The sequence below is a fragment of the Triticum urartu genome, chromosome 7A (genome assembly GCF_056163025.1).
Source record: "Triticum urartu cultivar PI428250 chromosome 7A, HENAU_Tu73, whole genome shotgun sequence".
NCBI classification, from domain to species: domain Eukaryota; kingdom Viridiplantae; phylum Streptophyta; class Magnoliopsida; order Poales; family Poaceae; genus Triticum; species Triticum urartu.
This window is the reverse complement of record NC_141879.1, coordinates 136,176,305-136,248,393: the sequence shown is the minus strand read 5'-3', so window position 1 is coordinate 136,248,393 and position 72,089 is coordinate 136,176,305.

Genomic DNA, 72,089 nt, shown 5'->3' with positions numbered 1-72,089 from the left:
GACGTTGCTCTCGATCTCTTCTAACCTTTTAAGGTGAAGATCACCAAATATAGGTAGAGCCATCGTGACGAAGAAGCAATCCAACACACAAGCAAACGAGAAACATGCAAAAAGAGGCAAATAGAGAAAGAGAGGGAGGATAGAGAGAGAGGGCGAATAAAACGGCAAGGGTGAAGTGGGGGAGAGGAAAACGAGAGGCAAATGGCAAATAATGTAATGCAGGAGATAAGGGTTTGTGATGGGTACTTGGTATGTTGACTTTTGCGTAGACCTCCCCGGCAACGGCGCCAGAAATCCTTCTTGCTACCTCTTGAGCACTGCATTGGTTTTCCCTCGAAGAGGAAAGGGTGATGCAGCAAAGTAGCATAAGTATTTCCCTCAGTTTTTGAGAACCAAGGTATCAATCTAGTAGGAGGCTTTGCGCGAGTCCCTCGTACCAACACAAAACAAATAGATCCTCGCAACCAACGCGATAAGGGGTTGTCAATCCCTACACGGTCACTTACGAGAGTGAGATCTGATAGATATGATAAGATAATATTTTTGGTATTTTTATGATAAATATGCAAAGTAAAATAAAAGGCAATGAAAATAACTAAGTGTTGGAAGATTAATATGATGAAGATAGACCCGGGGCCATAGGTTTCACTAGTGGCTTCTCAAGAGCATAAGTATTTTATGGCGGGTGAACAAATTACAGTTGAGCAATTGATAGAATTGAGCATAGTTATGAGAATATCTAGGTATGATCATGTATATAGGCATCACGTCCGAGACAAGTAGACCGACTCCTGCCTGCATCTACTACTATTAGTCCACACATCGACCGCTATCCAGCATGCATCTAGAGTATTAAGTTCATAAGAACAGAGTAACACCTTAAGCAAGATGACATGATGTAGAGGGATAAATTCATGCAATATGATAAAACCCCATCTTGTTATCCTCGATGTCAACAATACAATACGTGCCTTGCTGCCCCTACTGTCACTGGGAAAGGACACCGCAAGATTGAACCCAAAGCTAAGAACTTCTCCCATTGCAAGAAAGATCAATCTAGTAGGCCAAACCAAACTGATAATTCGAAGAGACTTGCAAATATAACCAATCATACATAAAAGAATTCAGAGAAGATTCAAATATTGTTCATAGATAAACTTGATCATAAACCCACAATTCATCGGTCTCAACAAACACACCGCAAAAGAAGATTACATCGAATAGATCTCCACAAGAGAGGGACAGAACTTTGTATTGAGATCCAAAAAGAGAGAAGAAGCCATCTAGCTAATAACTATGGACCCGAAGGTGTGAGGTAAACTACTCACACTTCATCGGAAGGGCTATGGTGTTGATGTAGAAGCCCTCCGTGATCGATGCCCCCTCCGGCGGAGCTCCAGAACAGGCCCCAAGATGGGATCTCATGGATAAAGAAAGTTACAGCGGTGGAATTAGGGTTTTGGCTCCGTATCTGATCATTTGGGGGTACTTAGGTATATATAGGAGGACGGAGTACGTCGGTGGAGCAACAGGGGGCCCACGAGGGTGGAGGGCGCGCCTGGGGGGGGGGTAGATGCGCCCCCTACCTCGTGGCTTCCCTGTTGGTTGCTTGACGTAGGGTCCAAGTCTCCTGGATCATGTTCGTTCCGAAAATCACGTTCCCAAAGGTTTCATTCCGTTTGGACTCCGTTTGATATTCTTTTTCTGCGAAACTCTGAAATAGGCAAAAAAACAACAATTCTGGTTGGGCCTTCGGTTAATAGGTTAGTCCCAAAAATAATATAAAAGTGAATAATAAAGCCCAATAATTTCCAAAACAGAAGATAATATAGCATGGAGCAATCAAAAATTATAGATACGTTGGAGACGTATCAGTGACTAGATGAAATTCCCGTGTACCCTCAAGAATGCTTTGCTTATCATAAGAGACCGTTTTGGCCTGTCCTTTGCCTCAAAAGGATTGGGCTACCTTGCTGCACTTTTGTTACTACTATCGTTACTTGCTCGTTGCAAATTATCTTGCTATCAAACTACTCTGCTACTTGTCATTTCCTTCTGCTCCTGGTAGCACTTGCAGACATTACCTTACTAAAAACTACTTGTCATTTCCTTTTGCTCCTCGTTGGGTTCGACACTCTTACTTATAGAAAAGAGCTACAATTGATCCCCTGTACTTGTGGGTCATCAAGGCTATTTTCTGGCGCCGTTGACGGGGAATGAAGCGCCTTTGGTAAGTGGAATTTGGTAAGGAAACATTTAAATAGTGTGCTGAAATTTATTGTCACTTGTTACTATGGAGAACAATCCTTTGAGGGGTTTGTTCAGGGTATCTTCACCTCGTCCGGAACCACAATTATCTACCCCTCAACATACTGCACCTACTGAAAATATTGAATATGAAATTCCTTAGGGTATGATATAACAACTGCTAGTTAATCCTTATGCAAGAGATGGAACCGAACATCCTGATATGCACTTGATATATGTAGAACAAATTTGTGGATTGTTTAAGCTTGCAGGTTTACCCAGAGATGAAGTTATGAGAAAGGTTTTCCATTTATCTTTGAAGGGAAAAGCATTGGCATGGTATAGGCTATGCGATGATATTGAATCATGGAATTGGAATCGTTTGAAATTGGAGTTCCACCAAAAATTTCATCCTATGCATCTAGTTCATCATGATCGGAATTATATATATAATTTTTGGCCTCGTGAAGGAGAAAGTATCCCTCTAGCATGGGGGAGGCTTAAGTCAATGTTATATTCATGCCCCAATCATGAGCTCTCAAGAGAAATTATTATCCAGAATTTCTATGCCCGGCTTTCTCGTAATGATCAAACCATGCTTGATACTTCTTGTGTTGGTTCTTTTATGAAGAAGACTATTGAATTCCGGTGGGATATTTTGGATAGAATTAAACGTAACTCTGAAGATTGGGAACTCGATGAAGGTAAATAGTCAGGTATTAAACTTAAGTATGATTGTGTTAATCTTTTATGGATACCGATGCTTTTCAAAAGTTTAGCACTAAATATGGACTTAACTCTGAGATAGTAGCCTCCTTTTGTGAATCATTTGCTACTCGTGTTGAACTCCCTAAAGAGAAGTGGTTTAAATATCACCCACCTATTAGAGAAGAAATTAAAGAACCGGTACCAGTTAAAGAAGAAACTATACTTTATAATGTTGATCCAGTTGTTCCTTCTGCTTATATTGAGAAACCACCTTTCCCAGTTAGGATAAAGGAACATGCCAAAGTTTCAACTGTGGTTAACAAAAGCTATATTAAAACACCTAAACCCAATGAACAAATTAAAGTAGAACCTAGTATTTCTATGGTTAAAGATATCTTAGAAGAAGATATGGATGGGCATGTTATTTACTTCTGTGAAGAAGCTTCTAGAATTGCCAAACCTGATAAAAAAGATAAACATAGACCTACTGTTTGCATGCATGTCATCTTAGTTAAAATAGGAGATCACTGTTATCATGGTTTATGTGACATAGGTGCTAGTATGAGTGCTATTCCTTACACATTATATCAACAAATTATGAATGACATAGCACCCGCAGAGATAGAAGAAATAGATGTTACTATTAAACTTGCTAATAGAGACACTATATCACCAATTGGGATTGTTAGAGATGTTGAAGTCTTGTGTGAGGAAATAAAATATCCTACTGATTTTCTTGTTCTTGGTTCCCCACAAGATGACTTTTGTACCATTATCTTTGGTAGACCTTTCTTGAACACCATTAATGCTAGAATAGATTGTGAGAAACAAACTATCGATGTTAGTTTTGGTAATGAGTCTCATGAGTTTATTTTTTTCAAGTTTAGTAGATATCTTCATGAAAAAGAATTGCCTAGTAATTAAGGATGAATTAATTGGTCTTGCTTCTATTGCTTTACCACCTACTGATCCTTTAGAACAATATTCGTTAGACCATGAGAATGATTTCCATATGCATGAAAGAAATGAAATAGGTAAAATTTTCTTTGAACAACGTCCTCTGCTTAAACACAATTTGCCTATTGAAACTCTAGGAGGTCCTCCTCCACCTAAGGGTGATCCTGTGTTTGAATTAAAACAATTGACAGACACTTTGAAATATGCTTATCATGATGAAAAGAAGATATATCCTGTTATTATTAGTGTTAACCTTTCAGAACATGAAGAAGAAAGATTATTGAAAGTTCTGAGGAAGGACCGAGCTGCTATTGGATATACTCTTGATGATTTAATAAAGGGCATTAGTCCCACTCTATGTCAGCACAAAATTAATATGGAACCTGATGCTAAACCCGTTGTTGATTACCAACATCGGTTAAATCCGAAGAAGACAGAAGTGGTAAGAACATAAATATTAAAACTTCTAGAAGCACGTATAATCTATCCCATAGCTGATAGTAGATGGGCAAGTCTTGTTCATTGTGTTCCTAAGAAAGGAGATATAACTGTTGTTCCTAATGATAAGAATGAACTTATTCCACAAAGAATAGTAATAGATTTTAGAAAATTAAACAAAGAAACTAGAAAAGATCATTACCCTTTGCCTTTTATTGATCAAATGCTTGAAAGATTATCTAAGCACACACACTTTTGCTTCCTTGATGGATATTCTGGTTTTTCACAAATACCCGTTTCTAACCTGATCAAGAAATGACCACTTTTACTTGTCCCTTTGGAACCTATTCTTATAGACATATACCTTTTGGTTTATGTAATGCACCTGCTACCTTTCAAAGAATTATTACTGTTATATTCTCTGACTTTTGTGAAAAGATTGTTGAGGTTTTCATGGATGACTTTTCTGTTTATGGGAAGTCTTTTGATGATTGTTTAAGCAATCTTGATCGAGTTTTGCAGAGATGTGAACAAACAAATCTTATCTTAAATTGGGAGAAGTGCCACTTTATGGTTAATGAAGGCATTGTCTTGGGTCCTAAAATTTCTGAAAGAGGTATTGAAGTGGACAAAGCTAAGGTTGATGCAATTGAGAAAATGCCATGTCCTAATGATATAAAAGGTATTCGTAGTTTCTTAGGTCATGCTGGTTTCTATAGGAGATTTATCAAAGACTTTTCAAAAATGTCTAGGCCTCTTACTAGTCTCTTGCAAAAGGATATTCCTTTTGTTTTTGATGATGATTGTTTAGAATCCTTTGAAACACTCAAGAAAGCTTTAGTTTCTGCACCTATTGTTCAACCACCTGATTGGAACTTGCCTTTTGAAATTATGTGTGAAGCTAGTGATTATGCTGTTGGTGCTGTTCTAGGACAAAGAGTTGATAAAAAACTTAATGTTATTCATTATGCTAGTAAAACTCTAGACATTGCTCAAAGAAATTATGCTACTACTGAAAAAGAATTCTTAGAAGTTGTGTTTGCTTGTGATAAGTTTATACCTTATATTGTTGATTCCAAAGTAACTGTTCACACAGACAATGCTGCTATTAAATATATTATGGAAAATAAAGATGCTAAACCTAGAATTATTCAATGGGTTCTCCTGTTACAAGAATTTGATTTACATATCATTGATAGAAAAGGAGCTGAGAACCCAGTAGCTGATAATTTATCTAGGCTTGAAAATGTGCTTGATGACCCACTACATATTGATGATAGTTTTCCTGATGAGCAGTTAGCTGCAATAAATGTTTCTCATAGTACTCCTTGGTATGCTGACTATGCTAATTACATTGTTGCTAAATATTTACCACCTAGCTTCACATACCGACAAATGAAAAAAATTCTTCTATGGTTTAAGACATTACTTTTGGGATGACCCACATCTTTATAAAGGAGTAGATGGTATTATGAGACGTTGTGTACCTGAGCATGAACAGGGACAAATCCTACAGAAATGTCACTCCTAAGCTTATGGAGGGCATCATGCTGGAGATAGAACTGCTCAATCATAAGGTGTTGCAGTCTGGATTTTATTGGCCTACTCTCTTCAAGGATGCATGTAAGTTAATCTTATCTTGTGATCAATCTCAAAGAATAGGTAATATCGGTAAGCATCAAGAAATGCCTATGAATTACTCACTTGCTGTTGAACCATTTGATTTTTGGGGATTTGGTTACATGGGACCTTTTCCTTCCTCTAATGGGTATACACATATTTTGGTTACTGTTGATTATGTTACTAAATGGGTAGAAGCTATTCCAACCAGTAGTGCTGATCACAACATCTCTATTAAAATGCTTAAGGAAGTTATTTTCCCAAGGTTTGGAGTCCCTAGATATTTAATGACTGATGGTGGTTCACACTTTATTCATGGTGCTTTTCGTAAAATGCTTGCCAAGTATGATGTTAACCATAGAAATGCATCACCATATCACCCTCAGTCTAGTGGTCAAGTTGAACTTAGCAATAGAGGAATACAATTAATTTTGCAAAAGACTTTCAATAGGTCCAGGAAGAATTGGTCTAAGAAATTAGACGATGCACTTTGGGCTTGTAGAACAACATATAAAAATCTTATGGGTATATGCAAGGGGGAGGCCGAATTGGGAGGCGCCCAAGTAGGATTCCTCCTACTTGGGGCGCCCCCTTGGATGCCTCTCCTCCCCTCCAACCTATATATATGAGGGGGGCACCACTAGTACACACAACAACGATTCTTAGCCGTGTGCGGCGCCCCCCTCCATAGTTTATGCCTCCAGTCATATTGTCGTAGTGCTTAGGCGAAGCCCTGCGCGGATCACTTCACCATCACCGTCACCATGCCGTCGTGCTAATGAAAATCTCCCTTGACACTTTGCTGCATTTCGAGTTCGAGGGACGTCATCAAGCTTAATGTGTGCAGAACTCATAGGTGTCGTACGTTCGATGCTTGATCGGTCGGAACGAGAAGAAGTTCGACTACATCAACCGCATTGTCAAACACTTTCGCTTTCGGTCCAGAGGGTACGTGGACACACTCTCCCCCTCTCATTTCTATGCATCTCCTAGATAGATCTTGCGTGAGCGTTGGATTTTTTTTAAATTGCATGCCGCGTTCCCCAACAGTGGCATCCGAGCCAGGTCTATGCGTAGATGATATGCACGAGTAGAACACAAAGAGTTGTGGGTGGTGATCATCATACTGCTTACCACCAATGTCTTATTTTGATTCGGCGGTATTGTTGGATGAAGCGGCCCAGACCAACCTTACATGACCATGTTCATGAGACCGGTTCCACCGGTAGACATGCAACTAGTTTTGCATAAAGGTGGCTGGCGGGTGTCTGTTTCTCAAACTTTAGTTGAATCAAATTTGAATGCAGCCTGTCCTTGTTGAAGCTTAAAACAGCAAACTTGATAAATCACTGTTGTGGTTTTGATGCGTAGGTAAGAACAGTTCTTACTAGAAGCCTGTAGCAGCCACGTAAAACTTGCAACAACAAAGTAGAGGACGTCTAACTTGTTTTTGCATGGCATGTTGTGATGTGATATGGTCAAGACATGATGTTATATACGTTATTGTATGAGATGATCATTTCTTATAAAATTTATCGGCAACTGGCAGGAGCCTTATGGTTGTCGCTTTATTGTATGAAATGCAAACACCATGTAATTTCTTTACTTTATCACTATGCGTTTGCGATAGTTGTAGAAGCAATAGTTGGCGAGACGACCACGACACTACAATGGAGATCAAGGTGTCAAGCCGGTGATGATGGAGATCATGACAGTGCTTTGGAGATGGAGATCAAAGGCACAAGATTATGATGGCCATATCATGTCACATATTTTGATTGCATTATATTTTATGCATCTTATTTTGCTTAGTATGGCGGTAGCATTATAAGGTGATCCCTTACTAAAATTTCAAGGTATAAGTGTTCTCCCTTAGTATGCACCGTTGCGACAGTTCGTCATGCTGAGACACCATGTGATGATCGGGTGTAATAAGCTCTACGCTCACATACAACGGGTGCAAGACAGTTTTGCACATGCGGAATACTCGGGTTAAATTTGACGAGACTGGCATGTACAGATATGGCCTCGGAACAATGGAGACCGAAAGGTCAAACGTGAATCATATAGTAGATATGATCAACATAGAGATGTTCACCATTGAAAACTACTCCATCTCACGTGATGATCGGACATGGTTTAGTTGATATGGATCACGTGATCATTCAGATGACTCGAGGGATGTCTATCTAAGTGGGAGTTCTTAAGTAATATGATTAATTGAACTTGATTTATCATGAACTTAGTCCTGATAGTATTTGCATATCTATGTTGTAGATCAATAGCTTGCGATATAGCTCCTATTTTTTGATATGTTCCTTTAGAAAAGTTGAAAGATGATAGTAGCAATGATGTAGACTGGGTCCGTGATCTGAGGATTCTCCTCATTGATGCATAGAAGAATTATGTCCTTGATGCACCGCTAGGTGACCGACCTATTACAGGGGCAGATGCAGACGTTATGATCGTTTGACAAAGCTCGGTATGATGACTACTTGATAGTTTAGTGCACGATGCTTTATGGCTTAGACCCGGGACTTAAAAAATGTTTTGAACGCCACGGAGCATATGAGATGTTCCAAGAGTTGAAATTGGTATTTCAGACTCATGCCCATGTTGAGAGGTATGAGACCTCTAACAAGTACTCTGCCTACAAGATGGAGGAGAATAGCTCAGCCAGTGAGCATGTACTCAGAATGTCTGGGTACTACAATCGCTTGAATCAAGTGGGTGTTAATCTTCCAGATAAAATAGTGAATGACAGAGTTCTTTAGTCTATATCACCAAGCTACTAGAACTTCATGATGAACTATAATATGCAAGGGATAACGAAAACAATTCCCGAGCTTTTCGAGGTGCTGAAATTGGTGAAGGTAGAAATCAAGAAAGAGCATCAAGTGTTGATGGTTAACAAGACCACTAGTTTCGAGAAAAAAGGCAAAGGGAAGAAAAGGGAACTTCAAGAAGAATGGAAAGCAAGTTTCCACTCCCATGAAGAAGCCCAAAGCTAGACCCAAGCCTGAAACTGACTGCTTCTACTGCAAAGGGAATGGTCACTTGAAGTGGAATTGCCCTAGATACTTGGCGGATAAGAAGGATGGCAAAGTTAACAAAGGTATATTTGATATACATATTATTGATGTGTAATTTACTAGTGTTTATAGCAACCCCTCGGTATTTGATACTGGTTCAGTTGCTAAGAGTAGTAACTCGAAACAGGAGTTGCAAAATAAACAGAGACTAGCTAAGGACGAGGTGACGATGTGTGTTGGAAGTAATTCCAAGGTTGATACGATCACCATCGCACACTCCTTCTACCTTCGGGGTTAGAATTGAACCTAAATAAATGTTATTTGGTGTTTGCATCGAGCATGAATATGATTGTATTATGTTTATTGCGATACGATTATTCATTTAAGTGAGAGAATAATTGTTGTTCTATTTACATGAATAAAACCTTCTATGGTCATACACCCAATGTAAATGGTTTATTAAATCTCGATCGTAGTAATACACATATTCATAATATTGATGCGAAAAGATGCAAAGTTGATAATGATAGTGCAACATACTTGTGGCACTGCCGTTTAGGTCATATTGGTGTAAAGCGCATGAAGAAACTCCATGCAGATGGGCTTTTCGAATCACTTGATTATGAATCATTTGATACTTGCGAACCATGCCTCATGGGGAAGATGACCGAAACTCCATTCTCTGGAACAATGGAGCGAACCACTGACTTCACTACAAAAGAAAGACACATCCATGACATTTTGGGCTGAACGAAATGTTTTTCTATCATGCTTATGACACTTCTATGACGATAATTGTGACAAAACCCGGTATCATCATAGATGTGGTGGGCTCCTACTTCTATGACAAAAAATCATGATAGAAAATGGGCTCTTCGTCCTGGGCGGGCTAGAAACGCAGCTGCATGACATTCTTTGGGCCATCCATGACAGAAAAAAACCCGTGGTAGAAGCGAGGGCAAGGAAAATATCGGCGTGTTCCCGGTTACGATGGGTGGTCGGGGCCGAGCGATGCACCTGAGCGATTGCACTAGCTATGTTACTCAACCCCGATTGATCCCTTGCTGTTAACTGAACCCGAGTGATTCCTTCGCTATTGCTGCTAACTGAAGCAGATCGATGCTTCCTCTTGATGAACAGTGAGCGTTGTTGGGGGGGGGGGTGGATGAACAGGACCCTGTGGTAGTAGAGGCCATTGTCGCTGGATGAACAGGACCCCGATCGATCGAGCCGGTTGGGGGTGGATGAACAGGACCCCGTGGAGGGCTGGTTGAACAGTAGTTAGTGGAGGGATGGATGAACAGTAGCCCGTGGAGGGGTGGTTGAATAGGACCCCGTGTAGAGGGCTGGTTGAACAGTAGCCGGTGGAGGAGCGGTGGAGGCTGGATGAACAGGATCCCGTGGATGAACAGTCACAGGTGGAGGCTGGAGGAGGTCGACGGTGGATGAACAGTAGCACGTGGAGGCAGTCGACGGTGAAGATGAACAGTATCCCGTGGAGTCCCGTTTTTCGGTACGCCACACCCCTCCTGATGAACATGACCCCCGTTTCGACCGTAGAGCTCCAATACAAGTCCGTTTCCTTCGTTTTGCGGTACGCCACACCCCTCCCGATCAACAGGACCCTGTTTCGACCATAGGAGGTCCAAGAGAAGTCCGTTTCCTCCATTTTGCGGTACGCCAGACCCCTCTCGATGAACAGGATCCCGTTTCGACCGTGACCGGTCGAACACAAGGCCGTTTCCTCCGTTTTGCGGTATGCCAGGCCTCATTTCGATCGGCTGTTCTATCGAAGCCAGTTGACTCCTGATGAACATGACGACGACGAAGTTTCTCCATTCTGACCCTGCCATGTACACGAGCCCTAGCCATACGTATGCACGAGTAAGCGTTCGAGACCCCACCCGTATGTACGTACATGGTCGTATTTACTTTCTTGCACCCTGGCCGTTGTACGTACATGTACACGATATTAACAGGACTGCATGACATGCTACGTGTGTGCCTCTACTACGACACGTGCGCGCCTCTACTACAACACGTGCCTTTCCTTAAACGGCCACTATTCATCGCTGTAGCCTGCAAACAGACCGATCGACCAGTATGTACGTACATGTTCATGATCAGAATGACAACGCTACATACGCTTCGACCAGGTGGGCCCCAACTATCAGGAACTTCCTTGCATACAAAGATGTAGCTGGTGGCTCCCAGCAGTCAGGGGGCGAATCATTTTTTTGCACGTAATATGGACGCACTTCCTTGCGTGCGACGATGTAGCTGGTGGGTCCCAACAGTCAGGCGGGAAACTTTTTTTTTCGCAAAATACGGTGGCCAGTCCGGTGGGTCCCTACTGTCAGGTGGAGGAATCATTATTTTGCGCGTAATAAGGAGGCACTTTCTTGCTGCGGCCATGGACCCAGCTGTCAGCCTCTTCACGTACAGTACTCTTCCGATGGAAGTCGCTCCTTGACCATGTTGACCACGCCGTGCCGAGAGCACCAGGGCGATGGACGACGGCGAGGCCTAGGAAGGGGACGACGCAGAGCCGGGGAAGACGCGGCAGTGGATGCCCACGTGGAGAGGAGTACGATGGTTCACTGGTTCGGCTGCGGTGTGAGGCTGCCGTCGCCGCAGAATAACAGGAGGTGTGGGTGAGTAGAGGGATGGCCTGGCCAGCTGCGGGAGTAGTAGGGGGCGGTGAGGCCTCCGTGGCAGCATAGCCGGCCATGGGAGCCCGGAGCAGGCGGCACGACCGGTGCTGGTTTGGGCGGCTGGAGCAAGAAGAACATAGGTTGAAGAAGCACTACAACCGTTGGATGGACAGCGTACGGTCACTGGAGCTAAAATCCTTCATATTGACTAAGTTGACAAAGCCCTCCATCCCCGTCAACTTAGTAGGCCCACAAGTCAGCCTCCCACGATGGCAGGTCCCAGCTAGCAGGAGGAGTATTTTTTTTGTGCGTAATAAGGAGGCACTTCCTTGCATGCGAAGATATAGCTGGTGGGTCCGAGCTGACAGTGGGGGGAACATTTTTTCGCGAAATACAGAGACCCTTCTGGTGGGTCCTAGCTGTCAGGTGGAGGAATCATTATTTTGCGCGTAATAAGGAGGCATTTCCTTGTGTGGGTCCCTACTGTCAGCCTCTTCCGATGGTTGTTGTTTGTTGACCATGTTGACCTCGCCGCGTCGAGAGCACAAATGCGGTGGACGAGGGCGAGGCCCAGGAAGGGAACGGCCCGGAGCCGGTGAAGCTACTGTAGTGGATGCCCATGCTGAGGGGAGTACGAGCGCTGACTAGTCGGCTGTGGGGTGAGGCTGACGTCGCCGGAAAATAACAGGATGTGTAGGTGGATAAAGAAATGGCCTGGCGGCAGCACAGCCAGCCACAGGAGGAGGGAGCAGGCAGTCCCGCCGGTGCTGGTTTGGGCGGCTGGAACAGGAAGACCAGAGATTGAAGAAGCACAACGGCCGTTGGATAGACATCCAACAATCACTGCTCTGTGTTGACTAAGTTGACAAAGCCTTGCGTACGCGTCAATTTTTTTTAGGACAGCGTCATCGTCAACCTAGTAGGCCCAGAAGTCAGCCTCCAAATCTATGGAAAACATCATACAACCCATTAGCCATTATGTTCAATAATTTACAGCCCATTTGCTAATTCTTAAGGATATTTGAAGCCCACATTATTTTATTAGCATTACGGACCATATATTCTGGGCACTGCTAAAAAATTCAACAAAATTTTGCATATTTTGGTGGGGTCCGAACTCTTTTAATCACGAAATTTCGAGTCACGTTAAAAATAATTTTTAAAAAAATTATATCAAAATAAAATTCAAAAAACAATTCTTCACAAAAAATGAATGAAATTTAAAACCTTAACTAGCAAGATACTCATGCGTTGCACAGAACATGAAGATGCATTTGTATCCCACACAGTCAGTCCCCACTAAAAGTTTCCGTTCATATGTACATCCCACACAGTCGCTCCAAGGAAAACGTTTCCATTCACAGGTACATCACATACAATTTTTCCCATTAAATCATTTGCGTTATTGAATGTATCACACACAGTCCATAGAAGAAACTGTGTGACAAAGGCTGTCCATCACACACAATTTTTATGTGGTAAACGTTTGCGCAAGGTGGCCTAACGCAAACAGTTTTCAAGAGAAAGTCGTGTGTGATTGTTATTGATCCAACACGGTTTATTCCTAGAAACTGTGTGCGTTGCCTGAGGTCATCCGCGACGGTATTTTTTCAATAACCGTTTGCAATAGCAAAACCCAATTAGCAGGCTAATTCGCCATTAGTAGGCTAATTACCCTATTATTAATAATCCATTTATTAATCTAATTGACATTCATATTAAGCACATAATATATTTCATTTCCATATTAAGGAAGCAGAATTTCATAATTGAAATACATTAGAGTACAACATGATATAGCTTCAGCACTCAGCTACACCATTACACAACTGCACCAGCACCAAGTTTCACATGCAACATGTAGAACCTTTCGAAATTAGCATCATAGGCAGTATATAGATAGATGCATCTCATCTAGAAAAATGCTCAAGCGGAAGGCGAATATTGCGCCTTCATTCATGTTGAAGGTCTTTGCAATTTTAGGCTGGTGCATGTGGATGATTGACCGTCCTTCCTTCGTCCTCTTCAGGAACACTTCAATATTGAACCGTGGGTGTTGTATGAAAACCTTCCTCGCCTCCTGACCATAGAGGTGGTTTGAGTGGTAATCATCAGTGAACTGCTTTGGAAAGGCCTGAAAACAAGGATGTGCATAAATATCTTCTCTATATTGGAAATGAGGCAAAGGAATAAAAAAAGGCAATGTACAATAGTTAGAACCATCTTGTAGTGAACTGATGTCTTCTTCATTATGCAGACAAAGATCTTGTTGTTTTTTGTCGCTAATTTCTTTATCCTAACAATCTTTCTAAGTTTCTTGATTTTGATTGATATTCATGGACAACTCATTTCCCCATATGCAAAAAGGGTCGAACAGTGGGTCAAAACCTCTGACAGTAGGACCTACATGTGCAAGACCAAATTGTTAAAAACCATAATATTAGAATGGTTTCTGCAATTGCACAATAATGTGATATTAGACAACGGACCATGCATGTGCTAACCTCGATTGTAAACCTCAGTGCTTCCCATTGTTTCCTTACAACACATATAAGGTAGTTAGTCGTCAGGTTAAGTAAGGATTCGCATGCTATCAGTAAAATGTGTTGATGAAAAATAAGCACATTGCAGATTCATCAGATTAATTCAAGCCACATGGAAAACCTATTTATCTAAACCAAGCATGATTAAGAATTAGGAAATATAGCACTTGTATGTGTTTCTCATGTATTAAGTACAGCCAAATTCGGTTTATTCCTCACATGCACAACAATACAAAATTCTACCCACGATAATTGGACATCACATTGAAGAATTGAACCAAGAAGTTAACTAAACACCACAATGAATGAACCAAACATTTACTAAGCACCACATTGCACAATATAACATACTCCTAATAGAAGATCAGATAGTTAACCAAACAGTTAACTACAACCAATTGTAGCAATTATATTTGTTTCTCATGTATTTACTACAACCAAATTCAATTTATTCCTCACATGGTATACAATAACAGAATGCACGCATAACTATTGAACATCGCATTGCAGAATTGAACCAAACAGTTAACTAAGCACCACAACAGAAATGAACCAAACGTTAACTGAGCACCACATTGCACAATGTATAACCAAACCAAGCATGCTTGACAACGTGGAAATATAGCAATTGTAATTGTTTCTCATGTATTTTGTAAAGATAAATTCAATTTATTTCTCACATGGAAGACAATACAAAATTGCAGCTAGAAGAATTGAACATCACATTTGTAGAATTGAACCAAACAGTTAACTAAAGACGACAACTAATTAACAAAACAATTAATAAGTGAGCACCACACTGCACGACATAAAGAATATATACACTAGAGCAATAGATTGCATGGTAAAATTAGATAGCGCAATTCACTAGAATTTGTGAAGGAAAGGCAGGAGCAGCACATGCAACGGGTAAACCGAGCATGCTTAACCAGCGTAGCTAGCAAATGGCAAGGTGCTCCTCCAAGATCTGGGGGTCGGCACGAATTGCAGCCATCGCAACCTCATCTGCGCATGCAGCCACGATTTGCTTCTCCGCTGCCAAATGCTCTTTGAGATCCTGGCTATACTGCATGCACCATTGCTTAGGGCAACACTTATTTGGTGGAGGGGTTGGTGATTTGGGTGGAAGGTGTCGCACTCGTGCCGACAGTCGGGGCATATGGGATGTAGAAGGAGGAGGATGGGGGTCAGGTGTGGATTACCTGCGTGGATAGACAAGGCCGAGCAACGTGAAGGAGGGTCGTCGACGAGGAGGCGGCGCTGCTAGTAAGGAGTGAAGGTTTCAACTTGGAAAGGAAGGTGGAAACAGGGGAAATGGGGCTTTTGGTAAGGAGGAGGGGGCGGGGAGGTAGATATTTCCGCGGAAGCCAAAAATTTGGAATCACTTCAGCGAAAAAACTGGCGTGCAAAGTGTCATCAGACACGGTCCCTTATTCAGAACTGTGTACGATATGTGAACATCACGAACGATTCAGAAATCTTAACCCGTGTGTGATGAGTTTGAACATCAAAAATTTTGGTTCGGATTTCCATGGTTACAGTGGTCATCCAGGTCATTGTATAATTTGGGTACACAAAGGAGACTACAACACACCCACACTTCTTAATCGAGCAAGTTCATCAATTAAACAGAGCTAGCTGACCTAAACATTACTCTAATAAATTAAAGACCAGCGATCTTAATTAAACAAAACAAAGAGTACTACTACGATTGGTGCTCGTCGATCTCTGCCGCTGCCTCCATGTCAAGCTCGCGCCTGACGATCTCCTAGGGAAGGGGCTCCATGGCATCCATCGCACCATACTCGGCAAGCATCTCGCCATCCACGTCTTCCATCTCTTTGGAAAAGGCTGCCACAAGCTGGGCGTGGCCGTATGCTATCTGGGCTTGGACAGGCTCCGTCGTCGCAAGGTATGTGGTGGAGGAATGGACGGCTGCTCAAATTCTCTCAGAGATTGCCAGCTCTTCGACCGTAGGTTGCCGACCGTTGTCGGAGAAGCTTCGTTCGATTTTGTGCGGTGACCGCCAGGAGCTGGGCATGGGCGGCCGCGACATGGTCGTGGGCGGCCTCCATCAGGGCTAAGGCCGCTGCTGCGGAACGGACAGCTACTGTGCCACTCTCGTCAGTTGCTATCCCCGAGGTAGATGTTGCTGCCGCCACCTGAGAAGCAACAGCGGCCGTTTGGGCTGCCTTTACCGCCCGGTCGCAGATTGCGGCCGCGCTCATGCACCTTGTTAGCACGCGCATGGTGGCTGCGGCTGCGCTCTCGCCAGAGTGGGCCCCCAAAGTTACCCTCACGACGCGGGTCCACGTGCCCATCTTTCATCGGCAACGATTGAATAGTGAAATGATATTTGGGGAGTGAGCAAGTGTGCTTGAAACGCTGGCTGTGGACTGTAGCCGATGCACCTTCTCGCGTAAGCCATAGGCGTACTATACACCAACGGTGCTCCAGGATATTTTGTGCTGCATCTCACATGGTTGGTGATAATAAACTATGTGCGATCTACTTGATTTTTCATCTTGATTTAAATTACATAATGGGGTCACAACGGCAATGGACAATGTTTGAATTGCTAGACCTTTTATCTGGAGTGAACATGCAACTATATGTGTGTCGTAAAATAATTGGAATTATTCAGGGTTTGTTTGAACATTTTATACATTAAATTGGTTTCCTAGCCATTTTAGGCGCACAATTCAAAATTAAGCTACATGCACATGCTCTGGTGCACCAACATGGGTTGTAAAATCATATATGTCTCCATGGGTTTATGTTTATCTCCCACGCAAGAAATGAGGATGAAATTCGAGCACCATGGCACCGTGGCTCTCCGGCAAACGTCAACGTACTTGCTTTTGTAATTCTAGTAAATCCAAAATTCGTCTAAAATTCATGAAACTTGGCATGCTATCATGGAGTGGGATCAACATGCTGTGGTAAAAAATTTGTCCCATTTGAGGCAGGTTTGGGTATAAGCTTCTCATAAACTAGAGCTTCTCACAAAAAGTGTGATGATTTTGTTAGGGAACGTTTCACCTTTCTGGACGAAACGATATCCGTTGCCTCTTCTCGATTTCAATTTTTTTCCTAGTGTCAACATAGAACAACAGGAGTTTTGTGTAAATTTTTGGGAATTTTCATGGTTCGCTTGGACATTTTTATACATTAACTGAGTTTTCTATGCATTCATATGCATAATTCAAATTTGAACTACAAGCACATGCTCTAATGCATATAAATTAGTTGAAAATTCAAATCTGTGTCCTTGGTTGTCTGCTTTGGTCCCATGTAAGAAATGGGAATGAATATCAAACACCCTGCCACCGTCACTCGGCCGCAAACATTGAGATACCTAGTTTTTAAATTCTAGTAAATCCAAAACTCGTCTGAAATTCATGAAACTTGGCATGCTCTCATGGAGCGGCACCAACATGACGTGGTAAATTTTTTGTCCCATTTGGGGGCAGGTTTAGGTATATGCTTCTCACAAACCAGAGCTTCTCACAACAAGCATGATGGTTTCGGTAGGGAACATCCCACCTTTGGGGACGAAATGATATCCATTGCCTCTTATTGCTTCCAAAAAATTTCTCGTGTCAACATAGAACAATAGGAGTATTATTTCAATTTTTGTGATTTTTGGGGTTCGTTTGGACATTTTTATCTATTAACTGAGTTTTCAATGCATTTATGTGCATAATTCAGATTTGAACTACATGCACATGCTCCAGTGCATATAAATTGGTTGAAAAATCAAATCTGTGTCCTTGGGTGCATGCTTAGGTCCCATGCAAGAAATGGGAATGAATTTCAAACACCAAGGCCCTGTTGATTGCTGGCAAAACATTGAGATGCCTGGTTTTTAAATTCTAGTAAATCCAAATCTCGTCTGAAATTCATGAAACTTGGCATGCTATCATGGAGCGACATTGAAAGTGCGTTAAGTCGACTAGAGGGGGTGAATAGCCAATTTTTATGACAAGTGTCAGTTTCTCGCGGAGAAGCCAACTAGCTAGTGGTTGTAGGGGCGGCTATTTATAGCATAGGGAGCAGCCCAACATGATAAGACATAAATGCCCTTCAATGATATGACCGTTAGGGGGGTAGATATTTTGGGACAGCTGGCGCATAGCACAACAATGGTCGGAAATTTGGTTGTCAAATTCCTCAGGGCTATCATGTTCATCACTTGTAGGTAATCTGCACTGGCGAATTCCTAACTCCTCAGTCAGAACAAATTCCTCAGAGACCAGAAGATCTTTGTCTCTATCACTGAAGAAATTGACTGAACTGTATGAGATTTCCAATGGCTTCACTCTAAAGGATTGGTAGGTGTAGGATTTTGAGTTGAGCATCACCTGGAAACATATCCTTAGTTTTACCTTGACCCCCTTTAACAGTACGGTGTTTCCTATGACTCAAGAAAGAGAAAATGAAACTATGAAAACAAAAGTCTTCACACATCATGTTCCTCGCATGAATATCAAGTCTTCATGGTCACACCAATTTCTTCACTTTCAAAGTCTTCAGAAAGTCGTCAGAAATCCAAAGTCTTCAGTTGAAGACATTCATTTTTAGGGGTCAACTTTCTTTGTAAATATCAAACTCCTCATAGACTTATAGACCTGTGTACACTCACAAACGTATTAGTCCCTTAACCTATAAGTCTTCAATACACCAAAATCACTAAGGGGCACTAGCAGATGCACTTACAATCTCCCCCCTTTTTGGTGATTGATGACAATATAGGTTAAGTTTTCAACGGGGATAACCATATGAAGTGTAAATACTGATATTGTGGAATTTGATTGTAAGATATAGAAGAGACTCCCCCTGAAGATGTGCATAGTGAGAAATTTGCTTTTGAAGCAATGCACATTTGAAGAGTAGAACCATGGAGATCTCCCCCTATATCTTGTAATTCATACACACATTTAACATATGATATGAAGAATTTGAAATGCATGATGAAATATGGTGACTGATGTAATTCAGCATGCGTGCATTATCATACATGAGGAAATTGCATGCAGAAGAACATAACAAAAAAATATCAGACCACCATCGGACTTAAGTTTACAACTCGATCCAATAAATCTTCAGAAGAATGAGAATAGTAACTTAGCAAAAAAACTCCCATACAAATAGACCCGCTTGAAGACCAACTCAAATTTCTTCCCCTTTGTCATCGAATGACCAAAAGGGACGAAAAAATGAGGACTAACGCCCCTGAAGAATATCATCACTGAGTCGATGGAGGAGCGCCAGCGTTGTTACGGTCGGATTTTGAAGTAGGGCCTGCCGAAGTGTCATCCAAATCTTCATTTTTCATCAGTCTCACGCGATGAAGAATAGGAGCTGGCCACCAAGTGAGGAACTTTGACCTTCTTGAATTTCTTCGAAGGTGGATGAGACCAGTCAAAGTCCTACTTGTAGCCCATCTTCTTGAGGTCATCTTCACCAAAGAGATGAGTCAGAACTGCCCAGGTGCGATCAAATACTTCATGGAGGTAGTAATGGTTCTTCTTCACTGAATTCTGAGTTATGGTCATGTTCTGAAGAATTGAACCAAACTGACGCTTGACCCATTTATGGTGGCGATCGACCTTCTGGTGAATACTGAGGAGAAGCTCACGATCAGTCAACACCCTTGGAGCTGTGCCTTGAGGATTTTGCTTTGAAGCATTTGCAGCATAGTCATGAGTGGCAGAGTCATCATTGGTGGAATAAGATGCAGCTTTGCAGAACTGACCATCCAATGGATGAATGCCTTCATCGATAATAGCAATTGCCTTGCCCTTCTCATCAGATGAGGAAACAGGTCGTTTGAAGACTTCAATGGGCGGCAAGTAACTGAGATGATTCTGAAAGTCAGCCTTATAGTTGATTGAAGACCTAGATTTGAGGAATCTCATAATCCAAGGAGCATAAGGCTTCAATTCAAAAGGCAACAATGCAACATTTTCCAGAGTCCTCATGCAGAAATCATGGTAGTTGATTGGAATGCCATGAATGATGTTGAATAGCAAATTCTTCATGATGCCAACGACTTCTTCTTCATTCGAGTCGTGGCCTTTGATTGGACTCAATGTCTTGGTCAGAATGTGATAGACAGTCCATGTCACATACAATAATTCCTTCACGAGGAATTTGGTCCTTGGGGCTTGGCCAGGCTTTAGAGGTTTCATCAAAACTTGCATGTAATGGTCAGATAGCTCAGGTTCATGGTATATGAGCTACACACCTTCAAGGGGACGACTGACAGGAAGGGCATGAAGCAATTCAGAGGCCGGTGCTTTGAAGTGAGTGTTATTGGTCATCCAGTCCAACACCCAAGAATTCACATCTTCAACATTTCCTGTGATGTGCAGCGTCGCGTAGAATTGAAGAAATAGTTCTTCATTCCAGTCTACGATGTCGGTGCAGAAGTTTAGCAGCCCAGCGTCATGAAGAACACTAAGGACTGGTGTGAAGCAAGGCAATGATTCGATGTCCACATGAAGAATATGCTGATGGTCAAAGACTTTGTCCTTATCGAAAAGCAATGAAGAATAGAAGTTGACTTGGCTAGCAGTCCAAAAACGCTTCCTTCGCAGACGAGCAGAGTCATAAGGATTATAATCTATGAAGAATACATGCTCATGGAAGAAGTCATCAGCCTTGAATTTTTGCTTTCTTGGGGAAGGGATTCTTCGGTTTGGGCTGAGGAGTGTTAGTCAAAGTCATCACAGCCTCAGGAATCACATTCTCAGGAACCACATGCTGAGGAATTTTAGTTTCTGCTTCAGTAGCAGCCTGGGTCTTCAATTCTTCATCAACATTAACATCAGCACTAGTGGCTGGAATTTCTTCAGGAATGGAAGGAGTGGAGTGATGATATTCAGAACCCATTTGAACTTCAGTGTGCACCGGGGACTAAGGAATTTGTTGCAGTGGCGTGAACATGGGAGAGTTGGGGTGTTGACTATCCCAATAATCATCATTCAGCACTGGAGTGGAGCACCCAATGTCCATGTCTTCATCTTCTTCATTCAATTCTTCAACGCGTGCCTCTTCAGCTGTGAACCGAGGCATGGGCGATGAGATGACTGGGGTTGAAGGGATATTATCTGCTTCAATTTCTTCGTCCAACTGCTCTAAGGAAGGAGTAGAAGGAACATCTTCATCAGATTCGCTTGGGATCTCATAATCTTCACCAAAGGGAACGCGTTCCTTTGATGGCATGCTTGAAACTGGAATATCATCAATTGGATTCTCAAAAGAGCTTGTCAATTTCTTCATCTTCTTCGATGCTGAAGAATCTGATGAAGCAGATGCTTTCCTTTTCTTCACTGCTGCTCGCTCCGCAGCCTTGGTTTTCTTCACTTCTGATGCAGAAGGAAGAACTGGACTAGGGGTTGGTGCAGGAGGAGCAGAGAAAATTGGTTCAGTTTCCTCAGGCGCAACTAATGCAGTTGCCCTGGCAATTTCAGTTTCTTCAGGCACAGCGGTTGATGCTTGAGCTGGCCTGGCTTGTTCCTCAGGCGCAACACTAGTGGTTGCCATGGCAGTGTCATTAGCGGCTGGAATAGAGTCATCATCCCCGGTACTAGCAGTTTCATCAACAACCTGATTTTCATCACGGTGCTGGCATGTTCTTCAGTGGGCTGAGCAGATGCTTCACCCTGAGGATATTCAACTTTTGAAGTGAATTTCTCAGCCAACTCCACAAATCTGACTTTGGCTCCAAGCCAGTCTATGCAGTAGACGTTGAATTCATCACTAAGTCCTTTGATCTCAGTTTGGATAGCCACAAGTTCATCAGTTGTCATGTTGACAACATTTTTCTTCAGATAACGCTCCTTCTTGTATTTGGCTTTCTTCAGCTGCTTGACCTTTTCAACTTTCTATTTTTCCTCGCCTATGAAGGCAGTCAGCATGTGACTTTGGCCAGGAGTGAGGTTGAAGTCAGCCATAGGGGTGCTGGGATCCTTGTGCCAGAGATCAATGAAATCAAGGATCAACTTTGGATCCAGCATCAATGGCACATTCGTGCCTTTGGCTCTGGCGACCCTCTGCTGTCTGTCTCTGATGATTTCAGTGAGTTCATCATCATCAGCTTCATCATCAGTGGATGGTACTTAGAAGACGACCTGTTTCTTATGAGGACTTGGTCTAGTGCCTCGTCTAGCAGTGGCCTTGGTCTTCACCAAGGTGGGGCCTGTTGAGGATTGCGGCAACGATGAATAACTTGCTGAGGCTCCTAAGGCAATTGAGATGCCTTTGGTCCTTTGACATGTGGCGAGATGCACAGGTGCTGAGGACTTTGCCGGAGGAGCTGAGGACTTTGGAACTTGAGGAACCGGGCAACTTGAGGAATTGGCCGTGAGGGCATTGAAGAAGAAGCACTAGGCTTATGTGCGGGCTTCTTAGGCATACCTTCTTAGGCTTGCTAGCAAATGGCGTCAGCAGTGGCAGCAGCAGCACCAGAGTCTTTGTTGAATTTCTTCACTGCCTATTTTGCCATTTTGGCCAGTTTAGCTTGATGCTTGGCCTATTCATCAGGATAGTCCCCATCGCGCTTGAGACTGGTGGGATCTGCAATTTGGCCAGGTGCCAAAGGAGGTCTTGGACAAGGAGGGTGAAGAGCGAATTTCTTCATGTACTTTGGAGTGACATATCAGTAGTCCCTCCATTCTCTGGCCCATCTCCTCTCAATTTTCTAAATGCGCACCTTGCGCTCATTCTTTGTTTCTTGAGGGGGTGTGCAGTAACCATCATAGATATCTTCAGGGATTTCAAAAACTATGTTAACTTCCATTCTCTTGCCTCCCTTCTGAGGTTTCTTGCCATTTGCCATTTTCTTTAGCTGAGGATTTTGAACTATTGAGTTCTCTGAAGAGGTATGCAGTTTTTCTTCGAGGAACGCTACAAATGAGTTAAGTTGATGAGAACCTAGTGATTCAGCAGCACACATAAGTACCTGTGAACAGAGTATAGGTGCAAAGAGTTTGGAGAGGTCATATGCGTTCTCAGAAGTTTTTGCAAAAATAAAAACTTTAAGGAATTTGACCAGATGTGTCTTCAGGAATTTCACTAAGCATTCTTTGTCTTAGGTTCCAGAGTTGTATAGATTGAAAATCCACAAAATTGAGGAATCTTGAAGAAAAACGTTGTGTACGGAAACATATCAAGAACAGATGTTTGTGTGAGTTGTTTAGAGTGTGAAGATTGAAGAATAATTAAACACCTTTTGAAGATTTTGAAGAAATCCCTAGAATCAATAAGGGCAGTAAAAGTGACTTTTTAATTACCCTTGACGAAGAACACGACGAACTGAGAATAGTAGATTTGAAACTCATCGGTTCAGATCTTCCACACCCTAACTTGGTTGAGGAAGACAACTACGATGGTGGCAGAGTGAAGAAATCCGCAGCGGGCACGAGTACGACGGTGACAAGGTCGAGGCAGCGAAGCTCTTCTTCACCGGCGACGATGGAAGTAGCGGCGGCACTAGGTTTTGAGAGCTCAAGCGAGGGAGTGAGGTCGAGCGGAGTAAAAACAGACTGAGGAATGGAAAGGGTATATATAGCCACGGTGAAAAACTGCTCGCCTGAGGAAAATGGACGAACGTGCCCCTAACCTTTCTCATCCTTCTGACATGTGTCACCCACGTAGAGAGAGGTGGAGATCGTGTGAGATCATGGGTGAATAGATAAGTAATCGAGGGATGTGGAACGGTTTAGGCAGCAACAACCGAAAATTTAGATAAGAATTTTTTTAATGTTTCATTCGCAAATTCTTCAGCTGACAAGGACACAGTGAAGATTTTGAACGGGTTTCAAATAGAACGCACATGAAGAATTTGTTAACAGATTGGGTTGAGTATAGCATAGAGGGGGAAGGGTCCGATCACATTCACTTACAGAAATAGCAACTTGAAGAAATAGCAATAAGTGAATGCTGTAGAGGACATAAACTCATATATAATATGTATAGTCAATGAAGAAAAATGACGAAGAGAGTGAAGACATTGCAAAGTTGAAGAAATCAAACAACTGAGGAATTTCAAGACTGAAGAAAAACTCAAATTGAAGATTTTCAACTTTTGTTGGTGGCATAACCCACCGTATAAGAATGCTGATTTTAGACGCCGTGTACAATTATAGTAGGGCCCTGAGAATCAAATTCTTCATTACTTTCTTCACACTTAGAGGGTTAGTCTTCATTGATTGAAGAAAAATGTTACTTCGTGTGTTGCACATCTAAGTCATCAACTTTGCATAAGTTTTAGGATGTGTGTCCTCTTCAAAGGACATTCGAAGATTCTAAGATATTTAGCTCACACCGCAACTTGCTAAATTTCTTCTCACCCAAGGGCTTTGTGAAGATATCAACTAGCTGTTCTTCAGTCTTCACATGCTTGATAGAGATGTCGCCCTTCAACACATGATCACGAAGAAAATGATGACGAATCTGAATGTGCTTTGTCTTCGAGTGCTGAACTGGGTTATGAGCGATCTTGATGGCACTCTCATTGTTGCAGTAGAGTGGCACATTCTTCACATTGATGCCGTAATCCTTGAGAGTTTGCTTCATCCATAGCAATTGAGCACAACACGAACCAGCAGCAATGTACTCAGCTTCAGCAGTAGAGAGTGATACACAGTTCTGTTTCTTCGAGGACCAACATACCAAGGATCGTCCAAGGAAATGGCATGTGCCTGATGTTGACTTGCGATCCACACGATCACCAGCATAGTCAGGGTCGGAATATCCAATGAGATCAAAAGCCGAGCCCTTGTGCCGGGGTTTCTGATCCACGGGCACCTATGGGACCGGCGGACCGGGTCCCTTTCGGTTCGGCGGGGGGCGGAGGTTGCGCAAAGAGCAGATCAAGGCGAAGCAAGCGGGCGGTTGGTCGTGCGAGGAGTAAACCGAGGCGAAGCACGCGAACGATTTACCCAGGTTCGGGCCGCAAGGATGCGTAAAACCCTACTCCTGCTTTGTGGATTGGTATTGATCTCTAGCTCCGGAGCGAGAGCGAGCGTGAGTGTGTGGAAATGCTGAACCTCGCGAGGGCTCTCGAGGTGGCCGACCCCCTCTACGTTGCACACGGGCCTCCTTTTATACTCAAGGGGTTACCGACATAGGGCAACGGGGGCCAAGGGCAAAAATGGAAAGAGTGCCGTGGGTAGGCACAGCTAGGTGCTGTAGTAGGCACAGCTAGCTGCTACAGTGTTATCATACCTAACCCTGACGACAGGGGACAAGGGCATTAAATGCCCGTCTGTGTCGCCTAGACAGCACCGAAAGGGACCGCTAGGGACGCCACCGTCTTGCCACGATGGTTGTCTAGTCAGCGCCCGCGTGCCACCTCACGCCCCTAGCTGCACAGCCTCCTGCCACGTGCGCTCGGGAGGGGCCCCGGAGCGACACGTGGGTGGATGTGCTGGAGCGCGGGCGTGGAGTGGGGGCTTGCCGCGGCAAGCGCCTTGCCGCGTCCGTCGACTTGTCGCTTCCGGGAGCTTGTCGCTCACCGGGCCTTGCCGGGGCGCGGAGCGCGCCGCGGCAAGTTCCTTGGAATGCCTCGGACGGCCTTCCCGGCAAGCGCCTCTTGCCGGGGTCTTGGGACGCTTCTGATGGCCTTCCCGGCAAGCTCCTCTTGCCGGGGTCTTGCCTTCTTCCCGGCAAGCTCCTCTTGCCGGGGTCTTGTCTTGAGTACTTTGTTCTTGAATGGTCTTCAAAGGGACCATGGAGAATCTTGGCGGTGACCTGGCAGGCCCTGCCGCGGGACGCTGCGACTGCCCGTGCACAAGTTCGGGGTACTAAGGGTACCCCTACTCTAGTACACCGACACCTTGGGATACCATAATCCAAGTGTTGGAGTGTGAGCTAGATATCGAAGAATATTCTTCGCATCGTTATGGTGTGATTCCTTCGGTGTAGCTTGAAAGCGGGCACACATGCAAACACTAAGCGTAATATCTGGCCTAGATGCACATAGATACAATAAATAACCAATCATGGATCGATATACCTTTTGATCGAAGTCAATACCATTTTCATCAGTGCATAGATGACCATTTGTGGGCATAGGGATTTTGACTCCTTTGCAATCTTGCATGCCAAATTTCCTCAATACATCCTTGAGGTATTCATACATCCTTGAGGTATTTCTCTTGAGATATGAAGATGTCGTTTCGTTGTTGACGAATTTGAAGACCTAAGAAGAATTTCAATTCTCCCATCATAGACATTTGATATTCTTCACTCATCATATAGGCAAATTCATCATTGTAACGTTGGTCAGTACAGCCAAAGATGATATCATCAACATATATTTGGCACATGAATAATTCATCATCATAAGTTTTGGTGAAAAGAGTTGGGTCAAGTGAACTAGGTTTGAAGCCTTTTGTTCATGAGTAATTCCTTCAAAATATCATACCACGCCCGAGGGGCCTGTAGAGGGCCTTATTGAGTCTGAAGACTTTGTCAGGATGCTTTGGAACCTCAAAACCTGGGGGTTGAGCAACATATACTTCTTCCTCAAGCTTACCATTGAGGAATGCACTTTTCACATCCATTTCATATAAGATGATATTATGATGGTTAGCATAAGAAAGTAATATGTGAATAGCTTCAAGTCTAGCAACCGGTGCAAAAGTTTCATAGAAATAAATTGCTTCAACCTGTGTGTAGCCTTGAGCTACAAGCCGTGCCTTATTCCTCACCACAAGGCCATTTTCATCTTGCTTGTTGCGGTAGATCCATTTGGTGCCGATGATATTGTGCTTGCGTGTGTTTGGTCGCTTGGCAAGTTCCCACAAATTGTTGAGCTTGAACTGATGTAATTCTTCTTGCATCGCTTGAATCCACTCAGGCTCCAGAAATGCTTCATCTACCTTAGTGGGCTCTGTGATAGAGATGAAAGCAAAGTTCCCACAAAAGTTAGACAAATGTGAAGCTTTTGAGCGTGTGGGAGGACCTGGTGCTTTGATGTCATTGATGATTCTGTCAATCTACACTTCATTAGCAACGCGAGGATGAGCTGGTTGATGATGAGGAATTTGCTCAGCATTTTCTTCACAACCATTTTCTTCAGGTGCACTAGCATGATGTTCTTCACGTTTTGGAATGACTTCTTCAGCATATTCTTCGGTAGGAATGACATCCTCAGTAGCCTTGAATTAATGGATTCCTCAGGTGGTATTTCATCTAGCATAGGAGGTAGGTGCTCTCTTTGCGAGCCATTAGTTTCATCGAACCGCACATCTACAGTTTCAACAACCTTGTGGTGATAGGTGTTGAAGACTCTGTAGGTGTGCGAGTCCTTTCCATAACCAAGCATAAAACCTTCATGTGCTTTCAGTGCAAATTTAGAATTGTGATGAGGATCTCTAATCCAACATTTTGCACCAAAGACTTTGAAATAACTCACATTGGGTTTCTTGTCAGTGAGGAGTTCGTATGAGGTCTTTTTGAAGAATTTGTGAAGATATACACTGTTGATGATGTGGCACACAGTATCAATTGCCTCAGGCCAGAAGCGAGGAGGCATCTTGTACTCATCAAGCATAGTGCGAGCCATCTCAACAAGAGTCCTGTTCTTGCGCTCCACGACACCATTCTGCTGAGGAGTATAAGGAGCAGATAACTCATGAGTAATACCAAGTTCATCAAGATAGTCATTAAGACCAGTATTCTTGAACTCAGTTCCATTGTCACTTCTGATGTGCTTGATCTTCACACCAAAGTTGGTTGAAGCCCTCGAGGAAAATCATTTGAAGACTTCCTGCACTTCAGTTTTGTAAGTGATGATATGCACCCATGTATAACGAGAATAATCATCAACAATGACAAATCCATATAGAGATGCAGTATTGGTAAATGTGGCATAATGAGTAGGGCCAAAGAGATCCATGTGAAGCAATTCAAATGGACGAGTGGTAGTCATGATGGTCTTTGAGGGATGCTTGGCCTTGGTCATCTTTCCAGCTTCACAAGCTCCACACAATTGGTTCTTAAGGAATTTGACACCCTCAATGCCGATGACATGCTTCTTCTTCGCGAGCGTGTGCAAGTTCCTCATGCCAGCATGACCAAGTCGTCGATGCCATAGCCAACCTTCTGAAGCTTTTGCAAGTAGACATGTGGTAGGTTGTGGTCCTATAGACAAATCAACAATATACAAATCTCCTCTCCTAAAGCCTTTGAAGACTTTGGAATTGTCAGCTTCCATGATCACAACACAACGATACTTGCCAAACACAACAACCATATCAAGATCAGAAAGCATTGAGACAGACATGAGGTTGAACCCTAAGGACTCGACAAGCATGACTTTGTCCATGTGTTGATCCTTTGAGATTGTAACCTTACCTAGACACAATACCTTGCTTTTGCCTTTGTCAGCATAGGTGATATGCTTCAGATGCGATGGAGATAAAGCAGTGTCCATCAATAAGCTCCTATCACCAGTCATGTGATTTGTACATCCACTGTCGAGGACCCACTCAGTGGCTTTGGGTTGATCATCCTGCAGATGAATTAGTGCATCTTACGATCTCATATACTTCATCAGTGAATAATATGACATCAGATTTATCAGATCAATTTCATCAAGCGATAGAACAGGTAAAACAGTATGAGGACGTGAGAAATGAAAGTTCATTTCTTCATGATTAGCTTGCGTCCTTTCAAGCATATTTAGGTCTCCAGCAAATTCTTCAGACGTTTAAGTTCATCTGGAGACCTGACCCTGCATAAGAGATTAGTTCTTTTTCTTCAGAACCCACATCTGAAGGGGTGGCAAAGAGTTCATCATTCTGCAAGCTCCATAAGAGAAAGGTGGCATAGATTTCAAACCACTTCGTTTCACAAAAGTGGGGTTCGGATAAGCATATGAATAAGACAAAAAATTCTTTGAGGATTTATGAACATAATGATTTGAAGAATAATGCACATATCAATAACCCTTAGTATTTCCCTGCGAAATAGAAGTGTTAGCACGATGATGTTCATATGAGGACTTTGATCCATATGAGGAATGTGGTCCATATGAAAAATTTGATCTAGGGTTCCTATTATTCATAGGTGGTGTCATGATGACATTCACCTGAAGACTTTCAAGGCACCTTTTCGGAACCCAGATTTTCTTCATAGGAGGACCGTTCCTGCAGTTAGTGCCAACATATCTAGCAAATACTTCACCATTCTGATTTTTGAACAACTTATAGTTGGAGTCAAATGACTCATCAGAAGAATATGAAGATTCACATGTAAAGCCAGATAAGGTAGATGGATCCACTGAAGGTCCCTTTGCAGCAACCCATGAGGTTTTGGGATACTGCTCAGGTTTCCAGTATGTCCCATCAGCATTGAGTTTCCTCTCAAAGGCAATACTCTCTTTCCTAGGGTTCCTATTGAGGATCTGCTTCTTAAGCACATCACAAAGATCCTGATGCCCCTTGAGGCTTTTGTACAGGCCTGTCACAGACAATTCCTTCAGCCCTGCATGGTCAGTGATACTAGCAGCATCCTCAGATGAGGAATTAGTGATAGCAGAGACACTTGAAGAATTTGCAGCAATAGAAGCATTTGAACTTTCGGGTGAAGAATAAGAAGATTCACGTTCAATGCATTTCAAAGAAGGAGGAATAAATTCTTTCAAACAACGCTGATTTGTTGAGCAAGTAATGAATCACGCTCCTTCTGAAGATCTTCATAACTCACTCTTAGTTGCTCAAGGTCTTGCTTTCTTTGAAGAAATTCATAAGAAAGCTTCTCATGATTAGATAAGAGAGTGTTATGATGACTCTGAAGATTATCCAACTTAGTCTGAAGTCTCTGAAGATTTTCAGTCAAAGTTTTAGTGCGATCCATTTCTTCACCCAACATATCATCGCTTTTGTCTAGCATATTTTGAACCTGTTCAAGAGCCTTTTGTTGTTTCACAACAATCTTTGAAAGTTTAGAATAGCTAGGCTTGAGGTTTTCATCGATTCATCCTCACTTGATTCAGAGGAGGTATATTTGAGTACCTTTGCACCTTTTGCCATGAAGCAATAGGTGGGAGTGTAGTCATCATCACCGTCGTCAGCAGTGTTGGGGAGGTCTTTTTCCTCAGAGTTGAATATGGACTTGCTGACGAATGCAGTAGCGAGGGCTAGGCTCGCCATACCAGAGTCTGACTCCTCAGATGCCTCCTCTTCCTCATTTTCCTCAGATTGAGCCTCAGAGTCCATTTCCTTGCCAATGAATGCCCGGGCCTTCTTGGAGCTGCTCTTCTTGTGAGATGAAGACCTTGAAGGTTTTGATGAAGATTTCTTCTTCTTCTTTGAATCATCAGAACTGTAGTCCTTGTACTTCTTCTTCTTTGATTCCTTTTTCCACTGAGGACAATCTTGAATGTAGTGACCGGGTTTCTTCCATTTGTGGCAAAGTCTCTTCTGGTAATCACGGGACGAGGAATCTGATCTCAAGTCATCAGTTCTTGAGGATTTTAAAAAACGACCACGTCTTGAGAACTTCTAGAATTTCCTCACGAGCATTGCTATCTCCTGGCTCAGTTCTTCTGGATCACCAAGGCTGCTACCAGAATCCTCACCTTCAGATTCATACACTGCCTTGGCCTTCAGAGCTCGTGATCTGCCATAGCTCGGTCCATAGAGATCTCTCTTCTCAGCAAGCTAGAACTCATTAATGTTTAGCCTCTCAAGGATATCAGCGGGATCAAGTGACTTGTAGTCTCCACGTTCTGGTATCATCAGTGCAAGGGTGCCAAATGAGGAATCAAGCGATCGAAGCAATTTCTTCACCACCTCGTGGTCGGTGATGTCAGAGGCACCAAGTGCTTGAAGCTCATTTGAAATGTCAGTAAGGCGATCGAAGGTTTGCTGAACATTTTCATTGTCGAGTCTTTTGAAGCGGTTGAAGAGATTGCGAAGAACATCAACTCGAGAGTCACGCTGTGTTGAGACCCCTTCATTGACCTTGGACAGCCTATCCCAGATAAGTTTTGCCGTTTCCAAAGCACTCACTCTGCCATACTGCCCTTTGCTCAGGTGGTTAAACCAAAATCACATAGAACTAAAACTCCAGGTGGTTAAACCAAAATCACATAGAACAAGGAAGTACCTCACTTTGATACCAATTGAAAGTGTGTTAAGTCGACTAGAGGGGGTGAATAGGCGATTTTTATGAATTCTTCACTGAGGAATTTCAGGGTGAGGAAATTCCTAAGCGAAGAACTACTTGCAGCAGAATAAGTACTCAGATGCAGACATGACATAACATAAGCATGGACATCATGATGAAATGAAAACAAACACAGAGTACAGAAAGCGTAAGCACAGGATAAAACAGGGTGAAGACAAACAGACTGAAGAAATTGAACTAAGGAAATTGAGAAAGTCTTCAGTCAAAGCCTTCAAACAGATATGAACAAGCACACAACACAGTAATGAGGAAATGAAAGGGTTGAGGAAATAGAACCAGTTAGCTCGGTGAAGACAATGATTTGGTAGACCAGTTCCAACTGCTATGACAGTCGTACATCTGGTTGGAGCGGCTAGGTATTCAAACCTGAGGACACACAATCCTCACCGTATTCTCCTTGAACTAAGGTCACACAGACCTCGTCCAATCACTCGAGGTAAGTCTTCAGGAGTTCAGGTGACTTCCAAACCTTCACAAACTCGGTCACCCGGTGATCCACAATTTCTTCTTGGATGCTCTAGACCATGACGACTAACCGTCTAGAGGATGCATAGTCCTCAAAGGCAACAAGCATTAGTTCCACACAGGAACAATCTGTTCAGTGATGCTCAATCACTTTGGGTTTTTAGGTGTTTGGTTTGGGGTTTTGGGTTTTTCCTCACTTGATGATTTTCACTCAAAGTCCTGGAGGATGGGGTGCTCTCAGTGACAAGTGTCAGTTTCTCGTGGAGCAGCCAACCAGCTAGTGGTTGTAGGGGGCGGCTATTTATAGCCTAGGGAGCAGCCCGACATGATAGTACATAAATGCCCTTCAATGATATGACCGTTAGGTGGGTAGATATTTTGGGACAACTTGCGCATAGCACATCAACGGTCAGAAATTTGGTTATCAAATTCCTAACTCCTCAGTCAGAACAAATTCCCCAGAGACCAGAAGATCTTTGTCTCTGTCACTGAAGAAATTGATTGAATTGTATGAGATTTCCGATGGCTTCACTCGAAAGGATTGGTAGGTGTAGGATTTTGAGTTGAGCATCACCTGGACACTTTTCCTTAGTCTTAACTCGACCCCTTTAACAGTACAGTGTTTCCTATGACTCAAGAAAGAGAAAATGAAACTATGAAAACAAAAGTCTTCACGCTTCATGTTCCTCGCATGAATATCAAGTCTTCATGGTCACACCAATTTCTTCACTTTCAAAGTCTTCAGAAAGTCTTTAGAAATCCAAAGTATTTAGCTGAAGACATTCATTTTTAGGGGTCGACTTTCTCTGTAAATATCAAACTCCTCATAGACTTATAGACCTGTGTACACTCACAAACGCATTAGTCCCTTAACCTATAAGTCTTCAATACACCAAAATCACTAAGGGGCACTAGATGCACTTACATGCATCAACATGCCGTGGTAAAATTTTTGTCCCATTTGGGGCAGGTTTGGGTATATGCTTCTCACAAACCAGAGCTTCTCACAACAAGCATGATGGTTTCGGTAGGGAACGCCCACCTTTGGGGACGAAACAATATCCATTGCCACTTATTGCTTTCAATTTTTTCTTGTGTCAACATAGAACAACAGGAGTGTTGTGTCAATTTTTGTGATTTTTCGGGTTCGTTTGGACATTTTTATGCATTAACTGAGTTTTCAATGCATTGATGTGCATAGTTCAAATTTGAACTATATGCACATGCTTGAGTGCATATAAATTGGTTGAAAATCAAATATATGTCCTTTGGTGCATGCTTAGGTCCCATGCAAGAAATGAGAATGAATTTCAAACACCAGGGCACCGCTGATTGCCGGCATTCTATCATGAAACTTGGCATTCTATCATGGAGCAGCATCAACATGCCATGGTAAAACATTTGTCCCATTTGGGGCAGGTTTGGGTATATGCTTCTCACAAACCAGAGGTTCTCACAGGAATCATGATGGTTTCGGTAGGGAACGTCCCACCTTTGGGGACGAAACAATATCAATTGCCTCTTATTGCTTCCAAAAATTTTCTCATGTCAACATAGCACAACAGGAGTGTTGTGTCAAATTTTGTGGTTTTTCGGGGTTCGTTTGGACATTTTTATGCATTAACTGAGTTTTCAATGCATTTATGTGCATAATTCAAATAAGAACTACATGCACATGCTCTAGTGCATATAAATTGGTTGAAAAATCAAATCTGTGTCCTTGGGTGCATGCTTAGGTCCCATGAGAGAAATGGGAATGAATTTCAAACACCAGGGCACTATTGATTGCCGGCAAAACATTGAGATGCCTGGTTTTTAAATTCTAGTAAATCCAAAACTCGTCTGAAATTCATGAAACTTGGCATGCTATCATGGAGCGGCATCAACATGCCATGGTAAATTTTTTATCTCATTTGGGGCAGGTTTGGGTATATGCTTCTCACAAACCAAAGCTTCTCACAACAAGCATGATGGTTCCGGTAGGGAACGTCCCACCTTTGGGGACGAAACGATATCCATTGCCTCTTATTACTTTGAAATTTTTTCTCGTGTCAACATAGAACAACAGGAGTGTTGTGTCAATTTTTGTGATTTTTCAGGGTTCGTTTGGACATTTTTATGCACTAACTGAGTTTTCAATGCATTATGTGCATAATTCAAACTTGAACTACATGCACATGCTCCAGTGCATATAAATTGGTTGAAAAAAATCAAATCTGTGTCCTTGGGTGCATGCTTAGGTCCCATGCAAGAAATGGGAATGAATTTCAAACACCAGGGCACTGTTGATTGCCGGCAAAACATTGAGATGCCTGGTTTTTAAATTCTAGTAAATTCAAAACCCGTCTAAAATTCATGAAACCTGGCATGCTATCGTCGAGCGGCATCAACATGTCGTGGTAAAATTTTTGTCCCATTTGGGGCAGGTTTGGGTATATGCTTCTCACAAACCAGAGCTTCTCACAACAAGCATGATGGTTTCGGTAGGAAACGTCCCACCTTTGGGGACGAAACGGTATCCGTTGCCTCTTATTGCTTTCAATTTTTTTCTCATGTCAACATAGAAGAACAGGAGTGTTGTGTTCAATCTTGTTACCGGAACTATAGATTGGTACTCGTGGGTGACTAGTAGTGTTGATTACATCTTGTAGTTGATTACTATATGGTTTATTTGGTGGAAGATTATATGTTCAGATCCAATATGCTATTTAATACCCCGCTGATCATGAGCATGTTTATCATTTGTGAGTAGTTACCTTTGTTCTTGAGGTCACGGGAGAAATAATGTTGCGAATAATCATGTGAATTTGATATGTGTTCGATATTTTGATAGTATGTATGTTGTGATTCCCTTAGTGGTGTCATGTGAACATCGACTACATGACACTTCACCACATTTGGGCCTAAGGGAATGCATTGTGGAGTAGCAATTAGATGATGGGTTGCAATAGTGACAGAGACTTAAACCCCAGTTTATGCGCTATTCCGTAAGGGACCGATTGGATCCAAAAGTTTAATGCTATGGTTAGAATTTATTCTTAATAGGTTTCTCGTAGTTGCAGATGCTTGCGGGAGGGTTAATCATAAGTAGGAGGTTTGTTCAAGTAAGAACAACACCTATGCACCGGTCCACCCACATATCAAATTATCAAAGTAGCGAACACGAATTAAACCAACATGATGAAAGTGACTGCTACCTCTTGACCACTGCGTTGGTTTTCCCTTGAAGAGGAAAGGGTGATGCAGCAAAGTAGCATAAGTATTTCCCTCAGTTTTTGAGAACCAAGGTATCAATCCAGTAGGAGGCTACACGCGAGTCCCTCGTACCTACACAAAACAAATAAATCCTCGCAACCAACGCGATAAGGGGTTGCCAATCCCTACACTGTCACTTACGAGAGTGAGATATGATAGATATGATAAGATAATATTTTTGGTATTTTTATGATAAAGATGCAAAGTAAAATAAAAGGCAATGAAAATAACTAAGTGTTGGAATATTAATACGATGAAGATAGACCCGGCGCCATAGGTTTCACTAGTGGCTTCTCTCAAGAGCATAAGTATTTTACGATGGGTGAACAATTAGACCGACTCCTGCCTGCATCTACTACTATTACTCCACACATCGACCGCTTTTCAGCATGCATCTAGAGTATTAAGTTCATAAGAACAGAGTAATGCCTTAAGCAAGATGACATGATGTAGAGGGATAAATTCATGCAATATGATAAAAACCCCATCTTGTTATCCTCGATGGCAACAATACAATACGTGCCTTGCTGCCCCTACTGTGACTGGGAAAGGACACCGCAAGATTGAACCCAAAGCTAAGCACTTCTCCCATTGCAAGAAAGATCAATCTAGTAGGCCAAACCAAACTGATAATTCGAAGAGACTTGCAAAGATAACCAATCATACATAAAAGAATTCAGAGAAGATTCAAATATTGTTCATAGATAAACTTGATCATAAACCCACAATTCATCGGTCTCAACAAACACACCGCAAAAGAAGATTACATCGAATAGATCTCCACAAGAGAGGGGGAGAACTTTGTATTGAGATCCAAAAAGAGATAAGAAGGCATCTAGCTAATAACCATGGACCCGAAGGTCTGAGGTAAACTACTCACACTTCATCGGAAGGGCTATGGTGTTGATGTATAAGCCCTCCGTGATTGATGCCCCCTCCGGCGGAGCTCCGGAACAGGCCCCAAGATGGGATCTCGTGGATACAGAAAGTTACGGTGGTGTAATTAGGGTTTTGGCTCCGTATCTGATCGTTTGGGGGTACGTAGGTATATATAGGAGGAAGGAGTACGTCGGTGGAGCAACAGGGGCCCACGAGGGTGGAGGGCATGCCTGGGGAGGGGGGGTAGGCACGCCCCCTACCTCGTGGCTTCCCTGTTGGTTGCTTGACGTAGGGTCCAAGTCTCCTGGATCATGCTCGTTCCGAAAATCACGTTCCCGAAGGTTTCATTCCGTTTGGACTCTGTTTGATATTCTTTTTCTGCAAAACTCTGAAATAGGCAAAAAACAGCAATTCTGGGCTGGGCCTCTGGTTAATAGGTTAGTCCCAAAAATAATATAAAAGTGAATAATAAATCCCAATAATTTCCAAAACAGAAGATAACATAGCATGGAGCAATAAAAAATTATAGATACGTTGGAGACGTATCAAGCATCCCCAAGCTTAATTCCCGCTCGTCCTCAAGTAGGTAAATGATAAAAATAGAATTTTTGATGTGGAATGCTACTAGGCATAATTTCAATGTAATTCTTCTTAATTGTGGCATGAATATTCAGATTCGAAAGATTCAAGACAAAAGTTTAATATTGACATAGAAATAATAATACTTCAAGCATACTAACTAAGCAATTATGTCTTCTCAAAATAACATGGCCAAAGAAAATTATCCCTAGAAAATCATATAGTCTGGCTATGCTCCATCTTCACCACACAAAGTATTCAAATCATGCACAACCCCGATGACAAGCCAAGCAATTGTTTCATACTTTTAATGTTCTCAAACTTTTTCAATCTTCACGCAATACATGAGCCTGAGCCATGGACATAGCTCTATAGGTGGAATAGAATGGTGGTTGTGGAGAAGACAAAAAGGGAGAAGATATTCTCACATCAACTAGGCGTATCAACGGGTTATGGAGATGCCCATCAATAGATATCAATGTGAGTGAGTAGGGATTGCCATGCAACGGATGCACTAGAGCTATAAGTATATGAAAGCTCAAAAAGAAACTAAGTGGGTGTGCATCCAACTTTCTTGCTCACCAAGACCTAGGGCATTTTGATGAAGCCCATCATTGGAATATACAAGCCAAGTTCTATAATGAAAAATTCCCACTAGTATATGAAAGTGATAACATAGGAGACTCTCTATCATGAAGATCATGGTGCTACTTTGAAGCACAAGTGTGGTAAAAGGATAGTAGCATTGTCCCTTCTCTCTTTTTCTCTCATTTTTTTATTTGGGCCCCCCTTTTTTATGGCCTCTTTTTTTCCTTTTTTTATTTTTTGTCCGGAGTGTCATCCCGACTTGTGGGGGAATCATAGTCTCCATCATCCTTTCCTCGCTGGGATAATGCTCTAATAATGATGATCATCACACTTTTATTTTCTTACAACTCAAGAATTACAACTTGATACTTAGAACAAGATATGACTCTATATGAATGCCTCCGGCGGTGTACCGGGATATGCAATGACTCATGAGTGACATGTATGAAAGAATTGAACGGTGGCTTTGCCACAAATACAATGTCAACTACATGATCATGCAAAGCAATATGACAATGATGAAGTGTGTCATGGTAAATGGAATGGTGGAAAGTTGCATGCCAATATATCTCGGAATGGCTATGGAAATGCCATAATAGGTAGGTATGGTGGCTGTTTTGAGGAAGGTATATGGTGGGTGTATGATACCGGCGAAAGGTGCGCGGTATTAGAGAGGCTATCAATGGTGGAAGGGTGAGAGTGCGTATAATCCATGGACTCAACATTAGTCATAAAGAACTCACATACTTATTGCAAAAATCTATTAGTTATCGAAGCAAAGTATTACGCGCATGCTCCTAGGGGGATAGATTGGTAGGAAAAGACCATCGCTCATCCCCGACCGCCACTCATAAGGAAGACAATCAATGAATACATCATGCTCCGACTTCTTAACATAACGGTTCACCATACGTGCATGCTACGAGAATCACAAACTTCAACACAAGCATTTCTAAAATTCACAACTACTCAACTAGCATGACTCTAATATCACCATCTCCATATCTCAAAACAATTATCAATCATCAAACTTCTCTTAGTATTCAAAACACTCATAAGAAAGTTTTTACTAATCTTGAATACCTAGCATATTAGGATTATTTAAGCAAATTACCATGCTATTTAAGACTCTCAAAATAATCTAAATGAAGCATGAGAGATCAATAGTTTCTATAAAACAAATCCACCACGGTGCTCTAAAATATATAAGTGAAGTACTAGAGAAAAACTATATAACTCAAAAGATATAAGTGAAGTACTAGAGAAAAACTATATAACTCAAAAGATATAAGTGAAGCACATAGAGTATTCTAATAATTTCCAAATCATGTGTGTCTCTCTCAAAAGGTGTGTGCAGCAAGGATGATTTTGGTAAACTAAAAAAAATCTAGACTCAAATCATACAAGACGCTCCAAGCAAAACACATATCATGTGGTGAATAAAAATATAGCTGCAAGTAAAGTTACCGATGGAAGTAGACGAAAGAGGGGATTCCTTCCGGGGCATCCCCAAGCTTTGCATTTTTGGTGTCCTTAGATTATCTTGGGGGTGCCATGGGCATCCCCAAGCTTAGGCTCTTGCCACTCCTTGTTCCATAATCCATCAAATCCTTACCCAAAACTTGAAAACTTCACAACACAAAACTTAAAGTAGAAAATCTCGTGAGCTCCGTTAGCGAAAGAAAACAAAAGACCACTTCATGGTACTGTAATGAACTCATTATTTATTTATATTGGTGTTAAACCTACTGTATTCCAACTTCTCTATGGTTTATAAACTATTTTACTAGGCATAGATTCATCAAAATAAGCAAACAACACACGAAAAAACAGAATCTATCAAAAACAGAACAGTCTGTAGTAATCTGTAGCTAGCGCAAGATCTGGAACCCCAAAAATTCCAAAATAAATTGCTGGACGTGAGTAATTTATCTATTAATCATCTGCAAAAATAATTAACTAAATATGACTTTCCAAATAAAAATGGCAGCAGTTCTCGTGAGCGCTAAAGTTTCTGTTTTTTATAGCAAGATTAACAAGACTTTCCCCAAGTCTTCCCAACGGTTCTACTTGGCACAAACAGTAATTAAACACAAAAAATACTAAAACAGATGATAGATAAATTTTTTATTACTAAACAGGATCAGGAAGCAAGGAACAAAAATAAAATTGGGTTGCCTCCCAACAAGCGCTATTGTTTAACGCCCCTAGCTAGGCATAAAAAGCAAGGATAGATCTAGGTATTGCCATCTTTGGTAGGCAATCCATAAGTGGCTCTCACAATAGATTCATAAGGTAATTTAATTTTCTTTCTAGGATAGTTTTCCATGCATTTCCTTAACGGAAATTGGAATCTAATATTTCCTTCCTTCATATCAATAATTGCACCAATCGTTCTAAGGAAAGGTCTACCAAGAATAATAGGACATGAAGGATTGCAATCTATGTCAAGAACAATAAAATCTACGGGCACATTGTTCCTATTTGCAACAATAAGAACATCATTAATTATTCCCATAGGTTTCTTAATAGTGGAATCCACAAGGTGCAAGTTTAGAGAGCAATCGTCAAAATCACGGAAACCTAACAAATCACACAAAGTCTTTGGAATCGCGAAAACACTAGCACCCAAATCACACAAAGCATAGCATTCATGATATTTAATTTTAATTTTAATAGTAGGTTCCCACTCATCATAAAGTTTTCTAGGGATAGAAACTTCCAACTCAAGTTTTTCTTCATAAGATTGCATCAAAGCATCAACGATATGTTTAGTAAAAGCTTTATTTTGACAATAAGAATGAGGAGAATTTAGCACGGATTGCAACAAGGAAATACAATCTATCAAAGAGCATCTATCATAATTAAATTCCTTGAAATCCAAAATAGTAGGTTTATTAACATCTAGAGTTTTGATCTCTTCGATCCCACTATTATCAAATTTAGCATCAAGATCTAAAAACTCCGAATTTTTGGAACGCCTTCTATGTAAAGGTGGATCATATTCAGTCCCATCATTATCAAGATTCATATTGTAAAACAAAGATTTAATAGGGGACACATCAATAACTTTTAGATCTTCATCTTTATTTTCAAAGTTCTCCAGTTTAGCGGCCATCTTATTAACTAAGGTAGCCTGCTTATCTGATATTTCAGCTGTCAACTTCTCAAGACGAGCAATTTGGGATCTTAAACCATCAAATTATTTAGACATATCATCAAGATCTTGATTCATATAACTCATAAAACTTTATTGTCCCTTAATCTCGTTTCTGAAGAAATTATTATGCTCAAATTGCAAAACCATAAAACTCCTGTAACATCCCAAATTTTCAATTTGGAATGTTATACATTAGATCATCATGCATATCATATTTTACTTTGCATTTTGGTTGATCCTAGAAATTTTACGCAACTCAATGACCCACGGAGAGAGTTGGGGATTTCGTTATTTTCATATTTGAGTTCTCTCAAATTTTGAGAATAGGATCATTTGATTTTATTTATTTTATCATCAATTATTTCTATTACAAAAATATGAGAGAGGGAATAAAATGACTTTCCCAAAATAAAGAAATATTGAGGATTTAATAAAAAAAATCAAATAAGATTTTATTTCGGAGTTTTTTGGTGTTTTATTTGAATTTAGGAAAAATGTGCGTTTTTCAAAATTGCATTTAGGGCCCAAATAAATGTTCACCTTGTGCGGCTTGATTTTAGAAGCCCGTGAAAATTTATTTCGGAATTTTTGGAGTCCGTTTAGTATTTCTTTTTATTTTTCTTCCGAGCGGAATAATAAAAAAAAACAAACCGACTTCGGGCCGTACCCGAGCGGGACACCGCCCGGGGGCAGCCTTTAAATAGCACCGACCCGAGCCGCCCCAACCCATCAGCCCCGCCTCGATCCACGCGCGCCGCCGAAGCCGCCGCCGCCGTCGCCTACGATCCCGCCGCCCGAGGTTCGTCGCGCCTCGTTTTCCGTGCCGAAAAAAGGGGAAAAAATTTCGGTGTTCGTCGTTTTTCTCTTTCTCAGATTAAATCCGCGATTTTTCTGATCGCGATTCCTGATCCGATTTTCGTTTTAGTTTAACTTTTCGCTCATTTATCGGAATCAGGCGATTCAAGCGCCTAGAGTTTCGTCTCGAAACCCTCTATCCGTTTAACCAACTTAAACAAGTTTTTGTTACTGTAAAATTTTCCCTAGATCCAGATTACTAGAACGAAGTTGTTTTCTTTCGCCGTTTGACTTTGCGTTGCTTCGTTCGATTTGATTCTTTTTGCCAACCGGAGTTCTTAAGTTGAACCTTCTTGTTAGATCTCTTATTTTAATTTTACCCATGATTTAGATGAGTACTTATTGTATGCTTGTTTGTTTGTCTGTGATAGAATACCCGGAGTGCGCCGCCTGTTACTTCGAATCGTTAGGTTTCGCGGATCATCAGCAAGGCAAGTAACACTTTGATCATACCTTTTCTACTACCCAGTTTTATTGCATTAGATCAATCCTCACACATTGCATGATTAGGATCTAATTAAACTGTGGGATGGGAATTAGATGAGGTAGTACCTATTACCTGTTTATTATCAAACCTTTGGGAGTTACTTCTACGTTTGCTTATTATGCCATGCTATGCTAGTAGACGTGGATTGGGTGAGTGAAATCCATGACAGATGAGAGATTGTTAATTAATGGTTTATATAAGGTGGCAACTTAAACACACATCTGGGTGGATTGAGGCACCTGGGTATTCCAGGACTTGCATGTTTTCTTTTGGACCGCCACCCAGGCTCAAAGTGATCATGAGACTATTCATACTAGAAACTTCCGTGTGCAGCCACAAGCTATTATGGGCTCTAGCATAGTTGACTAAGTTGTGCGAACTCTTACAGTGGTAGACTAGCAGATGTAGGGGATGTAGGTGGTACGGTCTACCCGATCGTAAGGTGCTAGCGCTTCTGAAAGACTATGTCTCGGTCATCCGTCTTCTCAAACACCATGTAGTGCGAGAAACCAAACGGAGGCGATCGAGTCTTGTGGGGAAAAGTGCGCAAACCTATGCAGAGTGTAATCAACTAATCATGGTTAGCCGTGTCCCCGGTTATGGACATCTTGAGTATCTAGTACCTGGATTATCATGTGAATCTCAACATGTTACTCTAAAATTAATTTTGTTGGGTTATGTTTAATGATGATGCTTAATTGGGATTGAGAATGCTGTCAACCCTTCTCAATGTTTAACAACCACCATGATAGTTAAATAAATCTATTGCTTTGCAGTAGGGAAAAATTGGCTTTACACAAAACTGTAACCATAGAGCTTTCCACCAGCCAAATATGCATGTAGTATAGCTGTTTCATTGCATTACTCTCTATGTGTTACCTTGCCAGCATATTCCATGTGCTGACCCGTTTCAGGCTGCAACGTTAATGTTGCAGACTTTTCAGACGATGATTAAGGAGTTTTTAGGTCATGGTTCTATACTCAGTGATGCCGTTGGAGTTGATGGACTCACTTATCTTCCAAGCCTTCCGCTGTTATCGTTATTAGATGGCCTTAAGCCATATTTATTGTAATAAGTTCTCTTTTGAGACACTCGATGTAATAAGTGTGTGATTGCTACTCTGCTATAAATCCTCCGAGTATTATGTGGTGTCAGCATTACTGATCCAGGGATGACACCGGAGCACACAGATCAGACTGTTTGAGGTCTGGTCGCTACAGAGATGGTATCAGAGCACACGCTGACTGTAGGACACGATCACTAAGCTAAAAGACCTAGATCACTATTCACTCTCTTCTCTTCTGACCTCTCATCTTTTCTACTCTTTAGGATGGCGGATGCACGGAACAAGTTCACACAACCAGATGAAGATACACCCTTTGGACGACACTTGAAGGAAGTCACTAGATACCTGAACATAGGAGTACCTAGTTTCACGGGAACCTACAACGCCACTTTACCTGAAGAAGAGCGCTGGATGATTCAAGTTCAAGTTCCAGGAAGGACGTTCATGCCAGTCACTGAGCCCATAGAGTTTTCTTTTGATGCACCAACTTGGAGTCTAGGAAAGAGCATGGCAGCTCACATCGCCATGGGACGCATTGGAGAAGTCTACCGCAAGGATCTCAAGGATACTATATACCAGATTTGTGGGCGCCGAGATGAACACTGGGAGATGATCAGCACCCGGAAGGATAGATCAATTGCAGCTTTTATCCAGGAATTAAACCAGCACATTCGATGACAGGAGAACCAGATGTGCTCCGACATGATAGATCTGAAGAAGACAAAGACAAGAATCAAGGAACTGGAGGAAGAACTCAAGGCTACACGTGAAGATTATGAAGAGGAAATTCAAGTATTGGTGGAGAAGAATGACGACCTGATCAAGAAGATTGGAATATTTATGGGAGGCCCTACGCCAGTAGAGGAAGATGAAGAACCCAAGGAGATTAGCCCGGAAGACTACATCATCATCGACGGAACCGACTCGGAAGCAGATATTAGCGATGATGACTATGTTGATGAAGCTGGAGCAGATATCATGGAGTCAACGACCATAGAATATTTCTAGTAGACCACCTCATCAGTAGTAGTAGTCCACGATGTAAATATAGTAGTCCGAGCACTTTTGCGATAGTTAGATCGATTGTATGCCCTTATTTGATTGATTGAAGTGAATTGTTTGGTTTTGCCTCATGTGCATATGGGTAGTGTTTTCTCTTTAGACCCCCTCTATTCTTATATCTCATCTTTTCTAAACCCTCAGATGCCTCCGAGACGTGACCTCGGATTTGCCTTCCCACCGGAGCTCACCCAGTTGATCCAACAGGAGAACACATTGATGCAGTTGCTAGTCCAGAATCAGAATCAGGGGAACAACAACAACCCACCACCACCACCACCACCACCCGTTGACCACTTAGCCCGTTTTCTTAGGCTGAATCCGCCGGTGTTTTCCAGTAGCACCGAGCCGATAGTAGCGGATGATTGGCTCCGCAAGATAGCTAGGGAGTTGACCACAGCAGGATGCACAGATGCGGAGAAGGTGAAGTTTGCCGCACATCATCTAGAAGGACCCGCAACATCATGGTGGGAGAATTTCACCGCCACTTTCCTAGTCGACATTGTCACATGGGACCAGTTTCAGCAGGCTTTTCGTACTGCACACGTTTCAGCAGGAGCTATGGCCATGAGGAAGCGTGAGTTTCGCAACTTGCGCCAAGGAGGAAGGACAGTTGGCCAGTATGTGGAGGAATTTAGTAAGCTAGCACATTATGCCCCAGATGACGTCGCTACGGATGTAGCTAAGCAGGAGAAATTTCTGGAAGGACTGAATGATGAGTTGAGCATGCAGTTGATGGTAGCAACCTTCAACAACTACCAGGAGTTGGTAGATCGTGCTCTTATGATTGAAGGGAAGCAGCAGCAAATTGAGAATCGCAAGAGGAAGTATGGACAAGGAAAATACAATTCAGGAGCTCAGCAGAAGCCACATTTTACCCCTAGACCGGGAGGACATTTTCAGCATACCCATGGAGGAGGTAGCTCGCACAATCACAATGGCACCAATGTCAATGGAGGAAGCAACGGCCAGAATCGCACCAACCCATCAACCCCAGCCAAGAAGGACTTAAGCCAAGTCACTTGTTTTAAGTGTTCGAAGACAGGACATTATGCAAATGAATGTCCTGAATTGCAAAATGGAAATAGCAATGGAAGTTTTGGGAAGAAGCCGAACCCTTTTAACAGGGGACAGGTGAACCACGTTAGCGTGGAGGAGGTTGAAGCTCAGCCCGATGCAGTAATAGGTAAGTTTTTGGTTAAGTCATTTACTGCACTCGTTCTTTTTGATACCGGTGAATCGCATTCATACATCTCAAGGGGATTTGTGGATAAGTATAACCTACCAACCCAAGCCCTTAGGTCACCCATGTTAGTAACCTCGCCCGGAGCAGAGTATGTGGCTAGTCTATGGTGTGATCGGTTACCATTAAGGATTGGTAACTACGTTTTTCCCTCAGACCTAATAGTATTGGAATCTCAAGGATTGGATGTGATATTAGGCATGGATTGGTTATCAAAGTATGAAGGGAATATTGAGTGTGCTAGTAAGTCAATTTTGCTTACCACCCCAGAAGGGAGAAGGATCAAGTATGTATCCCGGCATGTGCCAAAGAGGACTCAAGTAAATTTCCTAACAGGAGTTGTGCAAGAGGAAGTACCAGTGGTAAGGGATTTCCCTGATGTATTTCCAGAGGAGTTGCCAGGCATGCCACCGGATAGAGATATTGAGTTTTTGATTGAGCTATTGCTAGGCACAGGTCCAATATCAAAGAGACCATATAGGATGCCAGCAAAGGATTTGGTGGAAATTAAGAAGCAGATTAAGGAGTTACTGGATAAAGGATATATACGCCCAAGTTCTTCACCTTGGGGATCGCCAATACTTCTAGTGGAGAAGAAGGATGGATCGTTAAGGATGGTTGTTGATTATCGAGGATTGAATGAAGTAACAATCAAGAACAAGTACCCGCTACCAATGATCAACGATCTGTTTGATCGATTGCAAGGAGCTAAGGTATTTTCCAAGATCGATCTGCAATTAGGATACCACCAGTTGAAGATTCGAGAACATGATATTCTGAAGACAGCTTTTACCACCAGGTATGGGCTGTATGAGTATACTGTTATGTCATTTGGTCTGACTAACGCACCTGCCTATTTTATGAACATGATGAACAAAGTGTTTATGGAGTTTTTGGATAAGTTCGTCGTAGAGTTCATTGATGATATCCTGGTTTATTCGAAGAATGAAGAGGAACATAAGGAGCACTTGCGTTTGGTACTTGGAAAGCTCAGAGAACATCAATTATATGCCAAGTTCAGCAAATGTGAGTTTTGGTTGAAGGAAGTAGGATTCCTCGGACATGTTATATCTGGAGAAGGTATAGCAGTAGATCCCGCTAAAGTTGAAACCGTGACCAAGTGGGAAGCCCCAACAACAGTTGGAGAGATCCGGAGTTTTCTTGGACTCGCAGGATACTGCCGGAGATTTATTGAGAATTTCTCAAAGATTGCGAAGCCTATGACTGAGTTATTGAAGAAGGATACCAAGTTCATATGGACAGAGGAATGTGAGGCTAGTTTCCAGGAGTTGAAGAAACGCTTAGTTACCTCACCAGTATTGATCTTGCCAGACCAGACCAAGGATTATGAGGTGTATTGCGACGCTTCACGTCGAGGACTTGGAGCAGTGCTTATGCAGGAAGGGAGAGTTGTTTCATATGCCTCAAGACAACTGAAACCTCATGAGTTGAATTATGCCACGCATGATTTGGAGTTAGCAGCCGTAGTGCATGCATTGAAGACATGGAGACATTTTCTCATTGGAAATCATTGTGAGGTGTACACGGATCATAAGAGTTTGAAGTACATTTTCACACAGAAGGAGTTAAATCTCAGACAAAGGAGATGGTTGGAGCTTATCAAGGATTATGATATGAAATTGCATTATCACCCCGGAAAGGCTAATGTAGTAGCTGACGCATTAAGCCGCAAGAGCCATGTCAATACGTTAATGACGGGAGGAATACCAAGGGAGTTAGCCGAAAATCTTCATGAACTATGTTTAGAAATAGTTCCGAGAGGCTATGTAGCAGCATTGGAGATTCAGTCAACCTTGATGGATAAAATCAGGGAAGCTCAGAAAGCTGACAAAGAGATTGCCGCTATAAAGGAGAAACTAAGCAAAGGAAAAGCTAAAGGATTCCGTGAGGATGAGCATGACACCCTATGGTTTGAAGACCGCGTTTATGTGCCCAATGACCCGGAGATCAGGAAGTTGATTTTGCAAGAGGCACACGACTCAACGTATCCAATTCACCCAGGAAATACCAAGATGTATCTGGATTTGAAGGATATTTTCTGGTGGACTGGAATGAAGAAGGATATAGCGGAGTATGTAGCAGTTTGTGATGTATGTCAGAGAGTAAAGGCAGAGCATCAGAAGCCAGCAGGATTGTTACAACCATTGCCGATACCCGAATGGAAGTGGGATAAGCTAGGCATGGATTTTATCACGGGATTGCCCAGGACTCGTTCAGGCTATGACTCGATTTGGGTTGTAGTTGATCGATTGACGAAAGTAGCTCATTTCATCCCAGTAAAGACCACTTACACCAGTGCTAAGTTGGCAAAGATATACATGACCAGGATCGTATGTTTGCATGGAGTTCCAAGGAGTATCGTATCAGATAGAGGAACCTAGTTTACCTCAAAGTTCTGGAAGCAGTTGCAGGAAACTTTGGGAACCAGGCTAGAATTCAGTACAACTTCTCATCCACAGACAGATGGACAGACCGAGAGAGTCAATCAGATTTTGGAGGATATGCTGAGAGCTTGTGCACTAGGTTATGGATCTAGTTGGGACGATAATTTGCCATATGCAGAGTTCTCTTACAACAACAGTTACCAAACCAGTTTAAAGATGGCCCCTTTCGAAGCCTTGTATGGAAGGAGGTGCAGGACACCGTTGTCATGGGACGAAGTTGGAGACCGCCAGTTGTTTGGTCCTGACTTGATTAAAGAGTCTGAACAGAAGGTGAAGCTGATTCGCGATAGGCTCAAGGTAGCCCAGTCCAGACAGAAAAGTTATGCAGATTCTAAACGCAAGGAGGCAGTTTACGAAGTTGGAGACAGAGCTTATCTTCGAGTATCTCCACTTCGGGGAACAAAGCGTTTTGGAGTTAAAGGGAAGTTAGCACCACGATTTGTAGGACCATATCGAGTTTTGGAACGTATGGGAGAAGTGGCCTACAAGTTGGAATTGCCCGAAGGATTGTCAGGACTACATGATGTGTTCCACGTTTCTCAGTTAAAGAAATGTCACGCGGAGATGGTTGACATACCGTTGAGAGACACAGTGCCTTTGGAAACTATTCAGTTGGATAACGATTTGACCTACGAGGAGAAACCAGTCAAGATTCTCGAGTTTGCCAGCCAAGTTACTCACAGCAAAGTTATTAAGTTTTGCAAAGTTCAGTGGAGCCACCACACGGAGGATGAAGCCACCTGGGAACGAGAGGAAGATTTGCTCAAAGACCACCCTCACCTATTTTCTAGCCAACCCGAATCTCAAGGGCGAGATTCATCTTAAGGGGGGTAGGTTTGTAACATCCCAAATTTTCAATTTGGAATGTTATACATTAGATCATCATGCATATTATATTTTATTTTGCATTTTGGTTGATCCTAGAAATTCTACGCAACTCAATGACCCACGGAGAGAGTTGGGGATTTTGTTATTTTCATATTTGAGTTCTCTCAAATTTTGAGAATAGGACCATTTGATTTTATTTATTTTATCATCAATTATTTCTATTACAAAAATATGAGAGAGGGAATAAAATGACTTTCCCAAAATAAAGAAATATTGAGGATTTAATAAAAAAATCAAATAAGATTTTATTTCAGAGTTTTTCAGTGTTTTATTTGAATTTAGGAAAAATGTGCGTTTTTCACAATTGCATTTAGGGCCCAAATAAATGTTCACCTTGTGCGTCTTGATTTTAGAAGCCCGTGAAAATTTATTTCAGAATTTTTGGAGTCCGTTTAGTATTTCTTTTTATTTTTCTTCTGAGCGGAATAATTAAAAAAAATGAACCGACTTCGGGCCGTACCCGAGCGGGACACCGCCCCGGGGCAGCCTTTAAATAGCGCCGTCCCGAGCCGCCCCAACCCATCAGCCCTGCCTCGATCCGCGCGCGCCACCGGAGCCGCCGCCGCCGTCGCGGACGATCCCGCCGCCCGAGGTTCGTCGCGCCTCGTTTTCCGTGCCAAAAAAAGGAGAAAAACAATTCGGCGTTCGTCGTTTTTCTTTTTCTCGGATTGAATCCGCGATTTTTCTGATCGCGATTCCTGATCCGATTTTCGTTTTAGTTTAACTTTTCGCTCGTTTATCGGAATCAGGCGATTCAAGCGCCTAGAGTTTCGTCTCGAAACCCTCTATCCGTTTAACCAACTTAAACAAGTTTTTGTTACTGTAAAATTTTCCTAGATCCATATTACTAGAACGAAGTTGTTTTCTTTCACCATTTGACTTTGCGTTGCTTCGTTCGATTTGATTCTTTTTGCCAACCGGAGTTCTTAAGTTGAAACTTCTGGTTAGATCTCTTATTTGAGTTTTACCCGTGCTTTAGATGAGTACTTATTGTATGCTTGTTTGTTTGTCTGCGATAGAATACCCGGAGTGCGCCGCCTGTTACTTCGAATCGTTAGGTTTTGCGGATCATCAGCAAGGCAAGTAACACTTTGATCATACCTTTTCTACTACCCAGTTTTATTGCATTAGATCAATCCTCACACATTGCATGATTAGGATCTAATTAAACTGTGGGATGGGAAGTAGATGAGGTAGTACCTATTACCTGTTTATTATCAAACCTTTGGGAGTTACTTCTACGTTTGCTTATTATGCCATGCTATGCTAGTAGACGTGGATTGGGTGAGTGAAATCCATGACAAATGAGAGATTGTTAATTAATGGTTTATCTAAGGTGGCAACTTAAACACACATCTGGGTGGATTGAGGCACCTGGGTATTCCAGGACTTGCCTGTTTTCTTTTGGACCGCCACCCAGGCTCAAAGGGATCATGAGACTATTCATACTAGAAACTTCGGTGTGCAGCCACGAGCTATTATGGGCTCTAGCATAGTTGACTAAGTTGTGCGAACTCTTACAGTGGTAGACTAGCAGATGTAGGGGATGTAGGTGGTACGGTCTACCCGATCGTAAGGTGCTAGCGCTTCTGAAAGACTATGTCTCGGTCATCCGTCTTCTCAAACACCATGTAGTGCGAGAAACCAAACGGAGGCGATCGAGTCTTGTGGGGAAAAGTGCGCAAACCTCTGCAGAGTGTAATAAACTAATCATGGTTAGCCGTGTCCCCGGTTATGGACATCTTGAGTATCTAGTACCTGGATTATCATGTGAATCTCAACATGTTACTCTAAAATTAATTTTGTTGGGTTATGTTTAATGATGATGCTTAATTGGGATTGAGAATGCTGTCAACCCTTCTCAATGTTTAACAACCACCATGATAGTTAAATAAATCTATTGCTTTGCAGTAGGGAAAAATTGGCTTTACGCAAAACTGTAACCATAGAGCTTTCCACCAGCCAAATATGCATGTAGTATAGCTGTTTCATTCCATTACTCTCTATGTGTTACCTTGCCAGCATATTCCATGTGCTGACCCGTTTCGGGCTGCAATGTTAATGTTGCATACTTTTCAGACGACGATTAAGGAGTTTTTAGGTCGTGGTTCTATACTCAGTGATGTCGTTGGAGTTGATGGACTCACTTATCTTCCAAGCCTTCCGCTGTTATCGTTATTAGATGGCCTTAAGCCACATTTATTGTAATAAGTTCTCTTTTGAGACACTCGACGTAATAAGTGTGTGATTGCTACTCTGCTATAAATCCTCCGAGTACTGTGTGGTGTCAGCATTACTGATCCAGGGATGACACCGGAGCACAGAGATCAGACTGTTTGAGGTCTGGTCGCTACAACTCCTGACGTTGCTCTCGATCTCTTCTAACCTTTTAAGGTGAAGATCACCAAATCTAGGTAGATCCATCGTGACAAAGAAGCAATCCAACACACAAGCAAACGAGGAATGGGCAAAAAGAGGCAAATAGAGAAAGAGAGGGAGGATAGAGAGAGAGGGCGAATAAAACGGCAAGGGTGAAGTGGGGGAGAGGAAAACGAGAGGCAAATGGAAAATAATTTAATGCATGAGATAAGGGTTTGTGATGGGTACTTGGTATGTTGACTTTTGCATAGACCTCCCCGGCAACGGCGCCAGAAATCCTTCTTGCTACCTCTTGAGCACTGCGTTGGTTTTCCCTTGAAGAGGAAAGGGTGATGCAGCAAAGTAGCGTAAGTATTTCCCTCAGTTTTTGAGAACCAAGGTATTAATCCAGTAGGAGGCTTCGCGCGAGTCCCTCGTACCAACACAAAACAAATAGATCCTCGCAACCAACACGATAAGGGGTTCTCAATCCCTACACGGTCACTTACGAGAGTGAGAAGATATGATAAGATAATATTTTTGGTATTTTTATGATAAAGATGCAAAGTAAAATAAAAGGCAATGAAAATAACTAAGTGTTGGAAGATTAATATGATGAAGATAGACCCGGGGCCATAGGTTTCACTAGTGGCTTCTCTCAAGAGCATAAGTATTTTATGGTGGGTGAACAAATTACTATTGAGCAATTGATAGAATTGAGCATAGTTATGAGAATATCTAGGTATGATCATGTATATAGGCATCACGTCCGAGACAAGTAGACCGACTCCTGCCTGCATCTACTACTATTAGTCCACACATCGACCGCTATCCAGCATGCATCTAGAGTATTAAGTTCATAAGAACAGAGTAACACCTTAAGCAAGATGACATGATGTAGAGGGATAAATTCATGCAATATGATAAAAACCCCATCTTGTTATCCTCGATGGCAACAATACAATACGTGCCTTGCTGCCCCTACTGTCACTGGGAAAGGATACCGCAAGATTGAACCCAAAGCTAAGAACTTCTCCCATTGCAAGAAAGATCAATCTAGTAGGCCAAACCAAACTGATAATTCGAAGAGACTTGCAAATATAACCAATCATACATAAAAGAATTCAGAGAAGATTCAAATATTGTTCATAGATAAACTTGATCATAAACCCACAATTCATCGGTCTCAACAAACACACCGCAAAAGAAGATTACATCGAATAGATCTCCACAAGAGAGGGACAGAACTTTGTATTGAGATCCAAAAAGAGAGAAGAAGCCATCTAGCTAATAACTATGGACCCGAAGGTGTGAGGTAAACTACTCACACTTCATCGGAAGGGCTATGGTGTTGATGTAGAATCCCTCCGTGATCTATGCCCCCTCCGGCGGAGCTCCCGAACAGGCCCCAAGATGGGATCTCGTGGATAAAGAAAGTTACAGCGGTGGAATTAGGGTTTTGGCTCCGTATCTGATCATTTGGGGGTACTTAGGTATATATAGGAGGACGGAGTACGTCGGTGGAGCAACAGGGGGCCTACGAGGGTGGAGGGCGCGCCTGGGGGGGGGGGGGTAGACGCGCCCCCTACCTCGTGGCTTCCCTGTTGGTTTCTTGACGTAGGGTCCAAGTCTCCTGGATCATGTTCGTTTCAAAAATCACATTCCTGAAGGTTTCATTCCGTTTGGACTCCGTTTGATATTCTTTTTCTGCGAAACTCTGAAATAGGCAAAAAACAACAATTCTGGCTGGGCCTTCGGTTAATAGGTTAGTCCCAAAAATAATATAAAAGTGAATAATAAAGCCCAATAATGTCCAAAACAGAAGATAATATAGCATGGAGCAATCAAAAATTATAGATACGTTGGAGACGTATCAGTGACTAGATGAAATTCCCGTGTACCCTCAAGAACGCTTTGCTTATCATAAGAGACCGTTTTGGCCTGTCCTTTGCCTCAAAAGGATTGGGCTACCTTGCTGCACTTTTGTTACTACTATCGTTACTTGCTCGTTACAAATTATCTTGCTATCAAACTACTCTGCTACTTGTCATTTCCTTCTGCTCCTGGTAGCACTTGCAGACATTACCTTACTAAAAACTACTTGTCATTTCCTTCTGCTTCTCGTTAGGTTCGACACTCTTACTTATAGAAAAGAGCTACAATTGATCCCTTATACTTGTGGGTCATCAAGGCTATTTTCTGGCGCCGTTGCCGGGGAATGAAGTGCCTTTGGTACGTGGAATTTGGTAAGGAAACATTTAAATAGTGTGCTGAAATTTATTGTCACTTGTTACTATGGAGAACAATCCTTTGAGGGGTTTGTTCAGGGTATCTTCACCTCGTCCGGAACCACAATTATCTACCCCTCAACATACTGCACCTACTGAAAATATTGAATATGGAATTCCTTCGGGTATGATAGAACAACTGCTAGTTAATCCTTATGCAAGAGATGGAACCGAACATCCTGATATGCACTTGATATATGTAGAACAATTTTGTGGATTGTTTAAGCTTGCAGGTTTACCCAGAGATGAAGTTATGAGAAAGGTTTTCCATTTATCTTTGAAGGGAAAATCATTGGCATGGTATAGGCTATGCGATGATATTGAATCATGGAATTGGAATCGTTTGAAATTGGAGTTCCACCAAAAATTTCATCCTATGCATCTAGTTCATCATGATCGGAATTATATATATAATTTTTGGCCTCGTGAAGGAGAAAGTATCCCTCTAGCATGGGGGAGGCTTAAGTCAATGTTAGATTCATGCCCCAATCATGAGCTCTCAAGAGAAATTATTATCCAGAATTTCTATGCCCGACTTTCTTGTAATGATCAAACCATGCTTGATACTTCTTGTGCTGGTTCTTTTATGAAGAAGACTATTGAATTCCGGTGGGATCTTTTGGATAGAATTAAATGCAACTCTGAAGATTGGGAACTCGATGAAGGTAAATAGTCAGGTATTAAACTTAAGTATGATTGTGTTAATCTTTTATGGATACCGATGCTTTTCAAAAGTTTAGCACTAAATATGGACTTAACTCTGAGATAGTAGCCTCCTTTTGTGAATCATTTGCTACTCGTGTTGAACTCCCTAAAGAGAAGTGGTTTAAATATCACCCACCTATTAGAGAAGAAATTAAAGAACCGGTACCAGTTAAAGAAGAAACTATACTTTATAATGTTGATCCAGTTGTTCCTTCTACTTATATTGAGAAACCACCTTTCCCAGTTAGGATAAAGGAACATGCCAAAGTTTCAACTGTGGTTAACAAAAGCTATATTAAAACACCTAAACCCAATGAACAAATTAAAGTAGAACCTAGTATTTCTATGGTTAAAGATATCTTAGAAGAAGATATGGATGGGCATGTTATTTACTTCTGTGAAGAAGCTTCTAGAATTGCCAAACCTGATAAAAAAGATAAACATAGACCTACTGTTTGCATGCATGTCATCTTAGTTAAAATAGGAGATCACTGTTATCATGGTTTATGTGACATAGGTGCTAGTATGAGTGCTATTCCTTACACATTATATCAACAAATTATGAATGACATAGCACCCACAGAGATAGAAGAAATAGATGTTACTATTAAACTTGCTAATAGAGACACTATATCACCAATTGGGATTGTTAGAGATGTTGAAGTCTTGTGTGAGGAAATAAAATATCCTACTGATTTTCTTGTTCTTGGTTCCCCACAAGATGACTTTTGTACCATTATCTTTGGTAGACCTTTCTTGAACACCATTAATGCTAGAATAGATTGTGAGAAACAAACTATCGATGTTAGTTTTGGTAATGAGTCTCATGAGTTTAATTTTTTCAAGTTTAGTAGATATCTTCATGAAAAAGAATTGCCTAGTAATTAAGGATGAATTAATTGGTCTTGCTTCTATTGCTTTACCACCTAATGATCCTTTAGAACAATATTCGCTAGACCATGAGAATGATTTCCATATGCATGAAAGAAATGAAATAGGTAAAATTTTCTTTGAACAACGTCCTCTGCTTAAACACAATTTGCCTATTGAAACTCTAGGAGGTCCTCCTCCACCTAAGGGTGATCCTGTGTTTGAATTAAAACAATTGACAGACACTTTGAAATATGCTTATCATGATGAAAAGAAGATATATCCTGTTATTATTAGTGTTAACCTTTCAGAACATGAAGAAGAAAGATTATTGAAAGTTCTGAGGAAGGAACGAGCTGCTATTGGATATACTCTTGATGATTTAATAAAGGGCATTAGTCCCACTCTATGTCAGCACAAAATTAATATGGAACCTGATGCTAAACCCGTTGTTGATTACCAACATCGGTTAAATCCGAAGAAGACAGAAGTGGTAAGAACATAAATATTAAAACTTCTAGAAGCACGTATAATCTATCCCATAGCTGATAGTAGATGGGCAAGTCTTGTTCATTGTGTTCCTAAGAAAGGAGATATAACTGTTGTTCCTAATGATAAGAATGAACTTATTCCACAAAGAATAGTAATAGATTTTGGAAAATTAAACAAAGCAACTAGAAAAGATCATTACCCTTTGCCTTTTATTGATCAAATGCTTGAAAGATTATCTAAGCACACACACTTTTGCTTCCTTGATGGATATTCTGGTTTTTCACAAATACCCATTTCTCAACCTGATCAAGAAAGGACCACTTTTACTTATCCCTTTGGAACCTATTCTTATAGACATATACCTTTTGGTTTATGTAATGCACCTGCTACCTTTCAAAGATGTATGACTGTTATATTCTCTGACTTTTGTGAAAAGATTGTTGAGGTTTTCATGGATGACTTTTCTGTTTATGGGAAGTCTTTTGATGATTGTTTAAGCAATCTTGATCGAGTTTTGCAGACATGTGAACAAACAAATCTTATCTTAAATTGGGAGAAGTGCCACTTTATGGTTAATGAAGGCATTGTCTTGGGTCATAAAATTTCTGAAAGAGGTATTGAAGTGGACAAAGCTAAGGTTGATGCAATTGAGAAAATGCCATGTCCTAATGATATAAAAGGTATTCGTAGTTTCTTAGGTCATGCTGGTTTCTATAGGAGATTTATCAAAGACTTTTCAAAAATGTCAAGGCCTCTTACTAGTCTCTTGCAAAAGTATATTCCTTTTGTTTTTGATGATGATTGTTTAGAAGCCTTTGAAACACTCAAGAAAGCTTTAGTTTCTGCACCTATTGTTCAACCACCTGATTGGAACTTGCCTTTTGAAATTATGTGTGAAGCTAGTGATTATGCTGTTGGTGCTGTTCTAGGACAAAGAGTTGATAAAAAACTTAATGTTATTCATTATGCTAGTAAAACTCTAGACATTGCTCAAAGAAATTATGCTACTACTGAAAAAGAATTCTTAGAAGTTGTGTTTGCTTGTGATAAGTTTAGACCTTATATTGTTGATTCCAAAGTAACTGTTCACACAGACCATGCTGCTATTAAATATCTTATGGAAAAGAAAGATGCTAAACCTAGACTTATTCGATGGGTTCTCCTGTTACAAGAATTTTATTTACATATCATTGATAGAAAAGGAGCTGAGAACCCAGTAGCTGATAATTTATCTAGGCTTGAAAATGTGCTTGATGACCCACTACATATTGATGATAGTTTTCCTGATGAGCAGTTAGCTGCAATAAATGTTTCTCATAGTACTCCTTGGTATGCTGACTATGCTAATTACAATGTTGCTAAATATTTACCACCTAGCTTCACATACCGACAAAAGAAAAAAAAATCTTCTATGGTTTAAGACATTACTTTTGGGATGACCCACATCTTTATAAAGGAGTAGATGTTATTGTTAGACGTTGTGTACCTGAGCATGAACAGGGACAAATCCTACGGAAATGTCACTCCGAAGCTTATGGAGGGCATCATGCTAGAGATAGAACTGCTCGATCATAAGGTGTTGTAGTCTGGATTTTATTGGCCTACTCTCTTCAAGGATGCACGTAAGTTAATATTATCTTGTGATCAATCTCAAAGAATAGGTAATATCGGTAAACATCAAGAAATGCCTATGAATTACTCACTTGCTGTTGAACCATTTGATTTTTGGGGATTTGGTTACATGGGACCTTTTCCTTCCTCTAATGGGTATACACATATTTTGGTTACTGTTGATTATGTTACTAAATGGGTAGAAGCTATTCCAACCAGTAGTGCTGATCACAACATCTCTATTAAAATGCTTAAGGAAGTTATTTTCCCAAGGTTTGGAGTCCCTAGATATTTAATGACTGATGGTGGTTCACACTTTATTCATGGTGCTTTTCGTAAAATGCTTGCCAAGTATGATGTTAACCATAGAAATGCATCACCATATCACCCTCAGTCTAGTGGTCAAGTTGAACTTAGCAATAGAGGAATAAAATTAATTTTGCAAAAGACTTTCAATAGGTCCAGGAAGAATTGGCCTAAGAAATTAGATGATGCACTTTGGGCTTATAGAACAACATATAAAAATCTTATGGGTATATGCAAGGGGGAGGCCGAATTGGGAGGCGCCCAAGTAGGATTCCTCCTACTTGGGGCGCCCCCTTGGATGCCTCTCCTCCCCTCCAACCTATATATATGAGGGGGGCACCGCTGGTACACACAACAACGATTGTTAGCCATGTGCGGTGCCCCCCTCCATAGTTTATGCCTCCAGTCATATTGTCGTAGTGCTTAGGCGAAGCCCTGCGCGGATCACTTCACCATCACCGTCACCATGCCATCGTGCTAATGAAACTCTCCCTCGACACTTTGCTGCATTTCGAGTTCGAGGGACGTCATCAAGCTTAATGTGTGCAGAACTCATAGGTGTCGTACGTTCGATGCTTGATCGGTCGGAACGAGAAGAAGTTTGACTACATCAACCGCATTGTCAAACGCTTTCGCTTTCGGTCCACGAGGGTACGTGGACACACTCTCCCCCTCTCATTGCTATGCATCTCCTAGATAGATCTCGCGTGAGCGTTGGATTTTTTTTAAATTGCATGCCGCGTTCCCCAACAGTGGCATCCGAGCCAGGTCTATGCGTAGATGATATGCACGAGTAGAACACAAAGAGTTGCGGGTGGTGATCGTCATACTTCTTACCACCAATGTCTTATTTTGATTCAGCAATATTGTTGGATGAAGTGGCCCAGACCAACCTTACATGACCATGTTCATGAGACCGGTTCCACCGGTAGACATGCAACTAGTTTTGCATAAAGGTGGCTGGCGGGTGTCTGTTTCTCAAACTTTAGTTGAATCAAATTTGAATGCGGCCTGTCCTTGTTGAAGCTTAAAACAGCAAACTTGATAAATCACTATTGTGGTTTTGACGCGTAGGTAAGAACAGTTCTTACTAGAAGCCCGTAACAGCCACGTAAAACTTGCAACAACAAAGTAGAGGACGTCTAACTTGTTTTTGCATGGCATGTTGTGATGTGATATGGTCAAGACATGATGTTATATACATTATTGTATGAGATGATCATGTCTTGTAAAATTTATCGGCAACTGGCAGGAGCCTTATGGTTGTCGCTTTATTGTATGAAATGCAAACACCATGTAATTTCTTTACTTTATCACTATGCGTTTGCGATAGTTGTAGAAGCAATAGTTGGCGAGACGACCACGACGCTACAATGGAGATCAAGGTGTCAAGCCGGTGATGATGGAGATCATCACAATGCTTTGGAGATGGAGATTAAAGGCACAAGATTATGATGGCCATATCATGTCACATATTTTGATTGCATTATCTTTTATGCATCTTATTTTGCTTAGTATGGCGGTAGCATTATAAGGTGATCCCTTACTAAAATTTCAAGGTATAAGTTTTCTCCCTTAGTATGCACCGTTGCGACAGTTCGTCATGCTGAGACACCATGTGATGATCGGGTGTAATAAGCTCTACGTTCACATACAACGGGTGCAAGACATTTTTGCACATGCGGAATACTCGGGTTAAATTTGACGAGACTGGCATGTACAGACATGACCTCGGAACACTGGAGACCGAAAGGTCAAACGTGAATCATATAGTAGATATGATCAACATAGAGATGTTCACCATTGAAAACTACTCCATCTCACGTGATGTTCGGACATGCTTTAGTTGATATGGATCACGTGATCATTCAGATGACTCGAGGGATGTCTATCTAAGTGGGAGTTCTTAAGTAATATGATTAATTGAACTTGATTTATCATGAACTTAGTCCTGATAGTATTTGCATATCTATGTTGTAGATCAATAGCTTGCGATATAGCTCCTATTTTTTTGATATGTTCCTTTAGAAAAGTTGAAAGATGATAGTAGCAATGATGTAGTCTGGGTCCGTGATCTAAGGATTCTCCTCATTGATGCATAGAAGAATTATGTCCTTGATGCACCACTAGGTCACAGACCTATTACCTAGGTCCTGTAGAAACTCAGAAAGGAAGAGGAGGGATTGGGCCTCCCCCTTCCTTCCCTCCTCCCTCCTACTTCCGGATATGGAAGGGGGGAGGTCGAATTGGGAGGCGCCCAAGTAGGATTCCTCCTACTTGGGGTGCCCCTTGGCTGTGATGTCTACTACACAACCTTCTTCTTGTAGACGTTGTTGGGCCTCCATGTGCAGAGGTTTGTAGGACAGTAGCAAATTTCCCTCAAGTGGATGACCTAAGATTTATCAATCCGTAGGATGCGTAGGATGAAGATGGTCTCTCTCAAGCAACCCTGCAACCAAATAACAAAGAGTCTCTTGTGTCCCCAACACACCCAATACAATGGTACTAGTTCGGCGAAGAGATGGTGATACAAGTGGTATATGGATGGTAGATAATAGTTTTTGTAGTCTGAAAATATAAAAACAGCAAGGTAACTAATGATAAAAGTGAGCGTAAACGGTATTGCAATGATAGGAAACAAGGCCTAGTGTTCATAATTTCGCTAGTGTAAGTCCGCTCAACAATAATAACATAATTGGATCACATAACTGTTGGGGAACGTTGCAGAAAACAAAATTTTCCTACGGTTTCACCAAGATCCATCTAGGAGTTCATCTAGCAACAAGTGATTAGATGCATCTACGTACCTTGTAGATCGCGAGCGGAAGCGTTCAAACAACGGGGATGATGTAGTCGAACACGACGTGATTCAAATCACCGATGATCTTAGCACCGAACGGACGGTGCCTCCGCGTTCAACACACGTACAGAACGGATGACGTCTCCTCCTTTCTTGATCCAGCAAGGGGGAAGAGAGGTTGATGAAGATCCAGCAACACGACGGCGTGGTGGTGGATGCAGGGCGTCACAGTAGCAGGGCTTCGCCTATACTACGAGAGAGAGACGTAACGGGGAGAGAGGAAGCACCAAAGGCTGAGGTATGAAATCCCTCCTCTCCTCAACTATATATAGGAGGGCCAAGGGGGGGTGGTGCGCAGCCTAGGAGATCCAATCTCCTAGGTGCGGCGGCCAGGGGAGGGTTTCCCTCCCCCCCAAGGCACCTCGGGGTGCCTTCCACCACTTGGACTCCTCCGTGGTGGAAACCCTAGGCGCATGGGCCTAGTAGGGCTGGTGCCCTTGGCCCATATAGGCCAAGGCGCACCCCCTACAGCCCATGTGGCCCCCCGGGACAGGTGGCCCCACCCGGTGGGCCCCCGGGACCCCTCCGGTGGTCCCGGTACAATACCGATAACCCCGAAACTTGTCCCGATGGCCGAAACAGCACTTCCTATATATAATTCTTTATCTCCGGACCATTCCGGAACTCCTCGTGACGTCCGGGATCTCATCCGGGACTCCGAACAACATTCGGATTACTGCATATACATATCTTCATAACCCTAGCGTCACCGAACCTTAAGTGTGTAGGCCCTACGGGTTCGGGAGACAAGCAGACATGACCGAGACGACTCTCCGGTCAATAACCAACAGCGGGATCTGGATACCCATGATGGCTCCCACATGCTCCACGATGATCTCATCGGATGAACCACGATGTCGAGGATTAATCAACCCCGTATACAATTCCCTTTGTCAATCGGTATGTTACTTGCCCGAGACTCGATCGTCGGTATCCCAATACCTTGTTCAATCTCGTTACCGGCAAGTCACTTTACTCGTACCGTAATGCATGATCCCGTGATCAACCACTTGGTCACCTTGAGCTCATAATGATGATGTATTACCGAGTGGGCCCAGTGATACCTCTCCGTTATCCGGAGTGACAAATCCCAGTCTCGATCCATGTCAACCCAACAGACACTTTCGGAGATACCTGTAATGCACCTTTATAGTCACCCAGTTACGTTGTGACGTTTGATACACCCAAAGCACTCCTACGGTATCCGGGAGTTACACGATCTCATGGTCAAAGGAAAAGATACTTGACATTGGAAAAGCTCTAGCAAACGAACTACACGATCTTTGTGCTATGCTTAGGATTGGGTCTTGTCCATCACATCATTCTCCTAATGATGTGATCCCGTTATCAATGACATCCAATGTCCATAGCCAGGAAACCATGACTATCTATTGATCAACGAGCTAGTCAACTAGAGGCTTACCAGGGACATATTATGGTCTATGTATTCACACGTGTATTACGATTTCCGGATAATACAGTTATAGCATGAATAAAGACAATTATCATGAACAAAGAAATATAATAATAATACTTTTATTATTGCCTCTAGGGCATATTTCCAACAGTCTCCCACTTGCACTAGAGTCAATAATCTAGTTACATTATGATGAATCGAACACCCATGGAATTCTGGTGTTGATCATGTTTTGCCCTAGGGAGAGGTTTAGTCAACGGATCCGCTACATTCAGGTCCGTATGTACTTTACAAATCTCTATGTCTCCATTTTGAACATTTTCACGAATGGAGTTGAAGCGACGCTTGATGTGCCTTGTCTTCTTGTGAAACCTGGGCTCCTTGGCAAGTGCAATAGCTCCAGTGTTGTCACAAAAGAGTTTGATTGGCCCCGACGCATTGGGTATGACTCCTAGGTCGGTGATGAACTCCTTCACCCATATTGCTTCATGTGCTGCCTCAGAGGCTGCCATGTACTCCGCTTCACATGTAGATCCCGCCACGACGCTCTGTTTGCAGCTGCACCAGCTCACTGCTCCACCATTCAACATATACACGTATCCGGTTTGTGACTTAGAGTCATCCAGATCTGTGTCGAAGCTAGCGTCGACGTAACCCTTTACGACGAGCTCTTCGTCACCTCCATAAACGAGAAACATGTCCTTTGTCCTTTTCAGGTACTTTAGGATATTCTTGACCGCTGTCCAGTGTTCCTTGCCAGGATTACTTTGGTACCTTCCTACCAAACTTATGGCAAGGTTTACATCAGGTCTGGTACACAGCATGGCATACATAATAGAACCTATGGCTGAGGCATAGGGGATGATACTCATCTCTTCTATATCTTCTGCCGTGGTCGGGCATTGAGCCGAGCTCAATCTCACACCTTGCAAAACAGGCAAGAACCCTTTCTTGGACTGATCCATTTTGAATTTCTTCAAAATCTTATCAAGGTATGTGCTTTGTGAAAGACCTATGAGGCGTCTTGATCTATCTCTATAGATCTTGATGCCTAATATATAAGCAGCTTCTCCAAGGTCCTTCATTGAAAAACTCTTATTCAAGTAGGCCTTGATGCTGTCCAAGAGTTCTATATCATTTCCCATCAAAAGTATGTCATCTACATATAATATGAGAAATGCTACAGAGCTCCCACTCACTTTCTTGTAAACGCAGGCTTCTCCATAAGTCTGCGTAAACCCAAACGCTTTGATCATCTCATCAAAGCGAATTGTTCCAACTCCGAGATGCTTGCACCAGCCCATAAATCGAGCGTTGGAGCTTGCACACCTTGTCAGCATTCTTAGGATCGACAAAACCTTCCGGCTGCATCATATACAACTCTTCCTTAAGGAAACCATTAAGGAATGCCGTTTTGACGTCCATTTGCCATATCTCATAATCATAGAATGCGGCAATTGCTAACATGATTCGGACGGACTTTAGCTTCGCTACCGGTGAGAAAGTCTCATCGTAGTCAATTCCTTGAACTTGTCGATAACCCTTAGCGACAAGCCGAGCTTTATAGATGGTCACATTACCATCCGCGTCTGTCTTCTTCTTGAAGATCCATTTATTTTCTATGGCTCGCCGTTCAACGGGCAAGTCAGTCAAAGTCCATACTTCGTTTTCATACATGGATCCTATCTCGGATTTCATGGCTTCTAGCCATTTGTCGGAATCCGGACCCGCCATTGCTTCTTCATAGTTCGTAGGTTCACTGTTGTCTAACAACATGATTTCCAAGACAGGGTTGCCGTACCACTCTGGTGCGGAACGTGTCCTTGTGGACCTTCGAATTTCAGTAGGAGCTTGATCAGAAGTATCCTTATCATCATCAATAACTTCCTCTCTAGTCGGTGCAGGCACCTCCGGAACATTTTCTTGAGTTGTGTCATTTACCGGTTCAAGAGGCAATACTTCATCAAGTTCTACTTTCCTCCCACTTACTTCTTTCGAGAGAAACTCTTTCTCTAGAAAGGATCCATTCCTGGCAACTAAGATCTTGCCTTCGGATCTGAGGTAGAAGGTATACCCATAAGTTTCTTTAGGGTATGCTATGAAGACGCATTTTTCCGACTTGGGTTCGAGCTTTTCAGGTTGAAGTTTCTTGACATAAGCATCGCATCCCCAAACTTTTAGAAACGACAGCTTAGGTTTCTTCCCAAACCATAATTCATACGGTGTCATCTCAACGGATTTCGACGGAGCCCTATTTAAAGTGAATGCGGCAGTCTCTAAAGCATAGCCCCAAAAAGATAGCGGTAAATCGGCAAGAGACATCATAGATCGCACCATATCTAATAGAGTGCGATTACGACGTTCGGACACACCGTTACGCTGAGGTGTTCCAGGCGGCGTGAGTTGTGAAACTATTCCACATTTTCTTAAGTGTGTGTCAAATTCGTGACTCAAGTATTCTCCTCCACGATCTGATCGTAGAAACTTGATTTTCCTGTCACGTTGATTCTCAACCTCACTCTGAAATTCTTTGAACTTTTCAAAGGTTTCAGACTTGTGTTTCATTAAGTAGACATACCCATATCTACTTAAGTCATCAGTGAGGGTGAGAACATAACGATAGCCACCGCGAGCCTCAACACTCATTGGACCGCACACATCAGTATGTATGATTTCCAATAAGTTGGTTGCTCGCTCCATTGTTCCTGAGAACGGAGTCTTGGTCATCTTACCCATGAGGCATGGTTCGCATGTGTCAAATGATTCATAATCAAGAGACTAAAAGTCCATCTGCATGGAGCTTCTTCATGCGTTTGACACCTATGTGACCAAGGCGGCAGTGCCACAAGTATGTGGGACTATCATTATCAACCTTACATCTTTTGGTACTCACACTATGAACATGTGTAGTAATACGCTCGAGATTCATTAAGAATAAACCATTGACTATCGGAGCATGACCATAAAACATATCTCTCATATAAATAGAACAACCATTATTCTCGGATTTAAATGAGTAGCTATCTCGTATTAAACGAGATCCTGATACAATGTTCATGCTCAGACATGGCACTAAATAAAAATTATTGAGGTTTATAACTAATCCCGTAGGTAAATGTAGAGGTAGCGTGCCGACGGCGATCACATCGACCTTGGAACCATTCCCGACGCGCATCGTCACCTCGTCCCTTTCCAGTTTCGGTTTATTCCGCAGCTCCTGTGGTGAGTTACAAATATGAGCAACGGCACCGGTATCAAATACCCAGGAGTTACTACGAGTACTGGTAAGGTACACATCAATTACATGTATATCAAATATACCTTTGGTGTTGCCGGCCTTCTTGTCCGCTAAGTATTTGGGGCAGTTCCGCTTCCAGTGACCCTTCCCTTTGCAATAAAAGCACTCTGTCTCAGGCTTGGGTCCATTCTTTGACTTCTTCCCGACAGCTTGCTTGCCGGGCGCAGCAACTTCCTTGCCGTCCTTCTTGAAGTTCTTTTTACCCTTGCCCTTCTTGAACTTAGTGGTTTTATTCATCATCAACACTTGATGTTCCTTCCTGACTTCTACCTCTGCTGATTTCAGCATAGCAGATACTTCAGGAATGGTCTTTACCATCCCCTGCATATTGAAGTTCATCACAAAGCTCTTGTAGCTTGGTGGAAGCGACTGGAGGATTCTGTCAATGACCGCGTCATCCGGGAGATTAACTCCCAGCTGAGTCAAGCGGTTATGTAACCCAGACATAGTGAGTATGTGCTCACTGACAGAACTATTTTCCTCCATCTTACAGCTGAAGAACTTATCGGAGACTTCATATCTCTCGATCCGGGCATGAGCTTGAAAAACCATTTTTAGCTCTTCGAACATCTCATATGCTCCATGTCTCTCAAAACGCTTTTGGAGCCCCGGTTCTAAGCTGTAAAGCATGCCGCACTGAACGAGGGAGTAGTCATCAGTACGTGTCTGCCAAGCGTTCATAGCATCTTGGTTCTGTGGGACGGGTGGATCACCTAGCGGTGCTTGTAGGACATAATCTTTCTTGGCAGCTATGAGGATGGTCCTCAGGTTCCGGACCCAGTCCGTATAGTTGCTGCCATCGTCTTTCAGCTTGGTTTTCTCTAGGAACGCGTTGAAATTGAATACAACGTTGGCCATTTGATCTACAGGACATATTGTAAAGATTTTAGACTAAGTTCATGATAATTAAGTTCATCTAATCAAATTATTAATGAACTCCCACTCAGATTAGACATCCCTCTAGTCATCTAAGTGTTACACGATCCAAGTCAACTAAGCCGTGTCCGATTAACACGTGAGACAGACTAGTCATCGTCGGTGAACATCTTCATGTTGATCGTATCTTCCATACGACTCGTGTTCGACCTTTCGGTCTCTGTGTTCCGAGGCCATGTCTTCACATGCTAGGCTCATCAAGTTAACCCTAAGTGTTTTTGCATGTGTAAAACTTCTTACACCCGTTGTATGTGAAGGAAAGGATCTATCACACCCGATTAACACGTGGTGCTTCGAAGCGATGAACTGTAGCAACGGTGCACAGTTAGGGGAGAACACTTCTTGAAATTGTTGTAAGGGATCATCTTATTTACCACCGTCGTTTTAAGTAAACAAGATGCAAAACATGATAAACATCACATGTAATCAAATAATAATAGTGACATGATATGGCCAATATCACATAGCTCCTTTGATCTCCATCTTGGGGCTCCATGATCATCCTTGTAGATCGTCATACTCATCGACATGTAAGTCGTGATTCCTTGTACAAGAACATGATCAATCTCATACATCACATATATCATTCATCACATCCTTTTGGCCATATCACATCACATAGCATACCCTGCAAAAACAAGTTAGACGTCCTCTAATTGTTGTTTGCATGTTTTACGTGGCTGCTATGGGTTTCTAGCAAGAACGTTTCTTACCTACGCAATGACCACAACGTGATATGCCAATTGCTATTTACCCTTCATAAGGACCCTTTTCATCGAATCCGATCCGACTAAAGTAGGAGAGACAGACACCCGCTAGCCACCTTATGCAACTAGTGCATGTCAGTCGGTGGAACCTGTCTCACGTAAGAGTACGTGTAAGGTCGGTCCGGGCCGCTTCATCCCACGATGCCGCCGAATCAAGATAAGACTAGTAACGGCAAGCATATTGAACAAAATCAACGCCCACAACTACTTTGTGTTCTACTCGTGCAAGAGAACTACGCATAGACCTAGCTCATGATGCCACTGTTGGGGAACGTTGCAGAAAACAAAATTTTCCTACGGTTTCACCAAGATCCATCTAGGAGTTCATCTAGCAACGAGTGATTAGATGCATCTACGTACCTTGTAGATCGCGAGCGGAAGCGTTCAAACAACGGGGATGATGTAGTCGAACACGACGTGATTCAAATCACCGATGATCTTAGCACCGAACGGACGGTGCCTCCGCGTTCAACACACGTACAGAACGGATGATGTCTCCTCCTTTCTTGATCCAGCAAGGGGGGAAGAGAGGTTGATGAAGATCCAGCAACACGACGGCGTGGTGGTGGATGCAGGGCGTCACAGTAGCAGCGCTTCGCCTATACTACGAGAGAGAGACGTAACGGGGAGAGAGGAAGCACCAAAGGCTGAGGTATGAAATCCCTCCTCTCCTCAACTATATATAGGAGGGCCAAGGGGGGGTGGTGCGCAGCCTAGGAGATCCAATCTCCTAGGTGCGGCGGCCAGGGGAGGGTTTCCCTCCCCCCGAAGGCACCTCGGGGTGCCTTCCACCACTTGGACTCCTCCGTGGTGGAAACCCTAGGCGCATGGGCCTAGTAGGGCTGGTGCCCTTGGCCCATATAGGCCAAGGCGCACCCCCTACAGCCCATGTGGCCCCCCGGGACAGGTGGCCCCACCCGGTGGGCCCCCGGGACCCCTCCGGTGGTCCCGGTACAATACCGATAACCCCGAAACTTGTCCCGATGGCCGAAACAGCACTTCCTATATATAATTCTTTATCTCCGGACCATTCCGGAACTCCTCGTGACGTCCGGGATCTCATCCGGGAGTCCGAACAACATTCGGATTACTGCATATACATATCTTCATAACCCTAGCGTCACCGAACCTTAAGTGTGTAGACCCTACGGGTTCGGGAGACAAGCAGACATGACCGAGACGACTCTCCGGTCAATAACCAACAGCGGGATCTGGATACCCATGATGGCTCCCACATGCTCCACGATGATCTCATCGGATGAACCACGATGTCGAGGATTAATCAACCCCGTATACAATTCCCTTTGTCAATCGGTATGTTACTTGCCCGAGACTCGATCGTCGGTATCCCAATACCTTGTTCAATCTCGTTACCGGCAAGTCACTTTACTCGTACCGTAATGCATGATCCCGTGATCAACCACTTGGTCACCTTGAGCTCATAATGATGATGTATTACCGAGTGCACCCAGTGATACCTCTCCGTTATCCGGAGTGACAAATCCCAGTCTCGATCCGTGTCAACCCAACAGACACTTTCGGAGATACCTGTAATGCACCTTTATAGTCACCCAGTTACGTTGTGACGTTTGATACACCCAAAGCACTCCTACGGTATCCGGGAGTTACACGATCTCATGGTCAAAGGAAAAGATACTTGACATTGGAAAAGCTCTAGCAAACGAACTACACGATCTTTGTGCTATGCTTAGGATTGGGTCTTGTCCATCACATCATTCTCCTAATGATGTGATCCCGTTATCAATGACATCCAATGTCCATAGCCAGGAAACCATGACTATCTGTTGATCAACGAGCTAGTCAACTAGAGGCTTACCAGGGACATATTATGGTCTATGTATTCACACGTGTATTACGATTTCCGGATAATACAGTTATAGCATGAATAAAGACAATTATCATGAACAAAGAAATATAATAATAATACTTTTATTATTGCCTCTAGGGCATATTTCCAACAATAACTATCCCTGAACATGCAAAAAAGAGTCACTCCAAAGTCACTAATAGCGGAGAACACACAAAGAGATTATGGTAGGGTACGAAACCACCTCAAAGTTATTCTTTCCAATCAATCCGTTGGGCTATTCCTATAAGTGTCACAAACAGCCCTAGAGTTCGTACTAGAATAACACCTTAAGATACAAATCAACCAAAACCCTAATGTCACCTAGATACTCCAATGTCACCTCAAGTATCCCTGGACATGATTATACGATATGCATCACACAATCTCAGATTCATCTATTCAACCAACACAAAGGACCTCAAAGAGTGCCCCAAAGTTCTACCGGAGAATCACGCCGAAAACGTGTGCCAACCCCTATGCATAGGTTCATGGGCGGAACCCGCAAGTTGATCACCAAAACATACATCAAGTGAATCACGTGATATCTCATTGTCACCACAGATATCCATGGCAAGACATACATCAAGTGTTCTCAAATCTTTGAAGACTCAATCTGATAAGATAACTTCAAAGGGGAAACTCAATTCATTACAAGATAGTAGAGGGGGAGGAGAAACATAAGATCCAACTATAATAGCAAAGCTCGCGATACATCAAGATCGTGCCAAATCAAGAACACGAGAGAGAGAGAGATCAAACACATAGCTACTGGTACATACCCTCAGCCCCGAGGGAGAACTACTCCCTCCTCGTCATGGAGAGCACCGGGATGATGAAGATGGCCACCGGAGAAGGATTGCCCCCTCTGGCAGGGTGCCGGAACGGGTCTAGATTGGTTTTTGGTGGCTACAGAGGCTTCTGGCGGTGGAACTCCCGATCTAATCTCTGTTCTGGAAGTTCTAGGTTATGTAGGTATATATGGGTGCAGGAGGTACGTCAGGGGAGCCACGAGGGCCCCATGAGGCAGGGGGCGCGCCCTAGGGGGGCGCCCCCACCCTCGTGAGCACCTCGTTCCTTCCTTGACGTGGGGTCCAAGTCCATCGGGTGGCTTTCGTTCCAAAAATAACTTCTCTAGTTGATTTCGTTCCGTTTCGACTCCGTCTGATATTCCTTTTCTTCGAAACACTGAAATAGGCATAAAACAGCAAATCTGGGCTGGGCCTCCAGTTAATAGATTAGTCCCAAAAATAATATAAAAGTGGATAATAAAGCCCAATATTGCCCAAAACAGTAGATAATATAGCATGGAGCAATAAAAAATTATAGATATGTTGGAGACGTATCAAGCATCCCCAAGCTTAATTCCTGCTCGTCCTCGAGTAGGTAAATGATAAAAAAGATAATTTTTGATGTTGAATGCTAATTGGCATAATTTCAATGTGATTCTTCTTAATTGTGGCAAGAATATTCAGATCCATAAGATTCAAGACAAAAGTTCATATTGACATAGAAATAATAATACTTCAAGCATACTAACTAAGCAATTATGTCTTCTCAAAATAACATGGCCAAAGAGAGCTATCCCTACAAAATCATATAGTCTGGCTATGCTCCATCTTCACCACACAAAATATTTAAATCATGCACAACCCCGACGACAAGCCAAGCAATTGTTTCATACTTTTAATGTTCTCAAACTTTTTCAATCTTCACACAATACATGAGCGTGAGCCATGGACATAGCACTATAGGTGGAATAGAATGGTGGTTGTGGAGAAGACAAAAAGGAGAAGATACTCTCACATCAACTAGGTGTATCAATGGGCTATGGAGATGCCCATCAATAGATATCAATGTGAGTGAGTAGGGATTGCCATGCAACGGATGCACTAGAGCTATAAGTATATGAAAGCTCAACAAAAGAAACTAGTGGGTGTGCATCCAACTCGCTTGCTCACGAAGACCTAGGGGATTTTGACGAAGCCCATCATTGGAATATACAAGACAAGTTCTATAATGGAAGATTCCCACTAGTATATGAAAGTGACAACATAGGAGACTCTCTATCATGAAGATCATGGTGCTACTTTGAATCACAAGTGTGGTAAAAGGATAGTAGCATTGTCCCTTTTATTATTTTTTTATTTGTCCTTTCTTTTTTTGGACTTTCTTTTTTTATCTGGCCTTTCTTTTTTATTTGGCCTTTCTTTCCTTTTTTTGGGGGGGGGGACAATGCTCTATTGAATGATGATCATCACACTTCTATTTATTTACAACTCGATGATACAACTCGATACTGGAACAAAGATGACTCTATATGAATGCCTCCGGCGGTGTACCGGGATATGCAATGAATCAAGAGTGACAAGTATGAAAGAATTATGAACGGTGCCTTTGCCACAAATACAATGTCAACTACATGATCATGCTAAGCAATATGACAATGATGGAGTGTGTCATAATAAACAGAACGGTGGAAAGTTGCATGGCAATATATCTCGGAATGGCTATGGAAATGCCATGATAGGTAGGTATGGTGGCTGTTTTGAGGAAGGATATGGTTGGTGTATGATACCGGCGAAAGGTGCGCGGTACTAGAGAGGCTAGCAAAGGTGGAAGGGTGAGAGTGCGTATAATCCATGGACTCAATATTAGTCATAAAGAACTCACATACTTATTGCAAAAATCTATTAGTTATTGAAACAAAGTACTACGCGCATGCTCCTAGGGGGATGGATTGGTAGGGAAAGACCATCGCTCGTCCCCGACCGCCACTCATAAGGAAGGCAATCAATAAATAAATCATGCTCCGACTTCATCACATAACAGTTCACCATACGTGCATGCTACGGGAATCACAAACTTCAACACAAGTATTTCTCAAATTCACAACTACTCAACTAGCATGACTCTAATATTACCATCCTCATATCTCAAAACAATCATCAAGTATCAAACTTCTCTTAGTATTCAACACACTCATAAGAGAATTTTATTATTAATCTTGTATACCTAGCATATTAGGATTTTAAGCAAATTACCATGCTATTTAAGACTCTCAAAATAATCTAAGTGAATCATGAGACTTCATCTATTTCTTCAAAATAAAACTACGACCATGCTCTAAAAGATATAAGTGAAGCACTAGAGGAAATGACAAACTACTCCGAAAGATATAAGTGAAGATCAATGAGTAGTCGAATAATTATGCAACTATGTGAAGACTCTCTAACATTTAATAATTTCAGATCTTGGTATTCTATTCAAACAACAAGCAAAACAAAAGAAAATGACATCTAAGAATAGCAGACATCATGTGAAGAAGCAAAAACTTAGGATCAACCGAAACTAACTGATAATTGTTGAAGAAGAAAGGTGGGATGCCAACCGTGGCATCCCCAAGCTTAGACGCTTGAGACTTCTTGAAATATTATCTTGGGGTGCCTTGGGCATCCCCAAGCTTGAGATTTTGTGTCTCCTTAATTCCTCTCATATCAAGGTCTCCCTAAATCTCAAAAGCTTCATCCACACAAAACTCAACAAGGACTTGTAAGATAAGTTAGTATAAACCATTGCCAAAACCTTATCATACTCTACTGTAGCAAATCACTATAATTATTATTCAACATTGTATACTAAATGCCTCTGCATATTTAATATTCCTATCCTCAAATAGAATCATTAAAGAAGCAAACATATGCAAACATAACAACAATCTGCCTAAACAGGATAGTCTGTAAAGAATGCAGCAACATCCATACTTCCCTAGCTCCAAAAATTATGAAAGAAAATTCCCACTGTATTAAATTTATCAGAGCTTAATATGCAAAAGGTTTCAACATTTTATCACATTCCGACTTTTCTAGGGAATTATTGCAACAGCGGTAAACTTTCTGTTTTCAAACAGCAATATG